At 38.0% G+C, this 72,089-nt stretch overlaps 2 protein-coding genes and 1 long non-coding RNA gene across 19 annotated transcripts; 1 reads left to right on the top strand and 2 right to left on the bottom strand.

The window, feature by feature from the left end:
* Positions 1-35,551: 35,551 nt before the first annotated feature.
* Positions 35,552-38,236, top strand: LOC137710779 (F-box protein PP2-A12). The gene is made up of 3 exons (XM_068449903.2): positions 35,552-36,100; positions 36,444-36,562; positions 37,542-38,236. The coding sequence occupies exons 1-3, from the start codon at positions 35,774-35,776 to the stop codon at positions 37,963-37,965; spliced, it is 870 nt and encodes a 289-aa protein (XP_068306004.2). The 5' UTR covers positions 35,552-35,773; the 3' UTR covers positions 37,966-38,236.
* Positions 38,237-40,364: 2,128 nt separating this feature from the next.
* On the bottom strand, positions 40,365-44,325 carry LOC137711422 (uncharacterized). 17 transcript variants are annotated; one of them, XM_088695796.1, is made up of 7 exons: positions 44,183-44,321; positions 42,627-42,697; positions 42,252-42,306; positions 42,058-42,166; positions 41,843-41,943; positions 41,252-41,603; positions 40,365-41,164 (listed from the first exon to the last, which is right to left on the bottom strand). In XM_088695796.1, coding segments are annotated over exons 5-7 (972 nt in total). In that variant the 5' UTR covers positions 41,845-41,943; positions 42,058-42,166; positions 42,252-42,306; positions 42,627-42,697; positions 44,183-44,321; the 3' UTR covers positions 40,365-40,546. The 17 variants fall into 17 exon arrangements, with proteins under 17 accessions (XP_088551922.1, XP_088551921.1, XP_088551923.1 ...); XM_088695795.1 differs by having other exon boundaries at positions 42,252-42,338; positions 44,183-44,319; XM_088695797.1 differs by having other exon boundaries at positions 42,252-42,338; positions 42,597-42,697; positions 44,183-44,319.
* Positions 44,326-46,304: 1,979 nt separating this feature from the next.
* Positions 46,305-50,543, bottom strand: LOC148696302 (uncharacterized). The gene is made up of 2 exons (XR_015963615.1): positions 46,912-50,543; positions 46,305-46,823 (listed from the first exon to the last, which is right to left on the bottom strand). It is a non-coding gene; the product is annotated as an uncharacterized LOC148696302 (long non-coding RNA).
* Positions 50,544-72,089: the final 21,546 nt, after the last annotated feature.

Consider the following 72,089-nt stretch of genomic DNA (forward strand, 5'->3'; position numbering starts at 1 on the left):
AAGTGTATATGGATATTCCACCTGGTTATGCATCGGTTTCACAACCTAGAGTGGTGTGCAAGTTGAATAAAGCATTGTATGGATTGAAACAATCAACTCGGGCATGGTTTTGTAGGTTCCAAAGAGCTATGAGGAAGTATGGGTTCAGGCAGAGCAATTTCGATCATACGCTTTTCTTGAAACGTCAAATGGGTAAATTGACGGCGCTTATTATTTATGTGGATGATATGATTGTTACGAGTGATGATAAAGAGGAAATCTCAAGGCTAAAAGATTACCTAGCAACCAAGTTCGAGATGAAAGATCTTGGTGGATTGAAATATTTCTTGGGGATAGAAGTAGCTTAATCTAAACAGGGCATATTTCTATCTCAAAGAAAATATGTTCTAGACTTGTTAGCCGAAACAGGAATGCATGATTGTAAACTGGCTGACACTCCTATAGTCCAAAATCACCAGCTTGCCATGCACCCTGATCAAGTTCCCATTAACATCGTTATCAAAGGTTAGTTGGGAGGTTAATTTATTTATCTCACACTAGGCCTAATATTGCATATACAATAAGTGTCATTAGTCAGTTTATGCATTCTCCCAGTGATACATATATAGGTGCGGTTGAACACATCCTAGGATACCTAAAATCCTCCTCGAGTAAAGGCATCATGTTTTCCAAGAATGATCATTGCCGGATAGAAGGTTATACTGATGTAGATTGGGCAGGAAACATTACTGATCGACGACCCACATCAAGATACTTTACATTTTTAGGGGAAATTTAGTGACTTAGCGGAGTAAGAAACAGAAAATGGTTGCTTTATTAAGTGCAGAGGCGGAATACAGGGGCATGGCAAAAGGAGGATGTGAACTATTATGGATTCGGAGGTTACTCGCTAAGCTTGAGTGTCCTTCAAAGTTGGCCTCGAATTTGTTTTGTGATAATAAAGCAACTATTGATGTCTCACACAACCCAATCCAGCATGATCGTACAAAACATGTGGAAGTTGACAGACACTTCATTAAGGAGAAATTGGATGAGAATATCATGCAATTCCCGTTCGTAAAGTCAAAGAATCAATTGGCCTTAACTAAAGCTATTGCGAGTCAAGCGTTCTATAACTCTCTCATCAAGTTAGGCATAAATGACATTTATGCACCAACTTGAAGGGGAGTGTTAGAGAGTTGACCTTTTGTAATTAGTTTAGTTACCTGTTTGGGTCCTTGTAATCAAGATGTAATTAGGGTAGTTATTTGATGTTTCTTTCCTTGTAAATCATCCTTGTACAATACATATTTTCCTCTTTGGTGAAAAGAATAATATCAGTGAATTAAACCCAAGATAAGCCCTAATTAGCAGGCAGCTCGTCATCATTTTCAGAACTAAGTTAAATAGCCGCAAATTTTAGTTTCTTCTTCGTACACAATACAGTCACTTTTGATTCCATTGTTGCATACAGAAAAAAGGGATACATAATTCTTTCTAGGTAGGGGAAATCTCATTAGTATTCAATTCATTTATTCTTTTGTTGCAGATAAATCATTGGTTTGATAGTGTTAGAATAATTTGTTATGTAAGAATTACAGCAGTTGTAAAGTGATATTTGATTTCAATTCTTTGCAGTCCTTGTTGTTGTCAGTATTCAGAGTCAATTCAGTTTCTGTTTATTCTTTGATTCTTTATGTGATGTTGAAATTCTTTATTGAACCAGTCAAGTAAAGTGAAGTCATATTATCTGTTTGGTTGATCATTTGTTCTGTTTTGTATTAATGGATCATTGAAAATTCCATTGTTACATATGTTACATATGGCTCTTCTTCTTCTTCTTCTTCTTCTTCTTTTCTTTCTCTCTCTCTGCATTGTTAGTCTGTAAATTTCATTGAACAATTTCATGTGTAATAATAAAAGGTTGAGTCCGCCAGTAAGCAGCACATACTAAAGGAGTGACAATGTCACGTATACAAAGAGTATCAACGTACCAAAAAGATGCTTGAAAGCACCTTGTTTTGATGTGAAAATTTGGTAATAAGAATGGGCAAGTGGCTTAATAAATCAATTGGATTGGGTTTTCCTTGCTTAAGCATGCATGGAGCTTTCATATTTGGTATCCTAAAATATTTTCCTTGGTTTATGTTTTAAGTCATCTTTAAATGTTACCGTCAACATATCATTCAAGTACTTCCACCAATTGATGGATGGCAAGAAAATCACCTTTAACAGGCCCAAAAAAATCATCTTCAGCAGGCTAATGGAAGTAGGTAAGTGGTGGACCATGTGAAGCCCACCTAAAAGGCTGATCAAGTAAAGTAATGCCCGGCCTTGCACCAACAGGCAAGGTTGATTTCAGCATGACGCCAACTACGTTTTTCCTTTTTATTATGTCTGGTGTGTGTGATACACTCGCATCTTAAGCGAGTGGGCCGACAGCTTTTGATGTTGTGGGCCTCGCTGCTGTAGCTCTAAAAGAAAGCACAACGGTTGCTTGAATTGGTGTGATGAGAGCCGTCAGACTTCCAATGACCTAATGATTTGGGCCGTTCGAATCCCAACATTAAAAAAAAAAAAATCTGAAAAAGTTATTGTTGTGCCATGTGGCATTTCTGTAACGTCAAGAAGAAAAATCAATTGATCATGATTAATCTAATCGTTAAAAATGGAAAAAAAAAAAAAAAAGGAGGAGAAATGGGTGTTAATGCAGGGTACTTTTAGGCTTACATAGTGATGCAGGTCGGGAAGGAAACCATGAAAAGCCCAAAGAAGTTCAAGACACCCAAGGCCCAAGGGGCTTAGAAAAAATGGTGCCGAGCTAAAGCTAACCGCTTATAACGCCACTCCGACTAGGATATTTGAACTTTTCGATCGCTAAGGGCACATGGCAGGTTGATAGCTTTATAGCACAAGTCTCTAGGGACAGGTCTACCACAGGACAATAAGGTCACGTGGCGAACCAAAGACAATGAGATCCAAGATGGGATGTAAAGGTGCTCAGAGCGGCACTTAAAGGGACATGTTGAGATAATCGAGACTGAACAAGATGCTCGGCTCACACCATTATGAAAAGGTGTGCCTTCTCGATAGAACGCCTGTCACTTTGCCATCGAATGTTTGTTTGATAGGCAAAAAGTTGTCAGTATACTAGTCTATATAGGTGACATATTAAATGTCAAGTTGGGAAGATCCAAGGCTAGGGTGTTCATTGAGGGCCTATATAAAGGGGTGAGAGCCTCCTGTATTGGGGTCAGACTACAGAGATAGAGTTCATGTATTAGCCGAGTGCTATTTTTAGTCTTGCAATCAATAGAATTCGAGCAACATAGTAGATGTAGTCCATTTTAAAGGGTGAACCACTTAAATCTTTTTGTCTATCTCATTTTAGCCATATCACAAGCCCACCAACGGCCTTATATTTTAATTAGTTAACATGCAAATTTTGAGAGTTAACAATTAGAAAGAAAAAAAAGGAAAAAAGGGGAAAAAGTTTAAATTTTTTTCTATAAATATCCAACCATCTACTTCATTGACCTTTTATTTTTAATTAATTATACTTGTTGTAGTGCTATGCTTTGCTTGATATTTGAAATTAAATTATTTGAGTTCAAAATTGAGTTTTATTTTCAAAGAACAAACTTACGAAGTTCACACTTAACAAATTCACAAAGCATAAAAAAAATTACTTGCAAATAGAAATCGCTCTTGTACTTGCCTTTGCCCTTGCCCTTGACCAACGAGTAGAGTTGCACAAAGGCCATCACTTTTCAAAGAGCAATTCCAAAGCTCTTGTCCTTGCCTTGCCCTTACCCTTCTCCAACAGGTAAAATTGCTCGTGTGTGTGTATATATGTATGTATGTGTGTATGTATGTATGTATGTATGTATGTATTTTACTATTGGAGTCACCCGACACTTCGTCAATTTTTACTTTATACAATATCATGATGTCATTATGTTAGAATAGTCAGTTCAATTCCTGTATTGAATCTTTATATCTAGTTGTATTACCTCACAGTCTCACATCATTATAATTAAGATCGTTCTTAAAATATTTCACTCTCACATAATTTTGTTTGTTTTCTCTCAAAAAGAAATGTCATTTCATTGTTGTCCTATATTCCTAATCAGTTTCAGTTTGCCAGCTGGCTAGTGATAATCTAACATGTACAATAATATCTCCATACTGTCGTTTTATCATGTGACATAGTTTCATAGTTTTCATCATCACATAATCAGCATATTACAAGTTGCTGCGTGATCTTACATACATATTCCACAATGTAGGGTTAAAATAAGTTATCTTGGATTAGTATCTAATTACAATTTGATCTGAATCTCCTCCTTCATTGTCTATGGTGGACCATGCTATATTGATATGAAACTAAAGGCGAAAGCCAATTTTGTAGCCCACTAGGATAAGCTTGAAACGTGTTTTCCCGTGACGCAAAATGTGTCGCTTACCACCACCTGGTGGAGCAATAACAAGGAAAAGTTTATAGGAAAATTAATGAAAAATGTTTGAAAACTTTGAGTTTTAATGATAAGGACAAAATAAAGGGTAAATTGAATAGTACCAAGATTGACTTTTTGGTGTAAAAATGTGATTTTTCGAAAATGAGCAGTACCGTGGGTTTTTCGTTAAAACTCTCAAAGTTTGTTCATAATAAGCTAAAATAAGCATAATTTGCCTCCTATCACCTAGTGGAACAAAAAATCTCACTTAGATAAAGTTTTGATGCTTACATTAGTTATAGTTAATTAACTTAACTGATTCCCATTGTGAGACTAAGTTCATCTTCTTCCTCTTTAGTGTAGATAATATTATTTGTTTAACAAAAAAAAAGAAAAATCTCTCCCAGGTAAAGTTTTGATGCTTACTTTAGTCGTAGTTAATTAACTTAACTATCTCCATTTACTTTAGTCTGATACTCGTTTGTTGAGTTCAATTCCTTTTTGTGACTAGCTGTAATTTTTGGCGTGACTTTGTTATGAACGAGTTGTTCCATTCTAGATGAATTACCCTGTACATATTTTATTGTTTGTATTTATGAATGAAACATTTGACGCTGACAACCTCCAAATGCTGAAAGGAAACCTAAATTTGAGCCACAAGGTGTCGATTTGGAGAAATTTTTAATTGTGATGGGAATACAAGTGGTACAATACGTGTTTAAATAGCAGTGGTGAGACGTTTTATTTTTTAAGTTATTAACTTTTTAGCACACATATCCCACAATTTGTATAATATCACGTGATCTACCAACCCGTGAACCGATCACAAAATCTCTTGTCAATTTGATCTTCTACATGACATAGTGGTACGACACCTGATGAGTCAATTTCATATTGTATATTTTACCCTATTCTTAGTATGTTTTGGTAATTATTTTGGAAGAATTTTGATACTTTAATTTATATTTTCAATATAAGACATCCGAATATAAGACATCCGGCTTCCTCTGGAGGAAAATAGAACCAAATGGACGAATTTTGGAGTAATACTAGTTGGAGGACGTTCGTGAGTTACTTAGCTTGATGGTATCAAAATATCATATTTTTCCACCAAGCGGTTATTTTCTGCCGATAAAATAAAGGAGCAATGCACTGTACTGGAATAATGACGTTTTGGGCTTGACTTGCATTCTTGGAGCCCAAGATGACCTTGGATGGTCTTGTGGCCTTCTAGAGATGTGTTCAAAACGTCTTGATCTTTGAAACAAGCTATCTTGGGCCAGATTGGGAGTAGATTTGAGGCTAAAACGTGGCTGGATAGTTTTTGTGCAGTTTATCCTAACTTAATTAGGATTTTATGTTTTAATATATTTTATTATTAGATGGCTTCCTAGTGGAAATAAGAGACTTGATTGCTAGATTTGTGCGATAGATAGAGGGGATTTTAAGGCTTTGCCATCTACATTTTTCTCTACGCTTTCTTTTATGCAACTTTGGAGACAGAGAGTAATTGCTAGGGTTCTTGGAGATTTTCTATTTTAAGGTGTTTTCAATCGTTTTCTTAATAATATTTTCTATGATTTTAATTATGAATAAGCGTAATTACTTCATTTTGTTAGAGTGAAGCCTTGAGCCTTAGCATGAATATGTGATTTTTATTTAATTGCTTATGATCGATTGTGTGCACACTTTGAATTATTAAACACCATGATTAAAGCTATCTAATTGTCTTAATGCTTGATCACCATTAGGATCTTTAGAAAAGTAATTTGATGCAATTGTGGTCGGAAGCAGGCCTGGCAATTCCTGACACGACCCGATAACCCGACACGACATGACACGACACGACACGAAATTAACAGGTGGTCGGGTCGACACAATAACAAATTGGGTAACCCGATAAGCACTTGTTAAGATAATAGGTTGGTTCAGGTATACACATGGGTAACACAATACATGATAAGCAAAATATTAATTTTATAATTTTATAACCCTAAAAAAATACTATAATTATATATATATATATATTAAATATTAAAAATTGGTGACCGTTGGATCGTCTTAAATATACGTACCATTCAATTTCTTAAGTGTTATACGTACAAAATAAATAAATTTAAATCTACTTAATATATATATATATATATATATATATATATATATATATATATATATATATATACACCATTGAACTTTTTGACGGGACAAGACATTCAGAGATCAAGTAACGGGACAAAACTTTTCGACGATTATCAACGAACAATCACGATTTAACGATTATTTTAACTCCGATTTTGATGATTTTTTTAGAGCTACACTCCTTGACCCTATATGAATACAATGAATGAACTCGATCTTTAATTTAAAATATATATACACTATACCACAAAATGTTATGTTATACTTAATGAAAGTATGAATAAACTCTTAAGTGTTAGTGAATCTATTGTTTTGATGGGATACGCATTCTACGAAACTAGTTTCAACGATCCAACCGTCAAACATGTTTGTGTATGCTTCGAGATACGCCAAAAATTGCAAAAAACAAACATTCATAGATCAAGTAATGGGACAAAACTTTTCAATGGTTATCGACGAAAAATCACGATTTAACGGTTATTTTAACTCCGATTTTGATGATTTTTTACAGCTACACTCCTTGACCCCATATGAATACAATGAATGAATTCGATCTTCAATTTAAAATATTTACACTAGTGGATACCACAAAATCTTATGTCATGATGATCGATGAAAATTGAGGATTTTGTAAAAGGAATAATGTAACATCTCATATCGCCTAGGGGAATGGATCATGTAAGCCTTATATGTATATTCCTATCTCTACCTAGCACAAGGCCTTTTCGGGAGCTCACTGGTTTCAGGTTCCATCGGAAATTCGAAGTTAAGCGAGTTCGGACGAGAGCATTCCTAGGATGGGTGACCCACTAAGAAGTTCTCGTGTGAGTTCCCAGAAACAAAACTGTGAAGGTGTGGTTGGGGTCCAAAGTGGACAATATCGTGCTACGGTGGAGCCGAGCCCGGGATGTGACAATTTGGTATCAGAGCCAATCCCTGGCGAATGTGTGCCGACGAGGACGTTGGGCCCTTAAGGGGGTGGATTTTAACATCCCACATCGCCCAGGGGAGTGGGTCCTGTAAGTTTTATATGTATATTCCTATCTCTACCTAGCACGAGGCCTTTTGGGAGCTCTCTGGCTTCAGGTTCCATTGGAACTCCAAAGTTAAGCAAGTTTGGGCGAGAGCATTCCCAGGATGGGTGACCCACTAGGAAGTTCTCATGTGAGTTCCCAAAAACAAAACCATGAGCACGTGGTTAGGGCCCAAAGTGGACAATATTGTGCTATAGTGGAGTTGAGCTCGGGATGTGATGGGGGTCTGAGCCGGGATGTGACAAATAACATGCAGGCTTTGAGTTCCATTGAGAAGGTTTAAACTTTTGAGAAAGGCTTCACAACCTTGAAAACAAAAACTCTTTCATTTTGCATATCCTTGCACATTTAATATTTTGTAATAGAGTAGTAGTGTATGGATGTTTGTTTATTAGGCTCATATTTTCTAGTGTAGATGTAGTACTTAAACGACAAATGTGATTTAATATTTTGAAGTAATATTTATGTGGCAATGTGTGGTATGTGCAAATTTAAGAAAAAGAAATATTTTTCTTAACGGGTCATAATGGGTCGGGTCATGGGTAAAGTGACCTGACCTGTTAAGGACTCATTAAGATAACGAGTGTGACACGACATGAACCGTTTGAAGGAAGATTTGTGAAAAATAAGTTCATTTGAGCAACATCAACAACATGCAATTAACAATTAAAAGGCGGAATCATGTTTATATGCACTCAAAAACAAAACTTAACCCATGAACTTCAAAGCCTAGTAGATAGGTGAACCAAGACTCAACTCAAAACAAAGTGAGTTGAGAAATCAATACCTTTGTAGATTCCTCTTTGCATAAGCAAAGGCTAATCACCCAAAGAGAGGGCCTTCATTCCTTGCATCTTAGATCCATGGATTTGGATGGATGAAAAGGTTTCTCCAAGTTCCCAAAATTGAGAACCTCTAAGTCTCCACACCAAGGTAAGATTGGAGAAGAAATGAGTGACCTTGAGGAAGTAAGATTGCTAGATGTTTTCCTCAAGAGTGGCCGGCCATTTTAGAGAGAAATGAGAGTTTGTTCTCATCTTTTACTCCTTAAAAAAAACCCTTAGGATGAAATGGCTATAAAGATGTCTTTATACCACCTCACAATGGAGTGGCAAACTTGCAATTAAGCCAAGTTCACTACCCTCCTCTAAATGGCCGAATTTAAGGGGATTTATTGGGCTATTTGGGCCTTTGTGAATCATTTATTCATTAAGTTGTCATACAACTTAAGTCAATGGACTTGACGTTCGAAGCCCATTGGGCCTTAAGGTCCAAAACTATCCCGAGGTCTTTAACGAACTTATTCGTTTGATTAATTAACATATTAATTAATCCTTGCCATAAATAATTAAACCATTTAATTATTCTTACTCATCTCCGTTGAATCTTCAATCTTTACCTTACACAGTGTACGATCCATTAGGTTCCTTTTAGCGAGGCAGTGGGCGATTCAAACTCTTTCAAATCGATTGTGAATTGGAACTTACTTTCAATTCTCCCGTTAGTGATAATACACTTTTAGGGCTTCCACAAACCATGGTTGACGCCTAGCAGCATGTCATGGTTACCCAAGCTAATCAGAAGAGGTGGAGAACCTATTCAGTTTTAGGATTACAAATGCAATACGGTCTTTCTCTAATACAATACTCTTGACCACATTGTTTGGTTTGCTAGTTTATTCATGTCTACTATCCAATGTGAGTCTTGTGCTTATATGATTACCTTGAATGTGATTTGGAACACATTCCAACATCTCATTCATACTCTGGCCAGAGATTCTAAATCATATCATAGAGTATTCTCCCTCAAACAGTTTGAAGGTTAGAGATCCCTTGTTGCGCATTCACTTGCCTCCATGGCTAAGTGGCTTAACCCCAACGATGCCGTGGACACCCTCCTGATGGAGTGACTTTGACATAATCAAAGATTAAGGACCTAACCACAAGACAACTGTGATGCCTCAGGTCAAAAGACTAATTTGCATTATCCTAACCATGAGTTCTCATGTGACATGAATATGAGAACTCTTCGTTGATCGTGTTCAGTGAACTCATTCTCTATTGAGCACCTACGTACTTGTCTTGATGTCACACACACCAATGACTCGAGACTAGTCACTCTCCCTGAGAGAAGACATAGCACGTACTGATCTTAACGGACTGTCAATGCCCAATTGACAATCCTATGATCAGGAATGTTTAGGATGTGTCAACGAAAGAATGGTCTCATGAATCTAACTTCTTTAGATCGCATTCTTCCAATCACATATTCCTTGGACTTATCGTTTAAGCATATAACATTTATACGAGACGGCTCAAACAATAATGTTTGCCCTTAATATTAAACTAGATTAGTTTAACATGTGAAATGTCCATAAAGTATCATCATATGATTGGTTTTAGGGCACATTTCCAACAATCTCCCACTTGCACTAGAGCCAATCAGCTTAGTCATCAGTGATGATACCTCTTCTGTAGTCATTTCATAAATGGCTGAGTAGTAGGCCTAGACAATGGATATCTATATGTTATCCATAGAAGCAACCTTGAGAATAACGACGTCACCATTATACATGATTCTCAATCATGTGGTTCAGTCTCTCATTTGAGTTCGGACCTTGATGAGACCTTGATTCCCTGGCTTGAGCTATCGCCCCATTAGTGTCATACACTTTCTGGTTGGAACCGAATAGAGAGTTCATAAATGAACTTTCCCATCCAAACAACATTGTTGTAAACTTCTATATGGCAATATATTTTGCATTCATAACGGAACACACTAAAGTCATTACTTTAATGTTTCCATCCAAATATCCTTTTAGTCATAATAAAGAGATATCTGTTTATCTCTTCATTCATAATGAAGAAATATCCAATGATGGATTAGATTCATAATCTAATACATTTACGCTTCCATTATGTTACTCTAATTCTTTCTCAATATTTGAGTAATATATCCTTTAGTATTTCTCAAATACTTAAGGACTCACTTGACAGTTGCCATGGTTCTGATCCTGGGCTTGCACTGATATTGTCTTGTACCTTTCTAGGTACATCTTATATCAATGTTTTTCATACAATATGAAATACATAAATCACCTTTCTGCTTATGCATAAAGGATTCTATTTACGCATTATTTCTTTGGGAGTCAAAGGGTACATTCCCTTTGAGAATAACAACTTCCTAGTCTTACTAGAATTGTCATTCTAATTTAAGTTTATCATCAGATGAGAAACTTCCTAGCATCTCTTGTCTATTTTAGGGATTGATATAATCCAATTATATCTTGAAATATATCATTATAGATTTCCATTCCATTATATAGACTATATCTCTCATATACATTCTATCGTTATAGAATAACTTTAACGAAGAAGTACTCTTTTCATTTCCAAAAATTAATATATCATATATATATATATATATTTAAATTTAGGAATACGATTAACTCCCACTAATCTTTTGTAAACCTAGTAAACAAAAGATTCATTTACATCTTTATGAGAAATCAGACAATTGATCTTTTCTCATAAGACGCTTATAGCTCCCACTAACTTGCTAAGATCCATTTCCTTGAGTATATATCGTATATACACTCAATGTAGTCATAAGGATTTTCATTCTTATTTCTTTCGAATTAAGAGGTGCAACTCTATGACATAGTCATAAAGTTCAAACCATTCAACTGAGACGGTTTATAAATCCTTCTGGACTACCTTGGAGCTTGTGGTATAGGAACTAGGTTGTCTTAGAAGTATATATCATATATATATGGGTAATTGATAATGTCCAACGAACTAAATCTTATTCAAGTTCGTTCTTCTCCTAATGGAGAAATACATTATCTTATGATGCTATTTTCCTTGATATCTTTCAAGGAAACTCATCTAAAGTGTTACTTTTCCTTGGATCAAATCTAAGGAGGTAAATTCTTTAGACGTCTTACTCATCAACTTACATTTCTTGAATTCTTTGCAACCTTTTGCAAAGTATTCGGACTTGTGTTTATTCAAAGTAAACTATAGTCCAACCGAGAGTGATCTTTGGTGAATGTCATACAACATGAGTAGTATTATGTTGTGGACAAGTGCCACTAACATCTAAGTGAATTATCCTCAACAACTTTGTGATTCTTTCTTCTTTCCAAAAGAATAAAGATTCGAACATTTCGCCTCTATACAATATAACAAGAAGGTATTGGATCCGGGTCTAACGATCCAATGCATCCATCTATTACCAACTCGTAATTTATGTTTTAGAGGTATCACAACTCAGTTGGGATTAGTCACTACCTTGCAACCTTTTGGGTTTTAAGCATTATCGTATTCTAAACAGTTAAACTACCACATCATCTCTACTATAGAGACAACCAATTAAATTACAATAATCTATTTATTGATTAATAAAGAACAATGTTTTGTCAAACAAAACATTTATCCATCTCTACTATAGTGACGGATTTAAGTTCCTTAAAATTGGAATGTAAAGACAATCTTTAGTATTTTCCAATTTCTTTGGTAGTTCATATGAGGAAGTAAGTACAATCCGCTTTCGCAGAGATCTATATTTTATTCACTTTCCGAATGTGAAGTACTTTCTCTTCTCTCATTAATCTTCTACTTTTTATTAGCACACTTTTACAACAATTGTAAAACATAGTTACTAATACGGAATCATGTATTCAAGTAGAAGAACCAACTGTTTTGAATTATTCAAGAACATTTTACAACACCTTCGAAAGGTGTGTTCTTGACACTTGCAAGACATTTCTTGCAAATACCCCTTTCAATGTCCATCCTTTCATAAAGAAAGTTTGTTCCCTTGGAGTTATTTTTGCTTTCTTCATTTGACTTCTCTTTTGACTACAATAGTCATGGTCCCTAAACTCCCACTATCTCTCTTGAAACTTATTTCAAATGTGTTATACACATCAAACGATTTGGAGAGCGTGCGGTTATTGTTCACTATATAGTTTACAATAAACTTAGTGAACCATTAGGATAGGGACACAAAGGTGAAGTCCTTGCCTAGTTTCCGTCTCGTTAAGTGTTTTGACACTTCAACACTCAATGATTCAAAATCATCATAAGTCCATATAAATGGACTATTTTTGTCAACCAACCATTATGTTCTAAACATAATAACAAACTTTCAAGAGTTGTTCAAGGCAACTCTCATTTCTTCATACAACAATTTGTAAGTGAAGACTCATGGCACATAAAGTGTCCATGCCCTTGTGCTTACTTCTCAAGTTCCTTGTTCGTGTAACAAAGAGACAAGCACTAGAGTTTGCATTGTCCTCTTCATGATAGACTTATCTAACATGTTCTTCCATTGATACATTATCAATAGGAAGATTGTGAGGATGAGACTACTTAGGCACTTTTACAATCCATTCAAGACAATCTATGGGATTGTGGTACCAAGTTCGGAAACTTAAGCGTTCGGTTTTTCTTTGTCAATTTTTGGATAGCGTTTGCAAATATATTGGTAAACAAATACATAACGAATATAAATTGATTGATTTTAAGCTATTTGATCCGGGTCTTTAAATCAAAATAGCACCACCCACTATTTTTGGCAAATTCCATATCCCTCATTGGAATTCGAGAGTTTTGTTGAACTCTTAGCGGGGTATGAGAGACTCACCATTACCAAGCCCACCTCAGAATTATATCATGTTGGTTAGCAAAAATATGATGAGAGAATAACACTTTTGTCATTTACAACTCTTGTAATTACCCATCTAGTTTGGCCTCTAGAGAATGAATGCCTCAGAATTATATCATGTTGGCACCATTGCACTTAGTTAAGTTATTCCCACCATGCTTAGTTTATGTAGAGGTTCAAGCACAACCTCAGAATTATATCATGTTGGTCATACTCGTTGTCTACACTCACCTCATCATATGTTTATGGACTCCTCCTGGATGTAAGCACATACTTTGTACTTCCCCATTATAGGGTGAAGCCGGTGCATGAGTCACAAACGATTGGAGCCCACCACGGTGGAAGGCCTACGAAGAGATATTCAAAGCATCTCTCGCTTATCAACTTAATAATCATTTGGTTGAGGGTTTTTAGGTCTCATCACATATAAACATACATTTTAATCCAATTAAAACATTTTGGTCCTATTACAACTATTGGTCCATATGATTGATTTAGTAGTATACAATACTCCCACTATGCTTTTAAAACGGTTTTTAAAGCAAGACTATATGGTACTACTAACATAAGATTTGCATTCATTGATGGACTATATAGTTGCCTTAGGGCCTTAGGATGACTATGAACCTTTGATTCGATTCAACACGAGCCTAGTGTTGAATCTCGGTCTAGGGATGGTGATTGATTTTAGTTACGCGTTTAATCACATTAAGGCGTGTTGTCTTATTGGGCGTTGGACCCAACTACTCCAATTTCATGCATATCGAATAAAACAAGAAAGGAGTACTTCAAAGTAAATAAGAGCTTATGCTCTTTTACAACAATTGATCAAATCAAATTACTTTAAAGTAAAGAAGAGCTTATGCTCTTTTACAACAATTGATCATATCAAATTACAACCAAAATTTAATCTACACATTCCCATGGTTCAAACAAATTTGAAACGGCCTTTCACATAGCTCAATTATCGTAGGCTAAGGTTCATAATCACCCTTTCTTTAATTAATTAACGCTTTAACTAATTAAACATGAATGCAACATTTTCATTTGGTTTTTGTATCCATAGAATTGATTTAAATGGAGCTAAATGAAATGAAAATCCAATTCTCATTTAAAGAGACAAAACAATTTTGTTCTCTACCTAATTTGGGCCAAAAACAATGACCACAACAATTTGGGTCACTTTGTTAAAGCAAAAACTTTTGGGGTCAAAATGCAAATACACAAAAGTATCAAAACTTTATTTAATTGCACAAAAGTCCCTCCATCACCTTTTACCAAAGGTGGCCGGCCATAGTGTTGAAAAATTGAAAAAATCTAAAGTTTTGTAAGTGGTTTTTGGTAGGTGAGACAAAGGTGACTTTGATGGTTTGTAAGAAAATGTTTTTTATAAAACTTTAAAATTCTTTTAGTCACATCTCACCAATAACTATCACCCACCATTTGAAAAACAAAACTTTATGAAAAACATAAAACTTTTGAATCAAAACTTCAAAACTTTTTGTTCTTGGTAAGAACTTCAAGAAATATGAAGAACATACATGAAAACTCATAATAGCTCCATGGATGTTTTCTTTCACCAAAAACTCAAATTTTCACAACTCAAAAGAGGGTTAATATCCTAGGGTACTTAGGGGTTCCAAAAGTCACTTTAAAACACTTTTAACAATTCAAACAAGAACCCAAAAATCCACCCTTTGGATTTGGCCGAATTTCCCCAAAAACATGGCACCAAATTTTAGCTCCAAAATTCATGCTCATATGAACTACATCTACAACATTTGAGATGGCAAATTTTCTAACAAAATTTACATTCAAAAAAGCAAGAATAAAGCTTGTAACAATTACAACATTCAAATCACAAACTATGAACTACAAAACCCAAAAGGATCCACCAACTACTAGACTTAGGCTCTTGATACCACTTGAAGGAAGATTTGTGAAAAATAAGTTCATTTGAGCAACATCAACAACATGCAATTAACAATTAAAAGGCGGAATCATGTTTATATGCACTCAAAAACAAAACTTAACCCATGAACTTCAAAGCCTAGTAGATAGGTGAACCAAGACTCAACTCAAAACAAAGTGAGTTGAGAAATCAATACCTTTGTAGATTCCTCTTTGCATAAGCAAAGGCTAATCACCCAAAGAGAGGGCCTTCATTCCTTGCATCTTAGATCCATGGATTTGGATGGATGAAAAGGTTTCTCCAAGTTCCCAAAATTGAGAACCTCTAAGTCTCCACACCAAGGTAAGATTGGAGAAGAAATGAGTGACCTTGAGGAAGTAAGATTGCTAGATGTTTTCCTCAAGAGTGGCCGGCCATTTTAGAGAGAAATGAGAGTTTGTTCTCATCTTTTACTCCTTAAAAAAAACCCTTAGGATGAAATGGCTATAAAGATGTCTTTATACCACCTCACAATGGAGTGGCAAACTTGCAATTAAGCCAAGTTCACTACCCTCCTCTAAATGGCCGAATTTAAGGGGATTTATTGGGCTATTTGGGCCTTTGTGAATCATTTATTCATTAAGTTGTCATACAACTTAAGTCAATGGACTTGACGTTCGAAGCCCATTGGGCCTTAAGGTCCAAAACTATCCCGAGGTCTTTAACGAACTTATTCGTTTGATTAATTAACATATTAATTAATCCTTGCCATAAATAATTAAACCATTTAATTATTCTTACTCATCTCCGTTGAATCTTCAATCTTTACCTTACACAGTGTACGATCCATTAGGTTCCTTTTAGCGAGGCAGTGGGCGATTCAAACTCTTTCAAATCGATTGTGAATTGGAACTTACTTTCAATTCTCCCGTTAGTGATAATACACTTTTAGGGCTTCCACAAACCATGGTTGACGCCTAGCAGCATGTCATGGTTACCCAAGCTAATCAGAAGAGGTGGAGAACCTATTCAGTTTTAGGATTACAAATGCAATACGGTCTTTCTCTAATACAATACTCTTGACCACATTGTTGGTTTGCTAGTTTATTCATGTCTACTATCCAATGTGAGTCTTGTGCTTATATGATTACCTTGAATGTGATTTGGAACACATTCCAACATCTCATTCATACTCTGGCCAGAGATTCTAAATCATATCATAGAGTATTCTCCCTCAAACAGTTTGAAGGTTAGAGATCCCTTGTTGCGCATTCACTTGCCTCCATGGCTAAATGGCTTAACCCCAACGATGCCGTGGACACCCTCCTGATGGAGTGACTTTGACATAATCAAAGATTAAGGACCTAACCACAAGACAACTGTGATGCCTCAGGTCAAAAGACTAATTTGCATTATCCCAACCATGAGTTCTAATGTGACATGAATATGAGAACTCTTCGTTGATCGTGTTCAGTGAACTCATTCTCTATTGAGCACCTACGTACTTGTCTTGATGTCACACACACCAATGACTCGAGACTAGTCACTCTCCCTGAGAGAAGACATAGCACGTACTGATCTTAACGGACTGTCAATGCCCAATTGACAATCCTATGATCAGGAATGTTTAGGATGTGTCAACGAAAGAATGGTCTCATGAATCTAACTTCTTTAGATCGCATTCTTCCAATCACATATTCCTTGGACTTATCGTTTAAGCATATAACATTTATACGAGACGGCTCAAACAATAATGTTTGCCCTTAATATTAAACTAGATTAGTTTAACATGTGAAATGTCCATAAAGTATCATCATATGATTGGTTTTAGGGCACATTTCCAACACCGTTAAGATAACATGTGTTACACGAAAACGACACGAACACGATAGACACGACCTGTTTGCCAAGCCTAGTAGAAAGGTTCCCTGAAATTGGCGCTGGCTTCTTGTGATTAATAATTGTAATTTCACTTAAGATGAACACCACGTCTAAAGGGTTGCATGGTTTTTCAAAGGGTTTGCATAAAGTATAATGAGTCTCTCATGTTCAGATCTGATCTAAACATTCAGACATGCTGCATATTAGATATACATTCTATATTGGAGGTTCTAAGTAGAATATAAATTAGGAAAAACCTAACCTTCAAAGTGGCATGTGTAAATCATAAGTAATTGGTAAAAAGTTCATAGGATTGCTAGGTGATGGTGGAACCTGTGGATGCAAATTTCTTCCTCTTTGATCTTGGACAAAATTGTACTTACAAAACAAATAACACCTTTGGTCAAGGCCAATAGCTTTACGCGCGCCCACGATGAATTGGGGGGGGCTTTGGCCGAAGAATCTCTGATGCCAAAGTTAAAATTTTGAGAGAAAAGTGTTTGGGGAATTTTTGAGTGTTTAGCAAGAGTCAAGACCTAGGTTTTTAGAGGAAATGAGGTTGAATGTATAGTGCATGGCCGGTCCCCCTCTTCAGAAAAGGTGGTTGGCCCTTTGGTAATTAATGGATTCATTAGGAATAAATCCATTAATTAGCCAATTAACTCAATTTATATGAAATGTTTTGAAGGTTATGAAATAATTACCTTGTGGAAAATATAGGATGAGGTTAGATGAAATAACTTTGAATTTGTTACCTATTTTGGGCACTTTTGACTTGATTGTGGGATGTTTGTCCATTGCTTGCGCGTAGGAATTCCGGTGCTCCTCAAGGGTAATTTTATACTTTTTGCCCAAAAATCCACGTGTCACCTCTTGATTATTTTTGGCTCCACAAATGCCCCTACACCTGTTGGGTTGCTCGTAGGAAAGGGCAGCAGGTGTAGAGATCTTCTTGCTTTAGGAAACGTAGGATTGTTTCCTATTTTGATATTGATTCTCTCTGTAATAGGAAATTAAATCCTTCTAGGAAAAGGAAATAAATTTCTCTCAAAGCCTATTTAAGTCCACCTTAAGTGGGTTATTAAATCAACTTTGGAGGGCGATTTATTCTACCCTACAAGAGAGAGAGAGCTTAGAGGATATTTATTCCCCCTCTTCTAGCAATCTTCTACATCTTGCCCGTGCAAAGGGTTGTCTTTCGTTGCTTTCTTCGTCTTCTCTGCGCTACACCGAGGTAAGAAAAAATTAATTTTCCTTGTCTTTTTCTTGGATAGTGCTGTCCTGGGGTAACCGTCGGGGTGGTGCGGCACGTTAGCTGACAGGGGCCAAGAACCGGCTCGGTATGGGCCTAAAAGGTGTTATGGTAGGGATCACTGATTGGGTTGCTCGGCTTGGTTAGAGCCAAAGGAAACTTACGTGGCTGGGGCCGCAGATTGAAGCGCTGAGGCGCAGTGCTAGGCGACTTGCATGGTTTATGTCCTTTGGGCTCTTGGACCTGACGGGGGCTAGGCCGGCGATTGAGAGAGATGAAGAGGTCGAATGCCTCATAGGTTTCTGGAATGCTAGGCATGCAGGCCTCCTGCCTGCTGATCTGAGAGAAAAAATAAGGAAAAAACTAGTATGGGTTGAGTTCCCCTGCTGAGTACCGTAAATAGCGTTGGCTGCTTAGTTCTTTTCGCTGGGAGAAATGTGGGTTATTCCCAAGAGAAAAAGTAAAAAGGATCAAGGCGGATACTTTGGCTCGTCTGATCACTATCGTGGAGGCTACTGTGAATAAAGGTGGAAATAAAAGATTTTCCCTATCTGTTCAAGAGATGTTGGTTAAGAAAAAACTAAAGACTTCTTCCGTTGTGCGTGAGGGTCCACTTATTGTCAAGAGGCCTATGATTGACATGACTTCTTCCAATTAGAAGAAAAATGAGGCTGCTAGATTTGAGCCTGTGGTGCCTGCTATGTTAAGAATGGCTAATTCGATTGCAGATAGTATTGCTCAGTATAGAAGTCTTGTTATGCCCCTAGTGTCGAAGTCTGTGCCAAGACGTCTGTTGGGAGTTAAGTACAGTTCTCATTTGGAAAGACTTGCTATTATGAAGAGCGATGAGGTGGACTCTGCTGCTAAAGTAGTGCTAAGGCCCACTCCCTCTACTGTTGAGACTGATTCGCCTGTTGGGAAGGAGGAGACTGCTCGCATGGGCAGCTGTGAGAAATCTACTAAGCTTGCTTCTGAGGAAGCTGCTGAGATCTGTGTGCTCTTGAAACCATATATGCTTGAAGATATGGACGTTTACGCCAAGTTTGTTGACGGCATTAAAAAGGTTTGTTTGCCCAAGTTTCTTTGTGAAACATACGACCCAATATAGAAGGAATGCTCTGCTTGCTATGATGCATATATAGCAAGGATGCCAAGGAGGTGGTGAAGATTATAGCAGCTGAAGTTTATATCTCGACCGAGGAGATCAAGAGGTTGGACTCTGAGCTTGTTGCTTTGAAAGGGTATAATATTTCTGCCCCCATTTCTCTATAGCTTAAGACTGCTCGCTAAGAGATCGTTAACTTGAAGAGTAGGCTTGACGTGATCCAAGTTAAGTATGAAAGTGCAGAGAAGGAGATTGGATGTTACATACCTCAGATTCAAGATCTCGAGTTTGCAATTTCTGAGCTTCGTTTTGCTGTTTAGCCTTTAGGATTTTCTTTATTTTTCCTTGTAGCTCTTGTTTTTCTTGAACTCCTTCGGCCTTTGCAAGTTGTTTATAAACATGTTTCCTTCGCTTTTCTTCATATTCACTTCTTTTGTTCATACCCTAAGCTTTAGACTTTATAGACCAGTGGCAAACATGCTACTGTTCTATAAGAAGCCAGGCCCAAATAGCTTATGCAACTGTAGGTGTTGATGTAGAACTTTGCAAAGTTGTTAGCCATAGGGTTGACAGCAGGATGCCTTACATACAGAAGTAGACAAGTCCGCGTAACCACTAGGCTGTTAACCTTGGCTTTCTCTAATTTTGTAGGTTGTGTAGTAAGTAGCACAACACTTTAGGATTTGGTGTAAGTTGTTTCGCGCTTAGCAGATGTGAAGCTTATTGACTATGTAGCATGTCGGCAGTGGATAAAGCTTCGTATATGCACGTTAACTTGTTTAACCTTTCACAAGAATGTGCGGTTGTATAGGTCTAGCGTGGCTTTATTGCTCGAAGGGCAAGCCTTAGGCAATCTTCTGGAAACCATAGGCTACCTTAGTGCACTTGGTAACAGCTTTAGGGTTCCAGGGCAGCCGTCCATTAGATGTACTACATAATATGCCCCCTCCGTCTCTAGGGCTTAGTTCCCCACGGATTAGGCCAAGAGACACAAATTCCTTTAGTTAGCTAAGCCTTGAAAAAGACCATTGTGGCTACTTCTAGGAATCCTAGCGCAAGCTATCGTGCATCTAGTTATACTAGGGTAGCTAAGCTCATCCACGTTTGGATATTCAGAGTGTAGAGTTTATCTTTTTGTCTTAGGAACTGACCTATGTGGGTGTCAGGGAATTGGTTTACCCTCTCGCACTGGAGAGCATGGTTAGTCCCTTGAGGGGTGCAATTCCTGCGATGAGTCCCGAAAAGGGGCGCGGTCTTCTTTTGAAGTGCATGAGTGATCAGTTGTTGTAAGCATATAACCGAGCCAAGTTGTGATTACTTCTGAATTCCTCATTGAAAAACGAGTGAAACGAACTTGAACTTAGCTGTAAGGTAGGAACTGCATAACAACTGGATAGTCCTCAGCTTGTGAGGTGGTGCCCGTCGAGCTACATAAGTCTTTGGGCTTTGATGTAGTGGGAGGTCACACATGGCACTTCCTTAGATTATAGGCGATCCACTGATTTTCGATCTTTTTGTCACTTCATGGTGGCAAGGATGTAATTACTCTTGTCACTTCCCAGATGGGATCCATCTTTTTGGAGCCTTCTCTATAGACAGTGATGAAGGCTTTTCTTAAGACTAGATATTCGGGCTGGAACTGCCAGATCTTGGCCCTTTTGTTGTAGTTGGAGAGAAGCTGCTGCTGGTAGGCTGCGATGCGGGTGATGGTCCGCTCGCACTTCTCCTTTGCCAGATCTAAGCTTGTGGCCATCTTTTTATTGTTCTGCTCAATGCTTGGTAGTAGAAAGATGATACTTGGCTTAATGACATTAAGATGAATGATTGCTTCTGAGCCAAATGCTAAAGAGAAATGAGTCTCACCGGTTGCTCGTCTTTTGGTGGTGCGATATGCCCATAGACATCCGGGGAGTTCATCTGGCCATTTTCCCTTCTTGTTGGTGAGGGATTTCTTGAGGCAGTCGAGGATCATCTTGTTGGATGCTTCGGCCCGCCTATTGCCTTTAGGATATCTCAGCATGGATATATACTGCTTGATGCCATACTTTTGGAAGAACTTTGCCATATCTTTGCCCACGAATTACGAGCCGTTGTCAGTAACGATGGATTGAGGAATGCCAAATCGACATATGATGTTCCTCCATATGAAGTGCTTTATGTTTGTTTGAGTGGTGGTCATCTTGGGCTCTACTTCTACCCATTTAGTGAAGTAGTCGATTGCCACGATCATCATGCCTTTGCCCCCAGTAGTAGGCGGCATAAGTCCTACCAGGTCAATTGACCACTGCATGAACAACCAATGACTCATATGCGGGTGTAGCTTGCTGGCAGACAATGCTGGTATCGGCTTGTAGCGTTGGTAACGGTCGTATTTTTGTACTAACTCCTTAGTATCTTGGTGCATGGTAGGCCAATAGTAGCCTACGTTAAGAGCCTTATGTGCTAAGGATCGACCTTCGGAGTGATTTCCACAAACACCTTCGTGGATTAAGCTTAGAACCTTCAAGTCATCGGAAGATGCTAGACAGCAGAGATGTGGTTCGGTGTAGGATTTTCTAATGAGAATGTTGTTCCACATATAGCAGCGGGCTGCCTTGATTTGGAGCTTCCTAGACTCTAATATTTTCATGGGGAATGTGCCATTGACTGGGTAGTCTACAATGGAATCTTGCAAATTTAGAGTTGTACTAACCTGTGACACCTCAGCTGCTAGCTTCACCTCTATGCTTGGCTTATCTAGATATTCCTCTACGATAGAGCGTTTAAGTTTGTGGTCAAGGGCAGAGCCTAGGCCAGCTAGTGCATCCACGTGAGCATTGTCTACCGTCAAGTCTTTTACCATTCGAAAGCCTGCTAGTAGGGTCTCATACTCTGTTTCGTTTGTTGGGTACTTTGAAGCCTAGAGTGATCGCCTGTTCAGGTATCGAATCGTCTGGGGTGACAAGGACTACGCCTGTTCTCGAACCTTTGTAGTTTGGATGAGCCGTCGACATGCAAATGCCAGAAGTCTCTATCGGGTAAAGCAGGTGCAGCTAGGGCGTGGTCGACTACCTTTAGGGCGTCGTTGGGCCGCTATTGCTTTGTGAATGCATGGTAGGGAGTTGTGAAGCTGAGGCCATATTACACTTAGTAGGAGATGCTCAACTGCCAGTATTAGACCATTTTAGAGCTAAATTATGGAGCAAGGGTTGGCTAAGGATGTGTGAAGCGCAGCAGGAGGTAGTGCTCAACTGCCAGTACATGTTGCTCATATGTAGAATCTTTTGGGGCGACGAGGACAAAATTTCCTTTCGAGTGTGTTTTTCCAATGTTCGTCTGCCCTTGGCGTGTCTTTTGGGCTGGGTTGTTACATTCGTCAGAAAACTTTGCATCCACCAGGGTCTAAGCCTTTATCATCGCGCGTCTGGATTGGGTAGTATAATGCGTCATGAGGATGACTGTGTGCGTTTAAAGGTAAAACTTAAGCTTTTGGGTTGCAACAGCTATCGCCAAAGTTAGCTTTTGAATGGTGGAATAGAGGTAGTCAAGTCCTTAGCTCTTCTCGTATGATTGTAAAGCTTGTTGATGCTTCAGATACTGTCAAGCATATGAATAAGTTCTCCTCTACTTCTGGTTTGGATAGTAGGGAGGTGATGTCGGGTACTCCTTCAAGTCATTGAATGTGCATTGGCGAGCCTCGTCCTAAAGTGCATGCTTCTCTACCAAAGCGAAAAAGTTTGCTAGAATTAGATCTTCTTTCATGATCAATTTTTCGAACAACGAGTGGTCTGCTAGAAGTCCTTTTTGGAAGGCTGCTTTAGCTATCGAGTTGTTGCATCCGACTATCCTTGCCTTCTCTGCTTTGAACCTCTTCACATAATCACGAAGCGACTCTTTTGGGTTTTTCTTGACTTTGAACAAATGGTCGGACTTCTTTTTGATCGAGCAATATGATGAATATTCTTTGGTGAAAACCAAAGAAAGTTCGTCGAAACTCTGGATAGATTGTGGTGGCAGGGTGTAGAACCAATCTTGTGCCTCACCTTGTAGAGTGGTGGCGAATATCTTGCACATGAGATCGTCATTGTTTCGATAGAGGATCATTGCTCTTCGGTAGTGTTTTAAGTGTCTCTTTGGGTCTTCATCCCTTTTGAAAGATGTGAAATGTGGCATGCTGAACTAGCATGGAGGCTCTGCCTGCTCGATCTCGTCCGTGAAGGGTGACTTGCTAATGTTGGTCATCTTCTGTCGTAATGCCTCGTCAGTGACCTCGTAGCGTTGGAAATTGTGCAATCGCTTGGTAAAAAATTTCTTTACTTTTTCTTGAATTTGCCTTTGTTGGAATAAGAAGCTCTCAGCTGCCCCTAACCGTGACTTGCTGGTCTAAGATGCTCTTCCATGTGTTTGGCTCGTCTATGTCGTGGATGCAGTGTGTGTGGTGCGTTCCTAGCAAGCGAACGAGTACTTCGCAGGCTGCCTGTTGAACTTGAGCCCAGATTGAGTGACTGCTTATCTCCGTCCGTCGTTCTGCTTACTCTGATGTAAGGGGAATGATGCTCTTTGCGGGCTTAGCAGCGAATGAACACTTCGCCTAAAAGTTTGCTCATGTTAACTATCGGAGTGTGACCCCAACCATGAATGTACACTCGTCTGTGGGCTTAGTTGAGAGTGCACACTTTTCCGCGCGATAAAACGGGAGTGTACGCTATCTCGATGGCCCAATCGGGAGTGTACACTGCCCGAACGCTTGGTTCGTGGCTGCTTGTCGGGATGCTGCTGGAGAGGTTATTTGTCTGCCCTTGTCCTACTTCGGGACACCTTGTCTAGGGCACGTTGCATCTTGGTGCGCTGTAAGAGCTGGTTCACCAGGGTTGTCTGCTGTGCGAGGGCGCTCGTCAACTCTATGACTTGTAGAGACAAGTATTTTTCTCCATTTAGGTTGGAATAGCTTGGAAGGAATGTGTCTCCTTAAGCAGTGGAAGTGTAGTAGACTCCGAGCGCAAGATTTGAGTTAGGAAATGTCAAATCAGCAAAAAAATATGGTGAAAATGCTCCCAGTTTGATCGTCAGTCCAGAAATTTGGAGCCAGGACAGTTGAACTAATCTTGGATCGATTTGGGCTGCTTAGAAGGCCAAAGGAGCAGACTGGGCCGCAGGAACATGCTGCTCGGCGGGAGCAGGTTAGGCCACGAGAGCAAGTTGCTTAGCAGGAGCAGGTTGGGCCATGGGAGTGGGCTGCGCGGCATGTGGCGCACATGGGTGTGAGCTTCAGCTTGGCAACGCATTGGACTTAGAGTGACATGACTTGGGCCATGGTTTTGGTGTCGTGGGCCTTAGATGGCACGGCTCGAGCCATGGTGATGGTGTCATGGACCTCGCCGTGAATGGTGGCCATGGTGGCCACCGCGATGGTTGCCATGGTGGCCACCGCGATGGTTGCCGTGATGGTCGCCGTGAATAGAGAAAAACCTTCTATGCGAGAGTCTTCTACAAGTGTGTGTACTTCAACTCTCAATGAAAGCACCAATTTGTAGATGCAAATTTCATCCTCGACAAAATTGCACCTACAAAATAATAACACCTTTGGTCAAGGCCAAGAAGCCTCATGCGCCCACGATGAATTTTGGGGGGGGGGGGGGTGCTTTGGCTAAAGAATCTCCGATGTCAAAGTTAGAATTTTGAGAGAAACCTAGGTTTTTAGAGGAAATGAGGTTGAATATATAGTGCATATCCGGTCCCCCTCTTGAGAAAAGATGGCCGGCCCTTTGGGGTATTTTTGTGTGAAATGAGTGATTTAATTGGTAATTAATGGATTAATTAGGAATAAATCCATTAATTAGCCAATTAACTCAATTTATATGGAATGTTTTGAAGCTTAAGAAATAATTACCTTGTGGAAAATATAGGATGAGGATGGATGATATAACTTTGAATTTGTTACCTATTTTGGGCACTTTTGACTTGATTGTGGGATGTTTGTCCACTACTCGCGCATAGGAATTCCGGTGCTCCTCAAGGGTAATTGTGTCCTTTTTGCCCAAAATCCACGTGTCGCCTCTTGATTATTTTTGGCTCCACAGAACCCTAGTGCTTTCTTAATTTGATTTCTCCAAAAACTTTTCCTTTTCTTTCAGCTTTAATATTGCAGATTGTTTTATTTTTATTAATTAAATTCGTTTATTAAATTAGGTCATAAAAAGTAATTATCTCAAATTTCTATTTTACAATAATTAATTGGAATTTGATTTGTTTCGAATTATTTAATAATCTATGTAGAGAACGACCTTGCGAGATCCGTTTATACTATAATAACCTTGTCATTCTTGCAAGTATTATAGGAGTTTTTAGCCCGTTTGTGTGTGTAGTAAATTCCTTATCAAGAAATTGGCACAGTTGCCGGGAAAGAATAACTTTCTGTAGAGATGGCCCCTCCTCCTTCGATTTGCCGCTAATGTCGAAATCAAGACCTAATTTTGCCGGTGTCAATTTGTTCAAGTTATTGTCAATTAACTGTTCATCTTCTTTGTCTACTTCCTCTTCATCCTTGTTTGTGCAGCAGTCAATGGAAGGTTCAAGGTTATTGTCATCCTCAACAATGTTTTGGGGCTCTTCTTGTAACATCAAAGTAGAACTTACACGTACGGCTAGTCTATAGATTAACAGTGTTCTAAAATTCACCCTAGGCAACTACCTAGACGTTCGACAGCAGACATTTGATGTGATTTTGGACAAATCATTACAAAAATCGGTGGATATCTAGGTGGCCGCTATGTTAATAGAAAATATAGAAAAATCGGTTGAAATAATATTACAAATCTTAATTACTAAAATAATAATAATATTTATTATAATAATAAAAATTAAAAAAAAATAATAATTACAAAATAATAATCATAATAATAATAATAATAATAAATAACAATAATAATAATAATAACTAGTATATGCCTACACATAAAGTGTGTGAAATTTTTTGCTTGTTAAAATCGAAGGAGAGAGGAAGATAGTGAGAGAGAAGGTAAGGAGAGAGGTTTTTATTTTTTTTATTTTTTATTTTTAAATTAGAGATGATTATATTACAGGTATGTGAGATTTAAAAAAAAAAGTAAAATTTTGTCTTGTGAAATTACATTACTGTCCTTAACTTTTTTGTTGTGATAGAAGGTAAAGATGTCTTTTCATCCTGTTTTGGTTGACAAAAAATGTTTCATTAATGTAGTTTTAGATGACGATGATGATGATGATGATGATGATGATAATAATACTTTGGAAGGTAAATTTGACATTAGATTCGCAACCTATATGAACTGTTAAGAACTTATAGGTAAGAAAATGACAGTATTACACTCTAAAATATGTTAAGTGACTTAAGTTGACGAAAAATTGAATAAAATAGTAACGTTGAAATTAGCAATTTTAATTAATTTAGGGACTTATATTACCCAAAAAAATATTTCAAGAACCTAATTCTCACTTAAGTAACAGTTCACAAACTAAATCGACATTTCACCCTAATAATAAATAATGATGGCATGTCTATAAATTAATGGTGACATTGTCGATCAAATATTTAGAACAGATAGATAAAGTTCCAAAAACTGATCATTGAAATATGTATTTTTCTCTTAGCCAATTTTTCAAATTAATAAACAGACGTTTATTGTCATATTTAATATCACTATCCAAGGAAACCCCATAAATTGATTAATTAATTTTCAATATACTTTCTTGACATCTCTCCGACATAATTCAATTGAAAATGATAAAGATTTGGGATATTTTCTTGAAAAGAAGTTGGCAACGATGAAAAATCAAGGGACATGTCAGCATTACAGTTAACAAACTATTAAAAGGGTTATGTGCACACGACACATACTGTATTCGATTCTTGACATCAGAGAATCATAGGATGACCGTCAGGGGGAGGTTAAAATGCTTTTGTGAATCTTTTCAACTCCAGAAAGGTGAATTGTCATAACAAACTACCAGCTGATCCCTTTTTATTTAAAAAATAATAATAAAAAATAAATAAATAAAAAGAACAAACCTTTATTTCATTTTTTGGTTCAATTTCTACTGCATATGTCATGTTATTGGCAGACAGTTTCCCCAATGCAAGAAGTTGAAAACCACTAGAAGTCTTGACCTAGTTAAATATGCCAACTTTGCCAATTTAAATAACTTTTGGCAGGTGGCCTGTGGTATTCAACCATAGACTTAAACTTTAATTAATTTTCAAACAAGTTTTCCTTTGGTCTTGAATTTAAATAGCTCTCCTACTTCTAGCTGACTAAGCTCCTATTCAAGTAGAACTCGGTTCAACTCTAAGAAGACTCATAATCATTTTTGCACATCCTATATGCTTCTCCATAAAATCACTAATAAAAATCTCTTTAAATAATTTTTTAGAAAAATTCTTATCATTTTTACAAAAGTGATTTTAACCCTACCAAAATCACTTCAAAATGGTTATAAATTAAGCCAAAAGGCCTTGCCTCCCATTTACATGTGGTTGTAACTTGAAAGATGCTACTTCAACTTAAAGACATCAAAAGAATCTTATAATTTATACTTCAACACGTATTGGTCCTGAGTGTTGTTTTTGGTCTCAGTGTCACGAGACGACTCGAGAGTAAGAGAGAATATGCGTGCCACCGTTAGAGGCTGTCAACATATTGTGTTTGTGTTTGAGTATGTGTGAAAGTTGCACGTTAATCTAACTTCTTAACCAAACATTGTGCATCGAGTGAAACGCTGATTCAGCTAAGTTCTTTTTGGTGCCTCAAGTAAAAGAGGATCTAAAATTCAGTGCAATTTCATGTATGAATGCCTAAAAAGTAAGCGAAACAGAAATAGAAACATAAAGCGAGAAAATAACGTTTATAAAAGTAAGATCGAGGCCGATGGGCCAAGATACATAGCTTGAAATGTAAAATGACAGGAAATGTCGAGAAAGCGGTAAAACTTGAGCAAGATTCAAGTCATGAAGGGCAAGATAATTCTAGAGAAGTCCACTGAGATTACTGGTGTTAGATTAGACTTAATACAAAATATGTGCCTTAGAGAGGAAATCAAGGTGGTTGGAATTGCATATCAACTGAATCATACCACCATGGCCCCAGGGGGGGAGGCAATCGTGGGCAATGTTTTCTTCGAAAGAAGGCTTTGAGATTGTAGTTGAATAGCTAACATAGTTTTTGCTGAAGAGCAATTAGGTTTGTACTAACAAGTAGTTGGGTTGACTGAAAAATACTCAGGGTTTTGTTTAATCGTAGAGATTGAATTTGACGAACGTCTTGAGCTTGAAGATCTTTGGTTCTATTTGTAGGCAGTGGAGAATGAGCAACTTTGATCAGATCGCTGAGCTGAAACATGGGTAGATTGGTCATTTGGCGCTAATAGTCACTGTAATTCTTGGTTGATGGCCTTTAGTTGTATCTTGAGGTGATTCGCACGATTGCGGTAATGACCTCAGCATATCACCATCTCATTGGACTTGTGGGTCCCATATGTGTGCCACGTTAGCACACTAACAAAATAATTAACGGAATCCCAACAGAAGGTCCAAATTTATGAGCATCACAAAATTTCAGGGACAAAATTAATCGACTATGAATTTAAAAAACCAAAATAAGGAGTTACGTCAATTTTTGAGACTATTAATGATAAAATCCTCTAAGAATCTATCATGCACTTAAATTAAAATACCAAAAAAAAAGAAAAAAAAAAGAAAAAAAAAGGGTCCTACTCTCTAGGGGTGGAAAAAATTCCCAAAAATCCCAAACCGAACCGAAAAAATCCCGATCCCAAACCAAAAATTTCCCAAACTGAAATTTCCGAAATTTTCGGGATGCTATCCCGAACCGATCCCAAAATTTCGGTATGGGATTCGGGATTGGCTTCTCGATATTTCGGGAATCCCATACTGAACCGAAAATATATAATATTAATTATTATATATATATTATTCTTTTATAATTGATGCCATTAGTTTCTAATTCATGCTCTGCAACCTGGAATGCCCTACACCTTGCATATTTTTCATGTTTTGTTTGATATTCATGTGGATTTTATTATTGTTGCTGCCATGTCTGATGATTTTAGAATGCTTGATTCTTTTGTCTCTCAACATATTGCAAAAAGGGTTTAATTAATTTGAATTTTGACTATGATAAAAACAGTCAGGCATGCCAGTGTTCAATTAAATGGTAGTGTGAATGAAATGAAATTCCTAGTTCATGAATGTGTTCTTGAATTATATATTTGAAGAACAATTCATAATTTCATATTTCAATTTGGGATTCCCGATTTGTCCCAAAATCCCAAAAATATTTTGGGATTCCCGAAATTTGGGATTCCCGAAAATTTGGTTTGGGATTGGTCTTCAAATTCCTGTCCTGAAAAATTTTGGTTTGGGATTCGGGATACTAGTTTCGGTATGGTTTCCCATACCGAACCACCCCTACTACTCTCTAGTGGAAAGACTGGCCTTCTCCCTTATCCATATTATGGAGGTACCAAGAGGAAACCCTAACTCAGTCTCTTGCCATGAGAATACTAAACTATAAGCGTTACACGTCAGCTAAGCTGACTCATTTCCACGTTGACATCCTCAATGTGCTTCTTACTACGAATGAGGATCCTCTCTGGATCCTCTTTGTGAGGATCCCAAAAACCTTTCAATCACATTCGTTCATCGTGTGGCTAGAAATTATTGTAAATCTTTTTATTTAAAATTAAATATAAAAAGTACCTGACAAAAACTGGCCGCACAATGTACGATAAATGGATGTGATTGGAGGATTCCCGTAATCCTCACAAAGAGAATCCATAAAGGATCCTCATTCTCTTACTACTTGTAAACATCCTGATTGGTCCACCTCATTCCCTTTATTACTTTATTCTTTTGAACGATTGGTCCACGTAGTTTTTCATTCGTTTTGAATGCAAAACCATTTCTTTCTTTTGAATGGAATACAAAAATTGTTAATGAATATTTGGGATGAGGAATTTTTCGACAAATTTTATGAGTGTGGATCATACGAGTCAACGGTATGCGGAAATGTTATATTCATATTAATATTCACACAAATTAATCATATTCGTAACCGTAAATTAACTATCATAATAATTTATAATTATTTTTATCAAATAACGAATTCTCCATCGATTAATCGTTATTCACATTCGAATCATCAAATACCTATTGAGTTGGCAACATGCATCAGCTCCTTGGCTCGCAGACTCTTACAGAGAGATAATAACTTCGAGTCGTTAATGTATAAAATGAGGGAACTTGTGGAGTATAAACATTATTAAAGCATTGAATTTGAAACATCCAATGTAAGTCAAAACCTTTGAGCTCTCCCATACACACCATTGAATTCTCATTGGTTTTTCCTCATATCCGAAAAATACCCGAACTTTTATCCCAGAATCCACTCTTTTCAGAGGGTTATTCATGGCTATCGAATTTAACTAGTTAAATTGTCATCCATGCATACGACTTCCAACTTGGTGTTATATAATGGATTTCTAATTGAAATAAGACTTATTTTTAGCTACGACCTCTAGAATTCGATTTTGATCTCACTTTGTCCATGTAACTCAAATATCACCACTTTGCTGCCTGAAACTCAGAATTTATTCAACTTTGACTTGTGGATCTCTCTTCTCCTTGAAACTCAAATGTAGCCCCCTAGAACATATGTAGGATCCACCATCCAATAAGGCTAATGCCACATGTGCCAATAAATTTTATTATATATCTCCAATGTGTTAATATTAACCAATCATAAAATATAAAGTTAAAAAAAAAAAAAAAAATTAAGAATTGAAATATTTTTGGGTTATTGTGCTTGTGTTGACTAGAAAAAAAAAATGAAATTGATTAGAATTGTGCATCCGAATCAAATCCACACAACGGAATTAACATAATTAAAGTAATGCGAAACGAATTTTGAATTTTAAAAAATAATGTGACAACTTTAAGTTACAAAAAGCAAAAAAAAAAAAAAAAAAAAAAAAAAAAAATTAAGATTCAGTTTCACAAGGCGTAGCTAAATAAGCCTCGAAAAAATAGCCACGGATTAAACCTTGAAAGAATAGCTACGGACCTTTTTATGTTTTTGTCGATAAACACTCGAGAACTTCTACGTAGACTAGTTGCCCATCTAGTTTATTTTATTTATGGGTAAACCTATCGAGTGTTTTTTTTTATGTACTTGCCGATGCCATTAAGGATTACAAGCAACGCATGAAGGTTGAAGGAGAAAAGCATGTAGAGAAAAATAAACCACTTTGCTAGACTCTGGTATTTGATCAATAACCAATGTAAATTTGAAAGTTGTTTACACATACATGAGTGTAGGGCTAGGCACGGGCCGGGTCGGGCTCGATTTTGAAGGGACCGGACCGAATATGGGTGTAAAAGAAACGGGTCGGGCCGGCTTGGGGACAACAGATTTTAATATAGGAACCGGACCTAACCTGGCCAGGTTTGGGGCGGGTACACGGGTCCTTGGTTTTTTTTTTTTTTTTTTTTCACGAAACTGCCACCTTCCTCGACATCTCCGCCTCCATCCGCCGAGGCCATGCCGTCCTCTCCTTTGATGCCAAATCCCTCAAGCCCCTAGAGTCTCAATCCCAGGAATCACAACCCCTTAACTCCTCTGCCTTCGCAGTGAAAAGCTAAGTCCATCACGATCATAAATCTGCAAAATCTGCATGAAATCGAAAAGGGTATAAGCAATGCAAATTGCCCATCACACACCAACCCCAAATACACGAAACCCAAATCAAATAATGCAAAATAATAAGAGGAAGATGAATTGTAAGGTTGAGCAGCACCTTCACCGTAGCCAAGCCAATAACACAGAGAAACTAGTCCGTCGTCAGGCCCCAGTTGATGGTTCAAACTTGGTGGCCTTCTGATGGCTCGAGCTGTCGGAAAGACTGCAACTTTGAATTCATTCCTTGGAAATCGTACATTCGCACAGAGTAGTCGTAGTTGTTGGAAACAACTCAAGACCTAGTGTGATTGACGGCAAGGGCGGAAATGACTTTTGCATGTCCCTTGAGAACAATCTCATTGCTCACCGGAATCCGAAACCTGTTTTTGAAATTCACCTCTGAATTGAAATCGGAATCGGAATCGGAATCGGAATCATCCCTATTGTGGAAGCCTAAGAACATAGGAGAATCGAGAGGTGGGTGGGAGGAGAACCGGAATCTCGCGCAGCTGATGATGGGGGTCTTCGTTGAGGAAGAGAATCGAGAGATAGGTGGTGTGACGACTGCGGCGGTTTTGAGATTGATGTCGTCGAGGTCGAGGAGGAGAAGACGAGTGACAGAGAGTATGTGGGTGGGAAGAGACGAGATACAGACTGGGCTAGGCCAATAGACAATAGAGGGTAATAGGCAATGAACGGTCCGGCCGAGGGCCCGTTTTCTCCAATCTCTAGAACCAGCCCGCCCCGTTTTGTATTTGTAATTTTTGTACCCGCCCCGAATCACAAACACCCGCCCCAACCGGTGGGTCCACGACCCATATGCCCACCCCTACGTGAATGCTTATCATAAGTAAATCCTTCTATGTTTTTTTTTTTTTTTTTTTTTTTTTTTGAACACCAGTTACCATATCATAAAAGGCCTACAGAGAGGCAAACATACATACAATAAACAGGCAGTGACAATGGGTAAACCACAAAGACCCCTCCACCAAGTAGAGGTGTCACCCCTAGCACCACCAAATCAAATTAATGAGGACAAGGTAGTCCGTCATTATTCAATACAAAGACCAACGAAGATGGGGGCCTAACGACCCAAACGACATCACTCATCTCCGTAAAACCACCCGATGCAATCTTGTGAGCCACGCCATTCGCAGAACGGGGCACCCAAGACCATCGGCAATCAAAGAACTTCCCCCCCAGTTGTTTAACCCGAGCCAGCACCGGGAAAGCCTCCCAACTACCCCTAGACAGCGAACTAGATAAACAATTAATCGCTTCAAGGGAGTCCGACTCAAGAATTGCATACCTTACTCCCAACTTGTCACCAAGTTGGCACCCGTACAGCAACGCATAAGCCTCCGCTGCAGCAGCAGAAGGAGCAGATATAGCATACCGCGCTGCAGCCACGAATTTTCTCTCCATGTCCCGCGCAATCAATCCAACAAATCCCATCTTTGAGGCCTTGGACCAACTAGCATCCACATTAATCTTCACAAAAGGAGAGGCCGGAGCACACCACCGCGCCACCTGGGTACCCCTCCTCCCGTCACCCCCTCCCCTAACCCCAGCCATTGCCTTAGCACCAAAAAACGAGCTCATAGCCGCAGAAACATCAGCCAAGACTTTTAAAGGGTTAACAGACATCCCTTTGAAAACAAAATCACAAGAGTTGTGTGCTCATTTAATCTTTTGCAATATACAACGTAAACCTACTTCCAATTCGTCGCGTTATTTGTGTGGGGGGTGTCTTTCTTATCATTTCCGCCCAGTTTTTGAATTAGAAATGGAAGATGTCCACAATAGTGGATGTATTTCAGCAATTTCCATATTTTGATCTAATATTTGATATACGTGTCTTCAAGTTATATTTGAGTGCCTAGATGCCATCTTAAGGTAAAAAAAATTAATAACCACATTTGAGGTATAAATCCCAAACCCCTAAATCCAAAAGGTGTGAATTTAAAGACAAATATTGCAATTTGATTCACACTAGCCTCAAACAAAAAACAAAAAAAAAAAAAAAAAAAAAAAAAAATCAATCATTTGACAACTAATTGAATCACTTAATTATGCGTGTGCGAAATTTTTTTTTTTTTTTAATAACCAACACTACCCGTCTTAAGATGTTTTAAACGTGCTTAAAAATAGAAAAAATAATATTTAATAGACAACTAATTGTATCACATTGTTATTAACCCATTGTGAGGTACTAATTAAAAAAAAATAAAACATTGTTTATATTACAAAAATATCCCTGTATCATTTGATGCATTAATTTGGTCTGCTTTGAACTTTTTTGTTTGGGAGGCATTTTTGTTCCATTCTTTTTTATGAAGCTCATGACCTCAAATAGGGCTGCTGGCTTTATGTAGTAGTATAAATAGTCAAACAATAAGACCATTAATTATCTAACACTTTCTGTTTTTTTGTTTTTTTGTTTGTTTGTCAAAATCAATTATCTAACACTGATGATGAAGTAAACATTTGCTTAACCATGCATCAAGATGATTTTTTTATTTTTTATTTTTTATTTTTTAACAAACGATATTATCTACATTAAAAAAAGGGAGTTGTATTTAGCCTCATAATTGATTAGCAAAATGTGATTCAATTCATAATAATCAAATCTAAAACCTCTCACTTACGAGTGAAGAGAAATACTATTTCACTGTAATACTAAGTGACAAGATGATCTATTATTTATGAATAAGGCATGTCATTGATAACAGAGTTGTTCGCATACCCAGAAAAAATGCAACCAATAAAACAGTGTTCAACAGAATTAAAGAGATAAATCTTTAATCCAAAAATAGTCATTTTATCTTAATTTTCCTTATTTTTACAATGATGTCCATTTCCTTAATTTGATCTAAGAATCTCCATTTTCCCTAATATTCTGATATGATTTGATTATAATTCCAACAAAGAAAAAAAAATTATGATTCTAATTGGCCCACAATCTTATCCTCCAATATGTTAATCAAATTGAGAAAATACCTCTAATCCACAAAATTTAAGAAAATCATCTCCTATTAAGAGAAATAATTAAAATCCATTATCCAAAAAACAAAGTGAGAAACCAAATTCAAAAATTCCAATACCAGAAGCAGTTTACGGTGCGAACCAATCACTATTCCACGGAAAGGGATTACTTGATCCTTTCCTCCTAATTCATTAAATCAAAAAATTCGTACAAATTGATTTAACAATTATAAAAAGAAGCTTACTTTAAAAGTTATAATAATTTTAAATGTTAATCAATTTTCAACAGTACGAATTCTCTGATTTGATGAATTAGAAGGAATGGATCCGGAGAGCATCCATTTCCCAAGTCCACAGCTATCCATCTTTTTATAAATAAAAAAAATCTCAATAAACGACAAGATCCTGGTCTCTCCATCTTATTCTCACACATCAGGCCGCTGTCCTCCCTCCTTTTCTAGGGAACCAAACAAACAGCCAAACACAATCCTCCCACAGCTTGTATTCTTCTACGCGTCCCGTCCCCTCTACATATCATCAACAAGTTTCATACTTTTTGCCACCATTAAATCCTCCATGTCAACTCCCACCATACCCACCTCTCTCTCTCCTCTGTTCTCCTAGGTTTCTCTCTCTTTCTCTCTCTAGGATTGCTGTCTTCTGTTTGACTATGGGTGCGGGTTTCTCTTCTGTTTTCAAATCGGAAAACCCAGTTACAGTCGGATCTTTACCATCGAAACCCGGTCTCGGCGATTTGCCGGAGAGCTGCGCGGCGATGATTCTGGGGTATTTGGACCCGCCGGAGATTTGCAAATTGGCGAAGCTGAATCGGGCGTTTCGCGGCGCTTCTTGGGCTGATTTCATTTGGGAATCGAAATTGCCGTCGAATTATCAAACTATTGTGGGCAAAGTGTTCGGCGATGGATTGGAAAATCTGGGTAAGAGAGATGTTTATACGAGGCTTTGTCAGCCCAACTCTTTCGATGATGGAACCAAGGTGGGTCATCTTTCGTTTTGTTTTCTGGGTTTTGTTTCTTGTTTTCTGTTTGGGTGCCGAGAAAGCGTGGGAAAATTGGGAAAGTTAGATTCTTGGAATTATGTTGTATCATTGTCGTGTGGGTTTGATTGGTTTCTCTGTTTTCTCATAAATCGAATTTTATTGAAAGATGAAAATTTATTGTTCAAAGTCTAGATATTTTCTAGTGCCAGGACTAGAAATTCAACAAGTTTGACTTTCCTTAAGAATTAGTATTTTCCATCTTTTAATTTATTAATTTGTTTCTTTGTTCCCTTGTTTTGATTTAGTGCGGTGTTTGATAAATTTTGTGTTGTGGGTGTAGACAATTTGGCTGGATAAAAGTACAGGATCAGTTTGCTTGTCGATTTCTTCTAAGGGATTAGCAATTACCGGCATTGATGATCGCAGATATTGGAATCATATTCCAACTGAAGAATCTAGGTAAGAACAATGGCATTTTTTCTTTTTTAGTCATTGGATTTTGGAGAAATGTGAAGATTTGTATGTTGCGGATTGATGGTACTTTATGGCTTTTCCCAAATATTTTTGCAATTTTAAATTATTAATGCACGATTTTGGGGTTGGAAGGTTGTGGCTGTGATTGTCCGTGGCTTGGTAATGGCTTTTGAAGTTTTTCAGGTCAAGCATGCCAAAACAAAAAAAAACATTGTGGCAATCTCGTTTTTTTCGAGATGTTTGCAATCGATCTAGTGATCAATGTTTTCTTCAATATGATTGCGATCGATCTAATGATCAATGTTAACTGTTTGGTTAAACATGATCTGTTATCTCATCATCTGCATAGAAGTATTTCCCTTCTGTTTTTGAAAGGATAGAAGGGAGGAGTCTATAAATATGTAAGTTTATTTGGTCACCGAAAATAACGAGAATGGGCTAATATCGTATTTGAGGATGATGTGCCCGGTCCCTTGAGACTACGAAGTATTTGTAGTACATAGTTTCTTCTTGAAGTTGATGTTATTTAAGCTTGTCAGAAGTTATGAAGCATCTGATATTGAAATGGCTCGATTTCAGCCTACTTAGAGCTAGTGAAACTCTTCAAAAAATAAAAAGCTCCCTGTATTAAGAAAAAGTTGAGATTTTTCCGTGATTTGAGCGTATTTGAATTGCTAACAGGCCATTTTATGAACTTGTTTGTACTGTTGCATTTATGGCTGCGTTCCTGCTAGTGGATTCCGTCCTACAAACTGTGTCTAAAATCAGTTACAAAATGAAACCCAAAGCATATAGAGTACGAGATTGGTGTGTATTTTTATGTTTATTCATATTTGAGCTTTGTGACTAATACAATGCATCTTAATGTGATCGTTTGAAATAAACCGAAGGGTTGTGTATTGCTTACCTTTGAACTACAAGTATTTGTTGAATTAATTCGTAATTTTTCTTTGCTGGAACACAGATTTTGCTCAGTTGCATATCTTCAGCAAATATGGTGGTTTGAAGTTGATGGGGAGGTTGAGTTTCCATTTCCTGTCGGGACATACAGCCTATTCTTCAGGTTGCAGCTGGGACGGTCTTCTCAGAAAAGGTTTGGTCGCCGAGTTTGCAATATTGAGCATGTCCACGGTTGGGACATAAAACCCGTGAGGTTCCAACTATGGACTTCAGAAGGTCATTATGCCTCGTCTCAGTGCTTTTTAACGGAACCTGGAAAATGGAATTACTACCTTGTTGGGGACTTTGTTGTGGAGAACCCGAATGCATCAACGAAGCTTAAACTCTCCATGACCCAGATCGATTGCACCCATACCAAAGGCGGTCTCTGTTTAGACTCTGTACTTATATACCCTAGTGAATTTAGAGAAAGGCTAAAGCATTTTTAGTTTGCGCTTAAGCTTTTTATCGGTAGGAAGCTCTGTATCATAGCGGTAGATGGTGTCGAAAAGAAATCGAAATTAGGTAGTGAGATGTGTCCTTTTGGAGTGTCCTGTGTATTTAAGCAAAGAAAGGTGTAAATTCGTTTTTGACTCGTTTAATTAGTGACAGTGGATTAAGATTTTGCAAGTCCGTCTGTCTTCATGGTTGGCGGTTTCTGCTTCGTTATGGGGTTTTGAGAAATTAATCATAATATTTACAGTTTGAGAATTGATTGAATATCGTGGTTCCCTAATGCGTGTAGATTGAATTAGATTTTGAAACACAACCTATTATTTTCTTTATTATTTGCTTTCGCTAACGGTTGCAACTTTCAGCTCCACACCAATGCGCAAGAGAGACGGATGAGGGTTTGAATTAGAGTTACCGAAAATAGAATTGGGTTTATTTAGCAGGCAAGCAGAAGGCAAAGAACCGTAATCTCTCAACGACCAACAACAATGTTTGGGTTCGTCAACTCAAGGCTTGGTCACAATCTCTGGAAATATGCCAATGGTTCTCTCTCCCCCGCCCACCGTCGCCTATCCCTGTCCCAAACACACAGAAATTGATCCTCTCTCTCCTCTTAAAGTCGCTTGTCCTTAGTACATGTGTTTGTACCAACAGGATCAAGTGATGATTAGTAATCTCATGAGTACGATCTCTGAATCTTTACTTCATATCACTATTGCTTGTGATACCTCCCATGCTTTATGGGATTGTCTCCAATAGGTCTCACACGCTTTTCATCTCTTCACCCATCACTTTCTTCATGGCGGCCCTCAAGTCGGGGCGATCCTAGGGATTATGGTCAGGATCCTTGGTTTTTTGCTCAAAAGTTTGCGCCCTCTTCTCCCGAGCGTCTTATTCTGCTCGAATCCTTCTTCGGTTCATTACCTCGCGAGCATCCTAACCTCCACTTCCGACGTCCAGGGGATGTTAGGGAGGGTTTGCTGGTGTCAGACCACTATCATGATGCTCGGCACATTACATACTTTGGTTAGCTTGGTAAAAAAATGCAACCAAATTGTATGCATTTCTCAGAGACGGCTCCAATCTGTTCTTGCTTAAAACTAGGAGGTCAACAAAGACCCATATGATGGGCCTTTGGTGAGCTTCGATACAGACTATAAGAATTTGACATCAAGGTTTAAATGGTTTAGCCTTAAAATTGGGTTACTCCCAGTGTAGTGCTCTGTGTATGTACTGAATATAGATTACAAGATGCGCTTGGTTATAGTGTAATCTTTTATTTTCTCTTATGTGTCCGACCGTCTATAAGATGTACTCGTCTCCCTTATATAGGCCTCCAATGAGCCCAAAGGTCCTAGGTTCTCAAGGACTCCCACTGCTCTAGCACTAAATGATCTTAACATGTAAGCTTAACTTGTTGATGACTCCTCTATTTAGTCGACACGTAGAGATGAAGTGATAGTTGCTCAGAACTAGTTGAAAGGTTTTTTGGGTCAACACATATCGAGCGCTCCGTTCGATCTTAAGTAACTGAGGAAATGCCGACCCAAGCGCTTTGTCTAACAACCTTTATGTCTTTTTATAGGTTTTTGTTTTCACCGACGGCCAACAAGTGGCTTGGAGTTTACATCCAAGTATGTTTGTCTCTGGGGCCTCGTGCTATAAAGTTGTCAGTTTACCCACTTGCCTCAAGTGGTCAGAAAGTACTTTATGAGAAGGTGATTGACCTCCTTGTCGATAGTCAAACCAGACAGTGGAGCGATCGTCTATGGTGCTCAGAGTTGCTTCCTTTAGTTCTATTAGGCCAACTTTTTAGCCAAATGCCTTTGTTGTCTTCTTCTTCTCTGAATCTTCTTTGGGCTTTTGCTGGACATTCTCTAGGCCTGTATTATTTTAGGGGCGTATAAGAACTCCGAGTTAACAACCTAATCATCATGAAGCACTTCAAAATAATAGTTAACAAAAATTTTGTTGAACTTGTGACACAAGTCCAACAAAAACGCTTATAGACATCGGTATTACCTATATAATCATTCTCCAACTAGCCCAAGATCTTAACGTTCATGAAAATAAACTACTAACAAACTATAAAACTAAATCACACCCTCAACAAACTAGAATTCTTAATGTTATTTGTACTCTTTTGAATTCTAAAATTTTCTTCCCGAACACCCAACAACTTGAGTTACCATCATACTCGAACCAAGACTTCTATAACAAGAAAACCCTAACAAGTACCCGATTCGATATGGGCCCCACCAAAAGATAATCCATTACTTGGTCATGGTTATTCGTTTTCCATTAGAGTTGGGCAATGACTTATGGTGCTTTGACTCCTATGGAAACAAAGGGTTAGAAAGTGTTACGCCTTTTGCGGTTTTAGCCTGCAAATTACTTCTCCAAAAGCACTTTGGCATTTAAGCTCTTTCGATTTCAAAATTTAGATCAATTATGACACAGATTACTGTCACAATCGTCACTAATAAGCAGCGCCAATAATGTTTCAGTCATACCGTTTTATACCAAATATATCATTACAATTGACTAGAAGATTAAACGCGACTGCATAATTATCCTTCATAAGCCATGCTCTAACAGATGCGTAATGTATACCTTTTTCCTTTCCTCGGACATGGTAAAGAACACTCTCAGCAGGTCATGATTAGTGGCCAGTATATTTATCGCTCTAAAGACTTGCAATCCGGTAAGGCCTTCAATTTTGCTCAACTCACCGTCAAGTTTAGCTTGCAATTCAGCCACTTGTTTATCAGTTGAAAGAACTTTAATCAGAGCATCAATCTTAGACGTCATCGCTTGTACCGAAGCTGCCATACTCCCAAAATTCTTTGCCACCTCCTCCATTACCTTTGCTTTCACCCTGCGACCGGGATCTGAAACACTTGGGGTACTTTGTGCAGGCCTTCGTTGTTGGGTACTAAATGATACATCAAACTGTTCCATCCCTTCAGACTCTGATTCTATATTCGTATCCGCATTCAGAATCACATTTTCACCCAAATCATCGTCCCCGCCATGAGTTTGATCAATGTTTGCATCCTCTTGCCTAATGTCCTCTTCATCACCATCATCATTGCCAACATTTGTACCAGTATGACGACCTTTTTCATATATCTCCCGCAAAACAGGGTAGAATGGAAATGGCTTGCCATACAGTCCACTTGCATCCCTTCTTTTCTACAATTACAGAATATTACAGAAACTATAATCCATAGTCGACGGGAAAATATAAGAAAAAATGAATAAGGATATCTGCAGACTTACCTTCACCCATTCATCATATACACTTCTATTGCAAACCAACATCATTTGTTTATCATCCCAACTAAATCCACCTTGAGATAACATCTCAGTTAAGGCACAATACTTTTTCTTCAATGTCTTAACTCGTGATTCAATGTGAGGAGACGCTTGTATTCCACAACCCGGCAGTTTAGCTTCCAGCATTGCCTCTATATGGGTTAAGTATCCATTTTTGAAACCATTATCAGCTCGCCACTTGGTGTTGCGATATAATTCTTGCAATGATTCAACTAATGCAGAATCTTCTTTGGTTGTCCAGAAACGTTTGTTTTGACCCCTTCCTCGTTTTCTTATAGCTGAATTAGAATTCATCCTAATAAAATAACAACATAAAAAAAAAACATGTGACACAACTACAAACACAGCATAACAATAATTGCATAGCATAAAAATGATAATTGCGTAATTTAAAATAATTAAAAAAAGGAATGACTTAGAACGGTAATGACTGTGACATGCCATGAATTCTATAGATAATTAAGCACTACGTGGCCGAGTCATAGTACCATGCTTGCGCACAAGGACACAAGAAAAGGGAGGGAGGTGTATTACATTTCTTGTGGGAAAATAGTTCTTTCCCTTGTTTTGCTGCTTCTCTCGCTCGTGCTCAATCAAATTCCAGTATCAATAGACTTAAATATTAACTGTTTACCCTAAAAGACACGACAACGATGAATAGAGTTAAATTGTAAGTGAACTAATATTTTTTACAATAAAGATATAAGGGATATACATTGCACAGATATACATGATGCATAAAGTCTCACATGTTTCCGAAACAAAAACACTAACAATCCAAGATATACGATCAATTAGCTCTTCAACCGCTAATGGATTGCTGGATATCCTTAGTTCCCTTCGTAGTTCATGTCATATCTGGACACAACCCAGGAAAAATAAATATAAATACAAAGACAGAAGAAGATAAAGGCATGTGTCCAAAGCTGGTACAAGAAATTACCTTTCTTTTAGCAGGAAGCTCATTCCAAAACATAAATTTTGATATCCTCCTAAGTCTGTTACGCAGGACGTGTACTCAGTGAATATGCTTTTGAAAAAAGATCAACAAGTGTACATTAATTCCTAAATTCCCATGAATTTGATATGCTAATTTACTGAAAGGATTTGACAAAAAAAGACTTTTGGATTAGCAAATGAGAAGCTTAGTTATCCAAAATTAGCAAATAAATCAGAACAAAAGAAAACAAAGACCAAAATTTTTTGATACACACAGAGTACAAATGGACGAAGAGAGAGAGCTCAAAAACGAATGATACACATACAGATCTCAATATGGATAAAATACCAGCTGAATTTTATAAGAAAGAATTCAGACCACAATACGATAGTTACAGCATAATGTTTTGGTTGAGATTCTCAGCATGCATTTCATTTACATATAAGTACCTGCCATAACAATTGAGAATATTAAGCCCTTTACGATAAACAAACTACCAAGAATCTTGCTCTATTTACGTATGAAGGTGCATTATACTAACTTATCAGGAAAACTTCTCAGCGTAAAAAAAAACATCGCATACACAAAGATAGATGCCTCCAGTCAGCTGTCTGCTCATGGTCTAAACAAATATTGTTTTCTTCATTATAATAAAACCATATTCTTTTGTAAAAACTACCGAAAACACACCAAAAAGAAAAAAAACATGGAAAGAAAAACAAATATTGTAGGCTAACATCTATGCTCATGTGTTGATACCTCTATCTGTCTATCATAATTTCGACCATCATATATTGCCAAAGAAATAAGTAAACTGGAAAGCGGAAACAAACTAGCTCCTAATCCATCATAACCATAGATGGAGTTAGCAATTGCCCTGATGGGGCAGCTGCCCCCACTCAACTTGTAAGAAAAAGAAACAGAAAAACCTTTGTATTCATGATTATCGTGAAGAATACATTAGTTCCACATAAACCTTCATTCTCTAAACTCAATAAACCAATATTTCATCCTCATCCTACTCTCACCTAGTTAATTACATAGTTCTATGGCTGTAGTGACCCAAGATACTTATCGTTGTATAAGAATATGATCAATGAGATTAACAATTAGGCTCTGCCCTTGCTGCTGGATCAACGCTAACAGATGCTAGAACCGGCAAGGAAAGAGATTTCTATCCTATACAAATTCTCTTCCTTTTAGCTCCCGCTTTACCTCTCTAAAAAATATCATCCACCCAAATCTAAATCTTTGTAACAATAACATTGTGGCACATCATTATTCGATCATTTATAACATTTTTTTTTTTTGGATAATAAGTTCATTTTGTTTTCAGAAGTTGGCCTCAGTAAATAAAATTTCTAGCCCCGTCCCTGCTCATATAATTCTTATATGTCGTGCTTAACATGGAAGCAGATTTGATTCTGGCAGCTTCAGAACAAAAACATAAAAACACTAAACTAACCAGTTTTCGGTTATTCATTCCATGGTAAAATATTCACATCATCTAATTCTCTTCTCATAAAAAAATTTAGGAACCCCATCAAACACAAAAAGGGTATAAAAAACAAGGTTGAATCCTAAATTCCTAATTAAATTAACAAACAAATATATACATATGTATGTGTGTGTGTGTGTGTGTGTGTGTGTGTGTGTGTGTGTGTGTATTTGTTGATCACAGAGCAGAACAAACTTCATTCATTCAATACCAAAGGTTCAATCTTTTTGGAATCTTGCAACCAATCTCCATTGGCCTTCACAAAATTTTACCGACAGATTCAGCTATATCAACTATACTACGAAATTCCATAACAATATATTAAAAAAAATTAAATTATAAACTACAGTTGTACTGGAAAAAGAAAAGAAAACCCAACAAAAAAAAAAGAACTCAAAATGTAAGTTCGAATTGGTGGGTTCTCTGGATTACTTACATTTTGGGAAGAAGAAGAAGAAGAAGATTCGGGTCGTTGGCGCTCGATTTTGATTGGTGTCGCCAATCGCGCAGTGGAGGTTTTTCTTCAGTGTTGTGGACTCGGGAATGTTCCTTTCGAATATCGAAACCGCATATGTAGACATCGAACTAGAAGAAGAGCCTTTTGTTGGGCGTATTGGGTTGGTTTCGTTGGGCTAATTTTCCGTGGGAATAGTATTCGTGTCATGCGTTAAAAAGGTGAAATGTCGATTTAATCTCGGAACTATCATTTCAGTGAAAATTACGTTTTTGAATTATTTTTTTTGGTAAAATAAGTCCCTAAACTCATGAAAAATTGCTAATTTCGTCCCTAATATTATATTCAAAGCTATTTTATTCAATTTTTCGTCAACTTAAGTCACTTTTTAGAGTGTAATCCTATCATCTTCTCACCTATAAGCCCTTAACATTTCATATAGGTTACGAATCTAACGTCTAATTTACCTCCAAAGTTAACTTACACTATTTCTTATGAAAAACTACCAATTTACCCTCCAAAGTTAACTCCATACACTAATACTTTATGGAAAAACTACCAATTTACCTTCCAATGTGTATCACATGGCAGTAATGCGTCACGCCCCAAACCAGGGTTTGAGGCGTGACAGGATGGTATCATAGCATAGGTATTAGACACCCTTGGATAAAAACTGTGGGAGAAGATTAGCATGAGCCAAATAAGTTTGAATTTAGAAGAATCTATGCGATGGGTTTTGGAAGTAAGGGTTTTGGTTGGCCTATAGTGATATGTAGAGTGTGCGAATAGGCTTAAATGTGAAGTCAATTTTTGCACATGATCTTGACAATTGAATTCATATGTGGATCTTTTGAGAAATGAAATTAAGTTTGATCCAAAAACGAAAAGGATGAAAGTGAAGCAATGCATGCATATAATTTTAAGATGAATTTCTCAGGTGAAATGGGTTTAGGAGTAACTAAAGGACGAGAGGACTTGAAAGGTGGACTTAAGTAAGAGGATTGTGGTAAGAAGTAAGAAATAAACTGAGTACGTAGTTTTAATGTTTTTGCCATTCAAAGATAGATAGGACATCTATCATTTTTTATGTTTTTTTAGGTTTGGTCACTGTAATGAAAAAACATTTGGAGAAGTCAGTGTGTACTCAACTCATTTGACTTTTAAAGGTGAAGGAAACAGGAAGTTTTTCAAGTAAATTCTAGAAAATGAATTTCTTGAGAAAATTTTTAAGTTAGTTGAGGGATTAGAATTGATCTTAGAGTTAAGAATTGAATGAAACGAGAATTTGATGCGACATAGAGTTTTGTAATTTCTGGTGTTGTTTTGATCCTGAGTAGTGGACAAATAAGAAGGATTTTATGCAAAAGGATTTTATAATAAGCTAGTTATGTGCAATGTTGGAATGAGTATATTAGAGATTAAGATGCTACGAACACTTAGATTTTGTTACTCATATATTTTGAAGTAAGAGCAAGTATGTACAAAGGAAATTTAGGCTTGAATAGGTCTATGAATTACTTGTGGGATAGATATGAAGCTAGAAGTCACAATTTGTTGATGGATTATATATGCAATGAGTAACCAGTGAACAAATTGCCAGATTTATTCCTAAAATGATACAAAGAATCAAGGTTGGTTCGATATAAGATACCGAACTGGAAACCATATCCCAATTCCTCTGAAATTTTCCAGAATCCCAATTTCAAGACTGATCCCAAACCAAATTTTAGGGAATCCCAAATTTCAGGAATCCCGAAATAGTTTTCGGATTTCGGGACGGGAATTGTTATTAGCAGTCCAAAATTCTCATTCTACACTCCAAACTTTCTATATTTAGAAAGAAAAATACACTTTGTGAGGAGTGTAGAATGAAATTTTTAGAGTGCTAATAACACTTCCCTTTTGGAACAAATTGGGATTAAATTTTAATTTTGGACTTTTGGTCTATTGGGCTAAAACTTGACATATTGGGCTGTTAGGCTAAAATTTAGTCTTTTATATTAAAATTATCAGCCCACTACAATCTATTTTGAGCCACCAATACAATCTATTTTGAGCCTTTAACTTCATACATACCAATCTGTGCAATCATAGATTTATAGCCTAATTGAAATAAGAAATTATGAATTGTTCTTCAAATATATTCTACTACACATGAATGCAACAAAAATAAATTAAGTAACAAATCCAAAAGCAAAAAAATTAGTTACAAGCCAAAGTTTCAAAATAAATAAGTAACAAACCCAAAAGTAAAAAAAATAGTTACAAGCCAAAGTTTCAAAATAAATTAAGTAACAAACCCAAAAACAAAAAAAATAGTTACAAGCCAAATTTTCAAAATAAATTAAGTCATAAACCAAAAGCAAAAACAAAAGCTTAAAGTTTATGAAGATTGTTGGCCTCTTCGGCCCCTTGATCTTGTTGATGATTTTGGTTGCTCCCTTCTTGTTGGTACCCTTCCCCTTGATGTTGATGATTGAGCCCTTCCCCTTAAAATGGATGTCCGTGGAGGTAGTGATTGATTTTGACGTTGTTGAACTTCAAAGTTGAGGTGGTCGAGGAGGTGGATGTGACATTTCATTTCCTTGTGTTGTATGCTTCTCACCTCCCAAACTAGCCGTGCCTAAAATAATAAACCACAAATAATTTAGATTGAATTATAGAAATAGATAATAAATACCAAGAAAATAAAAATTAAATTATTTACTTACTTTTTTTAAAGTGTTCAAGTTCCTTGTAGAATTGAATTCGTCGAGTGTAAACTCCTTGTAGAAACAAAATTCATTTCCTCGAAGCCAATCACTAGAACACACTAAAGCCTCAACCGTTTTAGGTGTTAAGGAAGCCAATCACTAGAACACATTAAAGTATCACTACTACTAGTACTACTAGTACTACTACTACTACTAAGGACCACTCCCTCCTTATATGCATTATACAACTCGGTTGCATAGCTTTTAACTCTTGCTTTCTCCTCCCTTATTTTGTCCCATCCATAGCCAAGCTCTTCCAAATTTGTCTCCAACATTTTAAATGTGTACCTTGGATCAAGTGCTTGGGCTACAAAGACAATAGGGTTCACCTTTTTAATGTCACTGCAATATTTGTCAAACTTGAGCTTCATTGGGGTAGCCACACTTTGCAAAGTAGCATTAGAGGTGTTTAAAATTTGTTCTTCTATCTCCACTTGCAAAGCAATCATCGTGCTAAGTATTAAGTGTGACGTTAGAGTAAGGGTTGCACTCAATGCCAAGGTGGAATCATAAAACTTTTTAAGAAAGTGAGCAAAACTCACTAACCTCTCCTAATTATCCACCTCCGAAGGACCCACCCGCTTGGCCTTTGTTGTCACCCCATCCTCTTTCGAGACCTCCTCTTTAAAGTAAGCAATAAAAGAGTCACACTCAAAGGCCATCTTAGAGAACACTTCTTTAAACTTGAAAGCACTATTAAGCATTTCATAGGTGGCATTCCACCTTGTGAAAACATCAAAAGGGATACTTGACATCCTATTAAGTCTCAACAAGACACAAGATTCCCTAAAAGACTCCAACCTTGCCGGGAATAAGTATATCAACTTCACACAATTTCTTATAGCATCAATCCCACAACTAAGCTCCGCCATTCCATCCTTAACTATCAAATTGAGGATGTGACAAGCATGTGCAAGTGAGCCCTGTTGAGTAAAAGAGTACCATTTGACTTAAGTCTTCTTTTCATGTATGCAATAGTGGTGTCATTTGCACTAACATTGTCAACGGTAATGCTAAACACCTTGTCTATGCCCCAGTCATTCAAGCAACCCTCTAGACATGTTCTAATGCCATCACCTTTGTGAAAGTAACTTGGACAAAGTTTAGGATCCTTTTATGCAATGCCCAATTAGTGTCCAAAAAATGGGCCGTGAAAACCATGTAGTTTATCTTTTGAATCGAGGTCCAAGTATCAGTTGTGATACTCACTCTCAACCCCTCAAGCACACTTTTTATTTTTGCCTTCTCTTCGAAAAACAACTCCAAAACCACTACCGCCACCTTATACCTATTAGGAAGCCTGTACTTTGGATTCAAGTCACGAATAAAAGCTTGAAAGTCCTCTTGATCGACCACCCTAAAAGGTATCTCCACTATTATAATCCATCTCACACATCTCTTATCAAGTCTTTTTATTGAAAGTGTGAGTGACAATTGCACCTCTTATCTTGCTTGTGTCAATGTTGGTTGATTCGGATCCACTCTCAAAGAGACTAGAACCCGGGCATTTCTTCAAATGCTTAAGAATTCTCTCACTCCTTCTTTCGAGGAGTACCTCCCATTCTCTCACTACTTCTTCTACCATTGAACAAAAAAGAGAATCAAAATTTCAAATATGAATTGGACAAGCATGACAGGCAGTTCTATGTGACGACAACTTGACATTGCTTAACCACATTACAACAAACTTTCAAATACGCATAATTAGAACAGATCAGGGAAGAAAAGGACATTCAAAATTTATTGCAACTCCCTAAACCTTCTCAAAGCAACGCAAAAGAGATACCTTTTCAACAAGCTTTGCCTGCATTCAAAGAATGAGGTAATAGATGGTGACCTCACTTTTGTCAGGTAACATGTCTTTCTAGTTTCTAATAAAAAAAAGCATCAACCCAAAGCAACATCAAACCCGAATTCCTTTAAATTCAGTGGTATTATAGACTATCTTGGCACAACCAAGATCAAGCCAATATTTCAATTCTCAGTTTATGCAACAAATGAAGGATAACTTATCCAACATAGTCACTATGTAACTGAACACTATAAAATTCACCGAAACAAATGAATTTCTATACCCACATAATAAATAATGAAGACTCAGAAGCCAGAGATCAAGTTGCGATTATGCAAACAAGAAGGAAGGGAGAGAAAAAAAATATATCCAAGAACATATTATCAAACATAAAATGTATACAGGTTTTCAATTACCTACTAGCACTAAAATTTTCAATAAAGATACCATAAAACATCAGAAGTTTCAACAAAAGTTTCAACTTCGAAGAATCAAAACATCGGAGTTGTGTACATCATTGTTTAAGCATAATGCAACATCGACTGGACTACAATAGACCGCTTTAGGGCTGGTTCAATATGGGATACCGAACCGAAACCCTTGTCCTAATTCCCAAACCGATGTTTTTGGGAATCCCAATGTCAAGACCAATTCCAAACCAAATTTTCGATAATCCCGAAATAGTTTCGGGATTTCTGGACAAATCGGGAATCCCGAAATAGTTTTGGACTTTTGGGCTATTAGGCTAAAATTTATCTTTTTATATTAAAATTTAGGTTTATAGCCCAACCTAATTTGTGCAATCAATATCAATCTATGCATAACTTCATACATATTGGGCTTTTAGCCTTTAACTTCATACATAGAAATCCCAAGGATACAGCTTATACTAGGATACAGCTTGCTCATGAGCATGAACATCTCATTGACATGACTCACAGAAATCCCAAGAGCTCGGAGAGCTTATTTTAGGACAACACATGCATCATATTACTGAAACATTGTATTCATCCAAGGGAATGTTTCCCACACGTTTCAAGCAGTGGCCTTCATGAAAAGAGATTGCACGGTAGTACCTGAATTGTTACATCTTAAAACTAATCTTGTGTCCGAGATATAGGCACAATCCTAACATACTGCATAATTCTTTACCAATATTGATGCTAACACTTCCACCAAAAATTGCATAATGCCTATCCATGTATTAAAGCAAATGGAGTTATATATTATATGCTCCTAAACATACAAACTAATAACTATGACACCATCCAACTAAAAATTACTACCTTGACTGTAGAAACTTAACAAGAACCCCCCTCCCCCAGATAAACGTTATAAGGGAAGTAAGGATAAGACATCTACTTGTTTCTTGTTAGGCATAGGTAGAGAGAAAAACCAATCTCGCCATACAGAAACTGTGACAACCCGTTCCAAATTTTACGTTTTTATTTTATTTAAAAAGCATGAATTTACGAAATTGCCCTAGAGGTAAGGACTTTGACTTCTATTGACCATCGTCTAGAGAGACGTATGACTTATTCTTTTAACATATTCTCGTAATACTCGTGGATGTGAACGCATAGGCGAAAGCCGTTTGCGAGTCCGGATTATAACGGTATAGTTATGGACGTTTGAAATTGGTTATTTAAATATTTGAATTCCCACCTTGTGGGATTAGTGGACCAATTAAATTAAAGGGACAAGGAACCAATTAGAAGAAGAAGAAAAGTTTGAAGCCAATCAAAAAGAAAGAAGAAAAGAAAAGAAAAACAAAAAAAAAAAAAAAAAAAAAAAAAGGGGAAAAGCTTCCCGTGCACCCATACCCGCACCACCGCGAGTCCATCTTCCAAGGCCGATTCCGGCCAACTTCGGTGGAGTTTTTGGATGCCACCACCACCATCTTGAAGCTCTCATTCCCCTCTACAAAACCCACCCAAGAACCACCTTGATTAACCATGGTATGAGGCGGTTTGAGGCCACGAAAGTTGACGAAAATCAATGGTGCTCCGGCCACCCTTTTCGATTTTCCGGCAAATCGGCAAAGCGATGGCCGATGCCACCACTTGGGCTTTGTAGCCCATCATCCCAGGAGCAAAACCCAACCAACCTTGACCCCGTTGGACCACCGTAGACGATGAATCGATGTCGGGAAGTTTTAGGCACCCGCCGGCTTCGTGGACAAAATTGACCATCTTCCGTCCACTTTTGGACTTCGTGGCAGGTATGAAAGTTGCTCCACTCACTGAGATCTTCATTTTTGTGAAGTTTGAGAATTTTTGGAAATAGTTGGAACCTAAATTCGTTACGATACGTTACTTGATAAAATGTGAATCGATGATCCGACCGTTGGATCGTCACCAAAATTGGATACATTATAATATGTAATATTTAAAGATCATAGGAATTTATGGATCGGGAATCCAACTTACGGATCTTCCTAAATTGGATTTGTAAGTTAGTAAAATAAATGTTCACGGCCACTTGTTTTAGGCAATTGGCAGAGATCTGACCGTTGGATCGTAATGAAATTTTAATATGTTATTCTAGAAACATATTGTGGATCGTTGGGAGTTGTGGATTGGAAATCTGATATGCGGATCTTCCGGGTCAAGTTATACAGGGTTGTAAACCCTACCGTCGATCTTTGATCGACGGTTGACTTGTGGTCAATGGGTATCGAACTATTTTAGAATGTCCTTGAGGTTGTGTTTTATGTGAATTACATATTCTACGGATAAGAGTTCTGAGATGTGATTTGATAATTGGTCACAGGGACCAATCATTCAGGACGCCTCGATGCGTGCGCTAGAGAATCATAGAGTGGACTCCAGGTGAGTGCATCTTTTCCTTTTTATCGTACATATTATTGAGAGTTCTATCGACACTTTTAAATTGATTAGGCATATTACTTTCATACATATTTATTGTGAATGCTTGAAGCACTATATGAACTACGAATGGCTTGATCCCTGTCTAGGGTACGTAGGCAGTCTAACGAGACGTTAGATGCAGCCATAAAATATTTGAGACAAAAGCCTTGCTTGGGAAATTGAGTAATGCGAAGGAAATTTGTAAAGGCAAGTTTTAGTTTTGTGAATTAGTTAGTTAAATTAGAGTTAATTGGGTTGTCATGGATAATTATCCCTGAAAATAAGTAGTTTGGGAGTAGGGCGTTACTGATTGTACACTTCACACCATATTGTTTATAATTGAACATGCTACGACATGGTTGAGTATTAGATTGCATCATGGTATATCAATATGTATATTACTTGCATATAATTATTAGGAATGCTTTCAAGTGCAAAGGTGAACTCAGGACACCCAGGTAAGTTCAGGTGACTTTATGGTACTAGTTGAATCGATTGCGTTATAGCATGACTACAGTTATGTGTTAGGCAATTTTGATACTGTCGTACTGGTTGCCATGAGTTGCACATGTTATATTGAGATGCATTGAGAGCTCATAAACCTGCACCCCGGTGTTAGTGCTCCCGCCCGTGGCCAGGGCACAGTCCTTCACGTGATGTTCACCTCCCGCACCTTACGCTCACCTTGGATTCAAGGTAAGTGCACAGTCCTGTCGTACAGACCACTTTAGGTGGTTCCGACTCGTAGGTGACCCGCGATTATTCGCCCAGTCTTCACGTGATCGTAGCACTTGAGCGTATTTATTTACACCCAGTCCTGTCGTACAGACCACTTTAGGTGGTTCCGACTCGTGTGCAGGTATACTTATTGAGCTATTGGCTAGCCAGGATTGATGAGATATGGATAAGTCGTACAGGTCACTATAGGTGACTCCGACTTATATGCTAGCCATGATTGATGAGATATGGATAAGATGTACAAGTCATTTTAGATGACTCTGACTGAAATATCACTTTGTATTGATTTAGCTCATTTGGCCTACTTATTAATGTATGGTGGAGTCGATGGAAAACCGTGGTTTTGGTCATTTCTGAGTATGGTTTGGATATATGTATATATGTTGTACTGTCTTATGAAAAATGATACGGGTTTTACATTTAGGGGCATTACTTTTTGAGAGGTAGTAACTTTGGGAAGCTTGGTTTTATTGCTTACTCACACCTTCTGTTTGGTGCCCTCCAGGTTTTAACTGCTGAGTTTGTATCGACAAGAATCTGTGGCGAATCTTAGTATTGATGGATATTTTTGAGGGTATGATTCTTACCCACACTACTGTACCTTACTTATGCTCTGACATCGCGTGTGAAATGGGTTCGCTCCCACTCGTAGCGCACTCTGGTATTTAGACACTTTTAGATTCAAACTCATTCACTTTTTATACACTATCACATTTTATGGCTTCTGATAGGAGCATATTCATGCGACTTAAATGGCTTGTTCTCGTACATTTACGTTATGTTTCTTTAGTTAGTTTAGTCCTTTATGCTTCTTTTGTGTGTTTTCAGGATCGAAAGACGTGTTTTGGCGAAAGGATGCATTATGGAGTGTTTTGGGGCCTTTTGGAGCACTATTAGGCTAAGGATAGATAGCTTATGCTTGGAGCCCAAGTGTTGGATGAAATTGAAGGCCTTGTATGCACTTGAGGATACAAAACAATGGCCCTAACCCAATTACATAACACCTTGCCATGGGCTCACCACAAACACCATTCCTTGCCATGCAAGGGGGAGCAATTTGGGTCCATTTCATGCACTTAAAACCTAGCCCAATTACACACCATTGCAGCCAAATCCATTCTTTGACATGCACATTCATCACCAATTCAACCACATGCACTTATTCCTCCATCATTGCACAACAATGCAGCCACATGCACCTAAAACTAATCAATGCCGTGCACTTCCCTTGCATTTTCAGCCATCACACTTCATCATTGCAGCCACCATTCACCCTAGTTGTCAATCACATACTTTCCCATTGTATAATACATCCACATGCATCTTTAACCAACAAACATTGCAGCCACAACACTCAAACACAATCAATGCCGTGGGGTACATTACAATTCCAGCAATTCCAGCTTTCCAACCTAGCCACATTCACATGCATTCACTCATAAATCATTCACCAAACTTGCAGCCACATTTCCACCTATTCCAAGCTGTCATGTTCCCTCTCATTTACCTATAAATAAGCATGCATTGCAGCCACAATTGATTCATTCCATTCACAACACAACACACAACACAAACACACATCCATAACCGTGCATATCCTTCCATTTCTGTGCAGTTTTTCTCCTCCATTGCAGCCACTATCCAACCACTTCCCATCCCTCCAAAACACTTCGCATAATCCCCAAAGCTCACCTTAGACCTTGTGCTACAACAACGAGGAAGAGAAGAGTGCCTAAACGTTCATACAATTCAAGTTTGAGTTGTTGGAATGTTTAGGTGTTTCTTTGATTTCAATGTTTAAATTCAATTTTCTTTGTTTTGTAATGGAAGAGAAGAGTGCCTAAACGTTCATACAATTCAAGTTTGAGTTGTTGGAATGTTTAGGTGTTTCTTTGATTTCAAAGTTATGAGGAACTAAAACCCCCTTTAGCTAGGGGGTGATTCAAAATACATGTTTATGCTTGCAATATGAATTGATTACTTTTGGTTGGAATTTCATAAGTTGTGGATTCAATTTGTTTAACCGTTTGAATGAATATGACGCTAGAATATAAGTGAGTTTCACCTAATAGTTACGAACTTATATTCACAAGTAGTGGAGGTTGCTTATAAACAATCGCGTTAAATGAATTCTTGGCATTAGTTTCATGCGTATTCCATAGTAACGAATGCCTCGTCAACACTTATAATTTTCATTGAACTTAATGATCTTTGTTGAATGTCTCTATCATGCGTATTCCATAGTTAGGGACTTTGATTAAGAATAATTTGGTTGTAATGCGTATTCCATTCAATCCAACGAATCTAGGGAAATCTGAAAGTTAATTTAAGCGGACCTAATTAACTTGGAGCATTGAGTTTCATAATTTATCGAAAGACCAACCGAAAATCAATCTTGTATGCAAGTGTAACATGTGTGGAGAAAAACCCCTTAGCTATTCCATCATCCATATTTTCATCACATTCATCTTTACTATCTGTTTTAAATTATAATCTGTCTGTTTAGTTTAATCTCGTCCAACCACAATCCCCCCCTATTTTGTTAAGTCTTAATCATTTGATTTGTCTTATTTTATGTTTTTAAGTATTTGGAGTCTTTTGAACTTGTTTTGAGTCTTTTAGTTTGTCTTAGTGTTTTAAAAGTTAGTTTTATTTATTTGAGTCAAGTGTTTAGCATCCCTAGTTAATCCCCGGTTAGAACGATCCCTACTTACATCATTACTACAATTGTCACAAATAGGGTTTAGTTTGTGTGCGTATAAATATCGCATCAAATTTTGGCGCCGTTGCCGGGGATTGGCAAATTTGCTAATCCCTTATCTTGAGTCTTGTTTAAATTGTTTAGTTTCTGTTTTGTTTTAATTTTATTTTTTTTGCACCGTGTGTATGTGTTTTGTTTTTTTTTTTTGCCAAGTCTATTAAGTTGATTACTTATCTTGTTTACTCTTGTGTGTAGGTACTAGTTTATGACCCGTAGCTCACAACCTGTTCGTGAGAATATCTCCGACTTTGACGGTGATTTCGAGAGGACTTTGAGAAGGAAAAAGAAATCACAAGCATCTAATCCTCCTAGTCCCGAACCTGAATTTAAAGAAGAAGTACCAACCATGGCAGTGGACAATCGGACCATCAAGGAGCTCTCTGCCTCAGGTATGGGCAATGCCGCTCCTTTATGCATACAATACCCTACGGCAGCTGAAGGTAAGACAGAAGAATTTGAACTTAAGTCTAGTTTATTACATCATATTCCTAAATTCCATGGGTTGTCCATGGAAGATCCTAACAAACATCTTAAGGAATTTGAGGTAGTTTGCTCATGTATGACACCCATCAACGTTGATGGGAGTATTTTGAAGATGAAGGCCTTTCCATTCTCACTTATGGACAAGGCCAAAGATTGGTTGTTTGAATTGTCTCCTGGAACTGTAAATTCTTGGGAAAGTATGAAACGTGCATTCTTAGAGAAATTTTTTTCCCACTGCAAAGATCATTCTCTTGAGGAAACGAATTAGTGGCATTCAACAAAATCAAGGTGAGTCGTTCCCATCTTATTATGAACGTTTTAAATCACTTGTTGCTTCATGTCCACAGCACCAAATGAAGGAGGAGCTGCTTATTCAATATTTCTACGAGGGACTCCTTCCCATGGAACGTCAAATGCTAGATGCTTCGGCGGGTGGTGCATTAGTGGACAAGACTCTAATGGATGCCAAAGCTCTAATTGCCAACCGAGCACACAACGCTCAACAATATGAAGGTGTTGGACAAAGAGAGGGGCCACGACAACAAAGTGTGAATGAGGTAAGTGCAATTTCTGATATTCAGTCACAATTGGCTAATCTTACTTCTCTCGTGTCTCAGGTTGTCAAGGGGTCAAAACCACAAGAAAACCAAGTGTGTGGCGTGTGTTCAATGCAAGGGCATCCATCGGAGACGTGCCCTCAGTTAATAGAGAATGGAGGTTGGGAATCTGCCAATGTCGTGGGTTTTGGGAACCAAAATCAACCACGCCATGATCCATACTCTAATACCTACAATCAGGGTTGGAGGGACCATCCAAATTTCAAATGGCGGGATCCTCAACAACCCCAACAACAAGGAGGATTTAGGCAGCAACCACCGGGCTTTTATACAAAGCCATTCATCCCCAATCAAAACCAAGTGCAATCTGCCTCAACAACCTCAGGTATGTCTTTGGATAATGATCAAGTTGTTAAGTTACTTACTACTTTGACGCAGGAAGTACAAACTCAAAATAAGGAGAGACAAATCCAAGACAAACGGGTGGATAATTTGGAGAAGCAAATGGGTCAAATTGCCGAGTTTATGGGGCAAATTAGAGAACAAGGCACATTGCCTAGTTCAACCGTTATGAACCCGAAGGGAGGATTTGAAACCGCTAAGGCCATCATGTTGAGAAGTGGTAAACAGGTTGGAACGGACTCAAATACATCCAAATCAAGTCAAGACGAGGAGGACAAGTTGCTGCAAGAAGAAGCACGGGGAGCAAAGCCCACGGCCAAGGATGACCAAACCTTGCCGAATTCATCTAGTCCTCCTAAACCGTTCCAAACCACCAAGGTAAGTCCCAATTCAACTTTTTCTAGTTCTATTCCACTAAATGTGCCCTTTCCTGGCAGGTTTAGGCAATCAAAGAAGGAAGAAGCTGAGAAGGACATTCTAGAGACCTTTCGGAAAGTTCAAGTCAATATTCCGCTCCTTGATGCGATTAAGCAAGTCCCGAGGTATGCTAAGTTTTTAAAAGAACTTTGTACAACAAGGAGAAGGATTTCAAACAAAGAGGTGGTTCAAGTAAGTGAAAATGTCTCTGCTGTGTTACAAAGGAAATTACCCCCTAAATGCAAAGATCCGGGTAGTTTTACAATTCCGTGCGTTATGGGTAATACTAAGTTTGAACAATGCATGTTAGACTTAGGGGCTTCGATTAATGTTATGCCATACTCTATTTATGCATCTATGAACTTAGGTGAGCTTAAAAATGATGGTGTGATAATTCAATTAGCCGATCGTTCTAATGCATATCCAAAGGGTGTTTTGGAAGATGTTTTGGTACAGGTTGGTAACTTGATTTTTCCAACGGATTTCTACGTGCTTGACATGGAGGATTCACCCCATTCCACCCCATTGCCGATTCTATTAGGGAGGCCCTTCATGAAAACAGCCCGCACCAAGATAGATGTGTTTAAAGGAACTTTAACGATGGAATTTGATGGGGAAGTCATTGATTTCAATCTTTCTGAAAGTATTAAATTTCCTAAGGACGATCATTCTTGCTTTTCTATTGATATAATTGATGATTTGGCGCAGGATTTTCTCGATTGTTTGGAGAGGGATACACTTGAAACAACAATTTCACAAGGAATTGGGCAAAAATCTGGTTTTGCCGTGCCTAGAAGTGTGGAGGAGGCCGAGATAGTGGCTGCCCTTGAGTCACTACCTCAACACCATGGTAAGCCTTCTAACCCAATTTCAATTTCAGTTTCCACTAATAACTTGTTACCCTCAGTAATTCAGGCACCCGTACTTGAGCTTAAACCGTTGCCCGATCATTTAAAGTACGTCTATCTGGGAGACAACGAGACATTGCCCGTCATTGTCTCCTCATCACTCACCGCCATAGAGGAGGAGAAGTTGATCCGAGTGTTGAAAGAGCACAAGACGGCCATTGGGTGGACTTTGGCCGATATTAGGGGAATTAGCCCGACTACGTGCATGCATCGCATACTTCTAGAGGAGGGGGCTAAACCAACTCGAGAGGCTCAGCGCCGTCTCAACCCTCCAATGATGGAAGTTGTGAAAAAGGAGATTATCAAACTTCTTGATTGTGGAGTGATTTATCCGATCTTTGATAGTCGTTGGGTGTCACCGGTGCAATGTGTTCCAAAGAAGTCCGGAGTGACAGTGGTGAAGAATGCCGAGAATGAGCTTGTGCCAACCCGTATCCAAACAGGTTGGCGAGTGTGCATTGATTATAGGAAGCTCAACGCCACCACAAGGAAGGATCACTTCCCTTTGCCGTTCATTGATCAAATGCTTGAAAGGTTAGCCGGTCATTCTTTTTATTGTTTCCTTGATGGTTATTCTGGATATAATCAGATTGTCATAGCGCCGGATGACCAAGAAAAGACAACTTTCACGTGCCCCTTTGGTACTTTTGCTTATCGTCGCATGCCTTTTGGTTTATGCAATGCTCCGGCCACGTTTCAAAGGTGTATGGTAAGTATCTTTTCAGATTTTGTGGAAAAGATTATTAGGTATTTATGGATGATTTCAGTGTGTTCGGTGATTCATTTGATGGTTGTTTGGAAAATCTCACAATAATTTTGAAACGATGTGTAGAAACTAACCTTGTGCTTAATTGGGAAAAATGTCACTTTATGGTTAGACAAGGCATAGTTCTAGGGCATATTGTTTCTGAAAGAGGAATTGAAGTGGATAAATCGAAAATAGATCTTGTGCGCTACTTACCCTCTCCTACTTCGGTTCGAGAGGTTCGTTCGTTTCTTGGTCATGCAGGATTTTATAGGCGATTTATTAAGGACTTCTCCAAGATCTCAAACCCTCTTTGCCGTCTCCTCCAGAAAGATGTGGCATTTGACTTCAACGAGGAGTGTGAGAAGGCGTTCAATCACCTCAAAGAAATGCTAACTTCGGCCCCTATCATAGTTCCACCGGATTGGAGCCTTCCTTTTGAGCTTATGTGCGATGCTTCCGATTACGCATTAGGAGCTGTTTTGGGGCAAAGGAAGGAAAAGAGGCCGCATGTTATCTATTATGCCTCTCGGACTTTAAATGATGCACAATTGAATTATTCTACCACTGAAAAAGAACTTCTTGCTGTTGTATTTGCTTTAGATAAATCCCGTTCTTATTTGCTTGGTACTAAAGTTATTATTTATACTGACCATGCAGCATTGAAGTATTTGTTCACCAAGAAAGAGGCCAAACCACGACTCATTCGTTGGATGCTTCTTCTCCAAGAATTCGATATCGAAATCCGGGACAAGAAAGGAAGTGAAAACATGGTGGCTGACCACTTGAGCCGTATGGTGCATGAGGAGGATGCCGTGCCTATCATAGAGACATTCCCAGATGAGCAACTGATGTCCGTCAAGGTAAGTGAACCCTGGTATGCTGATTTGGTGAATTATTTAGTGTCTAAACATGTTCCTAGTGAATTACTTAAACACCAATGTGATAAATTGAAGAAAGAGGCACGGTTTATGGAAATATTGCCCTGACCAAGTTATACGTAGGTGTGTGCACGATTCTGAGTTTAATGCTATTCTAACCTTTTGTCACACTTATGCTTGTGGGGGACACTTTGGCACTCAAAGAACAGCACTTAAGGTGTTAGAATGTGGTTTCTATTGGCCTACCATCTTTAGGGATGCTAGAACATTTTGCATGTCTTGTGATAGATGCCAAAGAACGGGCAATATTGGTCCTAAACAACAAATGCCGCAAACCCCCATTTTTAGTGTTGAAATCTTTGACGTTTGGGGTATTGATTTTATGGGTCCCTTTCCTTCGTCACATGGGTTTCTTTATATATTGCTTGTTGTGGACTATGTGTCGAAATGGGTGGAAGCAAAAGCCACCCGAACTAATGATTCTCGAGTGGTTGCAGATTTTGTGAAAACTAACATTTTTGCAAGGTTTGGAATGCCACGAGTGCTAATCAGTGATGGAGGTTCCCATTTTTGCAATCGAACCATCGAGGCGTTGCTCAAGAAATACAATGTCATGCATAAGGTGGCCACACCTTATCATCCTCAAACGAGCGGGCAAGCCGAGGTTTCGAATAGGGAAATCAAGCAGATTCTTGAGAAGACCGTGGGGTCTACAAGGAAGGATTGGAGTTTGCGCTTAAACGATGCATTGTGGGCGTATCGCACTGCCTACAAAACCCCCATTGGGATGTCACCTTTTCGGCTCATCTATGGGAAGCCATGCCATCTTCCCGTCGAATTAGAGCATCGTGCACATTGGGCCGTCAAAACATTCAATATGGACCTTGATGCCGCAGGTTTACATAGGAAGCTTCAATTGTGTGAGCTTGATGAAATCCAAAATGAAGCATATGAGAATGCCCGGATTTACAAGGAGAAAACGAAGGCATTCCATGACAAGATGATTCGTGCCAAGACGTTCTCTATTGGGCAGAAAGTGTTGTTGTTCAATTCTCGCCTTCGGTTGTTTCCGGGTAAGTTGCGTTCCAAATGGGTTGGTCCTTTTATTGTCACTAATGTTTTCCCTCATGGTGCAGTACAAATCAAAAGTTCAAGGACGCAGCAAGAATTCAAAGTGAATGGGCATCGATTGAAGCCCTATTACGAGACGTTTGAGGAGCATGTCGTGGAGGAGGTACCCCTCCATGCCGTGGAACCTAGTCAAGCTTAAACGGAGGTACCGTCCGGCTGCAAGACGTAAAAGAAAGCGCTACTTGGGAGGCAACCCATGCATTCAACAAAGGAAGACTTAGAAAGCACTCCAATTCCAGATTCCTAAAAACTCTTCTCTTTGTTGCTATTTCGTTTCTGCCTTGTTAGGTTGTTTAGTTGTTGTTGTTTGTTTGTTTGTTAATTGTGTGAGTCTACGATTGTAACATTGAGAAAATGTTTGATTTATTGATAGGCACTGCTAAACAAAGAAAGATGGAGCCTTCACAAAGGGCGTTTACTTGAAGCCCCACTACTTGGGAAAACTACAGAAGCAGGAGGCACTAAAGAAGAGGCCTCAACACTTGGTAGAACGCTGGATGAGCCAGGAAAAATGTGCCTCTGGAAGAAAGCCGCAAGCCGTTGACGGTCACTTTGCATTCGACCATTGGATTCTTGCAGCTCATCTAGCTTCCTCTTCATGCCCGACGAATAGTTATTTGCAAGCACATGCAAACTTCTATTCTCGTACTTAAGCTGCTGGATCTCTTGCTTAAGACTTTCCACCTCTGCCATCAATGATTCCACCTGACGGGAGCGGGCAAGCAGGCGTTGGCCCATGTTGGACACAGAACTCGCACACTGAACACTAAGTGCGAGGGACTCTTGAACGGCCAACTCATCGGACCGTCCTGACAGCAGCCTACTATCTTTTGGAGTGAGGAGGTTCTTAGCTACTATTGTAGTTGTTGTGGCGTCCTGCATCACAGAGTCTTCACCTGTAAGAGGACCGTTAGAAGATAAGAAAGAAGGGCGCCATACGTTACCTTGACGCGGCGCGCCCGTATCACTGCTGAGACTCAATTCTAAGCTAAGGTTCGATGGGTTTGCCATTTTTCAAAAGTGTTCAAAGAGATGGGGTGGATGAAGTTAATTCTCAAAGGGCCGGAGTCGATTTTCAAGAATGGGAATTCTTCAGAGTGCGTTTGTTGTGGTGATCGATAGCTTTATAAAAAACCAAGGCGACGCGTCCATCGATTCAAAAAGCCAGAATTTCCGGCGTAATTTAGGCGACGTTTTCTCGGCTTTTCAGAAGACGCGTTCAACTTTGTCAAAAGATTTCTTCTTTTCAGACAACACGTGGAGGCCATCATCGCAACTACACATCTTTAGCCAACAAGCGCAAAGTCCGGCGACGCTTTCTCTGCTTTTCAGAAAACGCGTGCAGCTTTGTCAAAAGGAGCCGCACCCGCACTACTACGTGTCGTTCAGAAAGCAAAGGGGCGCCTGCTCAGAAATCGAAGGGGCGTCGTTCAGAAATCGAAGAGGCGCCACTATTTCAAAAAGCCAGATTTGCGGGATCAAAACGTTTGTCGACAAGGGTAAAAGAACAATACCACCACTTGATATTATCTCTATATATGTCGACCTTCATCTTTTATGGCAAGGCAAACCTGAAGAAAATGCCCAACTCTCCCTCACCTCTAAGGGCGCACTCCCAGCAAAGCCTTTCGAAATACTCAATTCTTTCTTCTTCCCCAAAGATGATACCAGATGCCTGGAGTACAGATGACCCAGGAGGAAACGGCGGATTGAAGCATGTGCTGATTCATTCACCGCTTCTTCAAAAGCAAATGTATCTCATATCATCAAGGTCAAAAGCAAAAGTATCTCATATCATGCTCTTTCCCTGTCCTTTTCTTTGTCCTTGTTCTTACTCGCATGGCAAAGTGAAAGAAGCAATCAGCCGGCACTTGGAGTCAGTCTTCCGATCTGGATCCTACTGCCTGGAATTTATTCCTGGTTGCTTACCTAGCGTTGCTCTCGAGTGGTCATCTTCAACGGTTGATACACTTCCAGAGAAGGGACCACTCCTGCAAAGATTGAACAAAGAAACAGATAACAGGAGGAAGCTCAGACCTTCGGGGGAGACACTAAAGAGAATCCTGCTACCCAGTTCAAGAGTAGCACAAAGGAAAATCAACGAAGGGAGGAAACCTGCTCAAGATTAAGCCTGTGGAATCACCAACATCAAGCCTCAATGCAATCAACAAGGAGAAGATGGAATTTACATTCCACAACCAGATTTGCGTCTTTAAACTCTTCTCTTTGTTATTTACATTATGCCATGTTTAGTATGTTTAAGTTGCTATTTTGATGTTTACTTTTGTTTGGTATGATTTTAAGCTTAAAACATTGAGGACAATGTTTGATTTAAGTGTGGGGGGGTAACTAAGTATATTTGATGCAAATTCGTGGAGTTTATCACCCTTAACTTCAAGTGTTGTTCCTTGCTGTTTTTAAAATGTCTTTAAGCTGTTTTAGAGTGTTTTAGTATTTTTTGTTTTATAACTCCGAAAATCACATAAAAATTTGAAAAATATGTTTTGAAAAACCTAAAAAGAGTGTTTTGAGTCGTTTTTGTGTGTTTGTGTCTTAGGGTACCTTCCAACACAATGATGAGGATTTGGCTTGTAATTGCATGACTATTAAAAAGAGTTATGAACATGGATGAAAGTTTGATTTACTCTTGGTATATGCTTAGTTATGGTTATAATGTATGACTTCACATGCAATCATAAAAGAAAAATTCGTTTTTGTAACATGCTTGAAGGAAGGAACTCATAATAACGCTACATCCCTGTGAGACTCGAGCCATTACGTTCTTCGGAGAGTTATAATCTGTGATTCTTTGTTTTCTAAAGTTGTTGCATGATCTTATTATTCCTTGCTTGGTTGCTACTTAGAATGCAATTGTATCATGATAGAACTAAATGCTAGAACTTATATCCGTTTCATTCAAAGCATGACATTGAATTGCATAACATATATCAAGATGAAGTTGTGTAGTTGCCATCATAGCCAAATAGCCTTACTTCCTATATTTCGTATATATTGTAAGTCTTAACCCCGTTGAGCCTCGTTTAGCCTATTTTCTTTGCTAACCACATCACCCCTTACTTAGCCTAGATTAGGACCATCTGTACCCTTGTTCTTGAAGCATAGTAAGCATGACGGAAAATGAATTCCTTTTGAGTTACATTATGCAAGAAAATGAGTGTGGGGGAGTAAAAGTTTGTTCTTAAGTTTATATATATGTTTTGAGATTCAAAAGAAAAAGAAAAGAAAGAAAATGAGTGAAAATAAGTAAGAATGAACTCACAAGCGTTGATGGTTGAAGAAAGGGTCCAAAAAAAAAAAAAAAAAAAAAAAAGTTGAATATGGCCCTAAAATTTGTGTGATTTCCCCTTGGGTGTTCAAAGTTGATTTTTGCGTTCTAAAGGGAATTCTAAATGTCTAAATTCATTACTTTGCTCACTATTGCTTAAAGAACCTTTGTTTTCCATACTCCTGCTTTGTTATCCAAACACCCCAAGCCCCGTTACAACCCGTGACTTCAATCTTGAGTGTTATGTATTTCAATTGTGGAGTTTGAACTTGGTATAAGCGTATGGTGTCACTGGTTCTCGCATCTAAGTAGTAGCATTCCATTCATGAGATCATATCTAAACATGCTTATTAACTCCAGAAATTGCTTCCTTTAAAATACATATATGTGAATGTTTGTTTTTATGTTTACATCAATCTTCTCACATATAACTAGTTTAGGGTGTGTAGTCAGAAAATCTGAGTGAAAACAGAGTGCATATCTTGTAAGGAATTGAGCAAATTCTCTAAGGCATGTTACTACATTCAAAACATAGTTTTAAATGCTTAATTGTGAACTAATATGTGGTGACTATGATTAAGTATGTACTTAAGTGTAAAGATAACCAAAATCTATGGGAATGATGATTTTTAACTTGTCATGTGCATTGGAAATCCCTGAGGCAACGTTGGAAGGTTTAAGATTGTCTTTGGTTTGTTTTGTTTTGTTTCGTTTCGCTTTGTTTTGTTTTTCTGTTTTGCTCGAGGACTAGCAAAAGCTAAGTGTGGGGGTATTTGATAGGAGCATATTCATGCGACTTAAATGGCTTGTTCTCGTACATTTACGTTATGTTTCTTTAGTTAGTTTAGTCCTTTATGCTTCTTTTGTGTGTTTTCAGGATCGAAAGACGTGTTTTGGCGAAAGGATGCATTATGGAGTGTTTTGGGGCCTTTTGGAGCACTATTGGGCTAAGGATAGATAGCTTATGCTTGGAGCCCAAGTGTTGGATGAAATTGAAGGCCTTGTATGCACTTGAGGATACAAAACAATGGCCCTAACCCAATTACATAACACCTTGCCATGGGCTCACCACAAACACCATTCCTTGCCATGCAAGGGGGAGCAATTTGGGTCCATTTCATGCACTTAAAACCTAGCCCAATTACACACCATTGCAGCCAAATCCATTCTTTGACATGCACATTCATCACCAATTCAACCACATGCACTTATTCCTCCATCATTGCACAACAATGCAGCCACATGCACCTAAAACTAATCAATGCCGTGCACTTCCCTTGCATTTTCAGCCATCACACTTCATCATTGCAGCCACCATTCACCCTAGTTGTCAATCACATACTTTCCCATTGTATAATACATCCACATGCATCTTTAACCAACAAACATTGCAGCCACAACACTCAAACACAATCAATGCCGTGGGGTACATTACAATTCCAGCAATTCCAGCTTTCCAACCTAGCCACATTCACATGCATTCACTCATAAATCATTCACCAAACTTGCAGCCACATTTCCACCTATTCCAAGCTGTCATGTTCCCTCTCATTTACCTATAAATAAGCATGCATTGCAGCCACAATTGATTCATTCCATTCACAACACAACACACAACACAAACACACATCCATAACCGTGCATATCCTTCCATTTCTGTGCAGTTTTTCTCCTCCATTGCAGCCACTATCCAACCACTTCCCATCCCTCCAAAACACTTCGCATAATCCCCAAAGCTCACCTTAGACCTTGTGCTACAACAACGAGGAAGATAAGAGTGCCTAAACGTTCATACAATTCAAGTTTGAGTTGTTGGAATGTTTAGGTGTTTCTTTGATTTCAATGTTTAAATTCAATTTTCTTTGTTTTGTAATGGAAGAGAAGAGTGCCTAAACGTTCATACAATTCAAGTTTGAGTTGTTGGAATGTTTAGGTGTTTCTTTGATTTCAAAGTTATGAGGAACTAAAACCCCCTTTAGCTAGGGGGTGATTCAAAATACATGTTTATGCTTGCAATATGAATTGATTACTTTTGGTTGGAATTTCATAAGTTGTGGATTCAATTTGTTTAACCGTTTGAATGAATATGACGCTAGAATATAAGTGAGTTTCACCTAATAGTTACGAACTTATATTCACAAGTAGTGGAGGTTGCTTATAAACAATCGCGTTAAATGAATTCTTGGCATTAGTTTCATGCGTATTCCATAGTAACGAATGCCTCGTCAACACTTATAATTTTCATTGAACTTAATGATCTTTGTTGAATGTCTCTATCATGCGTATTCCATAGTTAGGGACTTTGATTAAGAATAATTTGGTTGTAATGCGTATTCCATTCAATCCAACGAATCTAGGGAAATCTGAAAGTTAATTTAAGCGGACCTAATTAACTTGGAGCATTGAGTTTCATAATTTATCGAAAGACCAACCGAAAATCAATCTTGTATGCAAGTGTAACATGTGTGGAGAAAAACCCCTTAGCTATTCCATCATCCATATTTTCATCACATTCATCTTTACTATCTGTTTTAAATTATAATCTGTCCGTTTAGTTTAATCTCGTCCAACCACAATCCCCCCCCTATTTTGTTAAGTCTTAATCATTTGATTTGTCTTATTTTATGTTTTTAAGTATTTGGAGTCTTTTGAACTTGTTTTGAGTCTTTTAGTTTGTCTTAGTGTTTTAAAAGTTAGTTTTATTTATTTGAGTCAAGTGTTTAGCATCCCTAGTTAATCCCCGGTTAGAACGATCCCTACTTACATCATTACTACAATTGTCACAAATAGGGTTTAGTTTGTGTGCGTATAAATATCGCATCAGCTTCGTCACCTTCCAGGTGTCGGCCAGCACAGCTCGATTCAGGGTCCAAGTGGACTTTCTGGGTCGGGGTGTGTCAGAAAGATCCCATATCAAAAGAATCAATTTCAACCACAAAAACAATCATTTTGAACTCCCTGTATAAAAAAAAAAAAAAAAAGGGCAAAAACACAACATATCGAAATCTGGCAGGAACCAAATATACCCTTTTGTTTTCAACCAAAAATAACAAGTTACAGGGTCACCCCACATGAAAATAAACAATTTTTACCACAAAAAACAACAATTCCAAAGCTCCCCATATCGAAGAAATGGTGAAAATACCCACATATACCTTGCCTTTCGAAATGTTGAGCAGATTGAAAATAGAGTTGCAACTGGTGCGACAATGGAGGTGAGGGCCAATGACCCCACAAACAGGCTTGGCATGCTCAACAGACCTAAGGAAATTGCACCCTCATCGTGCAGCGGAAGCACCATGAAGTAAACGCATAAAATCTGCATTGGAAAATCAAAATTTAGCTGAAATCCCAAACCCTAGTTCTTGAAATTTGAGAAAGTGTTGAAATTTAGACAAAAGGGACTAACTTTGAGAAAGTGTTGAAATTTAGACAAAAGGGACTAAATTTTATATCAGTTCCAACTCCAAGTGCTAAATTTCACAAACCCTAATCTAGAATTTGAACCCTAAACTAAATTTCAAACCCTAAATTAATTCCAAAATTTACCAGATTTGAGAGAAAGATCAGAGAGGTGAGTCACTTGTGTGATGTGGGTGTGGCTGGATTCGAAGACAGAGGGAGACATCAGCAAGGAAGGTGGTGACGGAGAGGTTATCTGAGCTCTAAGGTGAGGTGAGTTCGAGTCGAGGCTTGAGAGACGGAGAGAGAGTGACTGAGTTCTCTAAGGGTTAAACTTTGATTTGTATTCAACGGTTGAGATTAAATCTCAACCAAATCCGACGAATGTTACAATTCCAAATATATATTTAAAATTAAATAATATATATATATATTTTATTTTGGTTTAGTTCGGGATTATCGAAAAAATGGAAATGTAAGACTGATTCCCGTATTGAAAGTTCAGGATCGGTTCGGTATTGGGTACCAAAATTTTCGGGATTTTCAGTTTAGTATTTTTTTGGTTCGGTTTCGGGATTTTTTCAGTTCAGGTTGGTATTTTCAGTATTTTTTTCCACCCTTAGACCGCTCAACCCCCATTACATATCTTCTACTTCATGACCCTTAAAACAAGAACTTGGCAACACAAACTCAGCACAACTATTACGCAAAATAACAAAATCTACGGCTCCAATTCACCCAAGCACAATTCTTTTCAATGCTAATTCAACCACATCAGCAACAAAAATGCAAGAATTCTTCTTTATTTTTCAATGTAATTATCGAACATACATCATATGCACAATCTGAAATATCCTCCTCCACATCCGAATATATACTCAGCATTAACATCAAATCTTAATTTCCCATAACCAAACAAGAAGCTAAATCAAATAATGGACAAAAAAAAGTTAAGTTTGAGAGATGATTTGTGACATACCAGATCTTTAACATCAAGTTCAAGTTTCAACGATCTCTTTCTTTACTCTGCTGGGTAAAAGCTAACTGTATAAACCATAAATCATCAACCTCCATATCAATATCTTCCAAGGGCTAAATTTCACAAACCCTAATCTAGAATTTGAACCCTAAATTAAATTTCAAAGCCTAAATTAATTCCAAAATTTACCTGATTTAGGGGAGAATTGGTGCACAGAGCACTAGAATCTGGATGAAGAAGTCGAGAGAGAGAAAGATTAGAGAGGTGAGCGGCGCCGGTGGCCGTGGCTTTGCCTCTGTGTCATGAAGGAAGGCTCATCCACAATGAGGGATGAGAAGTTGAGAGAGAAAGAGAGAAAGAGAGAGATCAGAGAGGTGATAGGCCAGTCGAGAAAGAGGCGAGTCACTTATGTAATGTGGGTGTCGCCGGATTCGAAGACGGAGAGAGAAATCGGCGAGGAGGGTGGTGAGGTGAGGTCTGAGGTGAGGTTGAGTCGAGAGACGGAGAAAGAACGTGATTAAGTTATGAGGGTTTGATTTGTATTCAACGATTGAGATTAAATCTCAACCAAATCTGATGGTTGTTACAATTCCAAATATATATTTAAAATTAAATAATATATTTTTTTTATTTCGGTTAGGTTTGGGATTACCGAACAAATGAAAATGTGAGACCGATTTCCATATTGAAATTTCAGGATCGGTTCGGTATTGGGTACCAAAATTTTTGGGATTTTCGGTTTCGGTTCGGTTTGGAATATTTGGTATTTTTTTTCCACCCCTACAAAGAATTATGATCTCTTTGGATTTGTAATTTTGCAATTGAGTTATGAATTATTCTATAGCTAATATGAGCTCTAGGAGTTAGGTTTGAACTCAGTGTTGGTTCACGATTTTAGAGAATCACTTGCAAAATTATTGTTATATACATAATCATAATTATGAAGGAGAATTAGTGCTTCAATATGAGGATTTGGGTATTTATATATTGGTTAGAAGAATTTTGAGAGTAGTTATATTGATGCAAAATGTATTCTACATGTTTCAGTGTTAGAGAATTCAAAAGAAATGTATAAATATGTTGTTGAGACTTTGTATAATGACAATTATATGCAACGTGTTAGTGTGTGTGTATATTGTTTATATATATAGAGAGAGATTAGAAAAGATAAGAGTGGAAGAAATACATGGTGTTAAGAATGATCAAGGAGCTTGCTCAAGTATGTGGAGTTTAGCTATTACGGTAGTGACGTTGTAAGATCCCACATCGCCTAAGAGAGTGGATCATGTAAGCCTTATATGTATATTCCCATCTTTACCTAGCACGAGGCCTGCTCACTGGCTTCGGGTTCCGTAGGAACTCCGAAGTTAAGTGAGTTCGCGCGGGAGCAATCCCAGGATGGGTAACCCACTGGGAAGTTCTCATGTGAGTTCCCAGAAACAAAACCGTGAGGGCGTGGTAGGGGCCCAAAGCGGACAATATCGTGTTACAATGGAATCGAGCCCGGGATGTGGTGGGGGCTCGGGCTGGGATGTGATAGATGTGGATCTTCATTTTAGCTTTGAAATGAAGGTAGGGGTTTCTTGGGAAACTTATCACCATTGGAGTATTTGTCATGTTTAAGCTATGTGAAATATGTGTTATATTTGATCTATCTCTATAATTGATATAATTATGTATATTGGAATATGATTCATATTACTTTTATTGTTGATATGTGGATAATGTGATAATGCTGATTAATTGCATATGTCATAGCATATTGTAGTAGAAGGATTTTATTGGTTATTCGAGATTGGGATATGGAAATGGAAATATTATTTTGTGTGGTTGAGTTCAACTCTCGTAAGGACAACAAGGGTGGCAAAAGTGAAATTATAGGAATGGTATGAAGTAGTGGGGATTCTGGCGATCGAGAGAAGAACAAGATGACTAACAAAATTTTGGTTTATGTCATAGAGCATTCGGACCACCACTGCAGTGGTAAAATGCATGGTGTGGGATATGCAGGCCCACGTGTTTTATTATATAAATTAACGGGCTGGTAGTTAAAGTTAAGCTATATTCATGATAAATAATATATGTTTGATAACATGTTATAGTTGATTTATGTGAGCATGAAACTTGGTTTAGCCATGAAAATAATCCTTGATAAGACTTATGGCCCTGCTAAGTTGTGTTTTCGCTCACCCTATACATTTTAGACCTTGCAGGTTCGTACAAGTTTAAAGAAAGATAGACGAGCTGAGATTGTGTTAGACGAGAGATTTAAGAGTTTTTATTTATTTTTGTACTCCTTGTAAGGATTCTGGAGTTATTTATAGAAGAGAAGTTTGATTTTTTATTTTTATTTTTATTTTTACTTGTGCATTGTGTGCGGGGTCATATTTTTTCGCTGACCTTGGGTTTGGGGCATGACATAATGTGACTTGAATTGATGGAAAATTGAATATAGTAGTTTCGAATATAATATTAGGGATGTAATTGGTGCTCGATTATGAAAAAAAATCATTAGGTTTAAACATAAATTTAACCACGTGTGGTTTTGTAAATAAGATACTAGAAGATCTTTTCCTTTCAGGATTATATTACTTGCAAGGTAAGGAATCCTTCTTGTTTACTATAAATAAAGGCACAAGATCTTGAATAATACACATAATTCTTCAAGCATTTCTCCATCTCTCTCTTTCTTGCTATGCCATGTCCTCTCTCCCAATGAAGTTTCCTAAACGCACCATTCATGTTGAAACTCGAAGCTTTTCATGATTAATCGGTTGAAACTAAACCATGTCTTAAAACCCGAATGTTCTAACTTTGATGCTTATGGAGGTTTTATTTCTCATAGCACCAATCATAATCTTGTTTGCTCCATTCAGCAAATTGTAGAACTGTAAGAAGTTCGATTTCACTGATTTGGAAGTTTCAGAACTACCTTATGCGGGTACAAGATGTGAAGCTCCACTTGACTACGCAAAGCTTGAAACTATTATAGTTAGCAATGGTGTTGAAGAGCTAAATAAGCCTCCGGCACGATCTTTATTCAAAGATTTATGCCTGAATTATTAAATGGAAGTACCTCACTGAAGAGGATTCCATGGCTATTTGACTCACTCTTACGGACAGTTCCAATCATGCGAAGATGATCTTTTGCCTGAAGCAAGACATGATTGAAACCTTTACTATGGATGCAAATTTCTTCCTCCTTCTTGGACAAAATTGCACCTACAAAACAATTAACACGTTAGGGTCAAGGCCAAGAGCCTCACGCTCCCAAGATGAATTGGGGGGAGGGGTTTTGGCCGAAGAACCTCCGATGCTAAAGTTAGAATTTAGAGAGAAAAGTGTTTAGAGAGTTTTTGGAATTTTGCAAGAGTGTGAACCTAGGTTTTTAGAGAAAAATGGGTGATATTTATAGGGTATGGCCGGTCCTCTTTGGAGAAAGAGTGGCTGGCCCTTTATGTTTATTTTGGGTGTTATTTGGTGATTTAATTAGCAATTAATATATTGATTAGGAATAAATATATTAATTGGCTAATTAACATAATAAAAGGAATGTTTTTGGGAGGTTATGTAATTTATGTGGAATATTTTGTAAGTTATGGAATGACAGCTTAATTGATTAGCTAAAAGAGGGAAAAAGAGGTAAAAAAAATATATGGAATGAGATAGGTTTTGGGAATTATCTTGTAAAAGGGATTTGATGAGATGGATTTTGAATTGTTACCTTTTTTGGGCATTTTTGACTTGGTTGAAGGATGATTGCCCGCTGCTCACGCATAGGAAT

The sequence above is a fragment of the Pyrus communis genome, chromosome 6 (assembly GCF_041283825.1).
Source record: "Pyrus communis isolate YQ-2024b chromosome 6, ASM4128382v1, whole genome shotgun sequence".
NCBI classification, from domain to species: Eukaryota; Viridiplantae; Streptophyta; class Magnoliopsida; order Rosales; family Rosaceae; genus Pyrus; species Pyrus communis.

What these genes read in the sequence shown, in the direction of transcription:
- LOC137710779 (XM_068449903.2), top strand. Translation starts at nt 35,774, where the DNA reads ATGGGTGCGGGTTTCTCTTCTGTTTTCAAATCGGAAAACCCAGTTACA. An exon ending in CTTTCGATGATGGAACCAAG is followed by an intron (nt 36,101 to 36,443) that starts GTGGGTCATCTT and finishes TTGTGGGTGTAG; the next exon opens with ACAATTTGGCTGGATAAAAG. An exon ending in ATTCCAACTGAAGAATCTAG is followed by an intron (nt 36,563 to 37,541) that starts GTAAGAACAATG and finishes GCTGGAACACAG; the next exon opens with ATTTTGCTCAGTTGCATATC.
- LOC137711422 (XM_068450660.2), bottom strand. Translation starts at nt 42,274, where the DNA reads ATGAGCTTCCTGCTAAAAGAAAG. An exon ending in AGCTTCCTGCTAAAAGAAAG is followed by an intron (nt 41,604 to 42,251) that starts GTAATTTCTTGT and finishes TTATTTTATTAG; the next exon opens with GATGAATTCTAATTCAGCTA. An exon ending in TATATGATGAATGGGTGAAG is followed by an intron (nt 41,165 to 41,251) that starts GTAAGTCTGCAG and finishes CTGTAATTGTAG; the next exon opens with AAAAGAAGGGATGCAAGTGG.